Below are 72,089 nucleotides of genomic sequence, written 5' to 3' on the forward strand. Positions count from 1 at the left end.
CCCACTTCTCTCTCTCGTAAGAACAATGGATAATCATCAAACCAAGTTAATCATTGCTTTGAAGAGTATCCTCTTAGGCAGATGAGATAGATAGATGGATAGATCGACAGATAGATGATAGATAGATGATTGATAGATTACTGATAGATGATAGATGATAGATGATTGATAGGTGATTGATGATAGATAGACAATTGATAGATGATAGATGATAGATAGATGATTGATAAGTGATTGATAGATGATAGATAGATGATTGATTGATAGACATAGACTGACTCGTGATAATAGCAGTAAATCCTCCTGCGCACTAAAGTGACTTATAATCTATAAAATGCCAAAGTTCTATAAAGCACTCAGGCAAAGAGAAATTCAAATGACAAACCAGTTTATTTTGAGCTGCACCTACCTTTTCCAGGCATATTCCAGTAAAAAGTTAATTTGACAGTGGTATGAAAAACAGAAGAGAAATTGGCAAACAGCATGAGTAATGGATAACAAGTTGCAAATTAACTACCAAACAGATAAGCACCATGAAAGAGAGGCAGAATATATCAAAATTTGTTGTGGCTCTAGGGATCGGCTAAATTTGCTGTGCTGTATAAAACACTGCTATTAACACGTCATTGCGAGAGTTCCTCTTTGAGGAGACAACTTTGGTAAATGTGGATGTTTTTCAGCACAACTGTTCAAGCACAGAAGAAGCCTAGGAGCACAGAATGCAATTTAGTCGCTAGCCCCAACAAGCAATCCCCCACCGTAATGACTCCGAAGTTTTGGAAGTCGGCTGAAGTGTTTTAACTTACAGTGCTGTGCCGAGTTTGCAGACAGGACAACCTGTTGGTTCCTGGGTTTCCCTGGATAAGAAAACAGGAGCTATTTCTCTTAATTAAATCTAGAGCGAACTAGAAGGAGCAGGTCACCTGATGGGAAATATACTCCTCTTCATGTATAAGAAGTTAGTTATGGTGACTAGTGGTGGTTTCACCTTGTTTTTCTCAGTTCTTTTTTTAAGGCTTCAACTTTGGTTTTCATGCCAAAAAAACAAAAAATTGACCAAAATTTTGCTGCATCCCAAAACAAATGAGAAGCTATTTTCTTGGAGGATGTGCTCAGATATTTACAGGGCGGAATTCTTTCAAGATATTTATCTTGCTGAACAGACTTAAAAATGCAAAAAATTATAAATAAATGAAGAAAGAAGACTACATTCTCTGACAATGGACAGGAACTCTGGAGCTCAGATTTTCAACAATAAATGAGGTGAATAATCAGAAATATTACATAAATAGGATTAGATATTTATTTCACATTTATTTCTAGAAGTAGCAGAGTAAACAGAAAAAAAAAGTTTCATCTTTCTTGACCTAATTATCAAAATATCAAAACCTAGCTCATACCCACGTTTCGGGATTGTTCTCAGGGTTGATGAAATAGCACGTGCTAATCCTCGAGATCAGTAGCTGATGTGAGGCGGGCGACAATACATGAAATTTCTCAGACTCTCAAATATAGACTACTTAATAAACAACTGGACGGGGTCCAGGAGAGCCGAGGGTTTCCTAGAGATGGTAAGTGGTAAACTGTGTGGCTTACTGGAAACTAAGTTTCTTCCTCAGTGTAATGATGTATGAACTTTTTCAGCATCGAGGAAATATTACTGAGACTCATTTAGGACCATGTGGGAGCTGCCCCGGGTAGTTGGACCACTTGAGACTTAACAACTAATCCATTCACCTTTGCTCTGGACAAAGGTTTTGAGTTAATCCTAAGAAAATAAATCATTTATGAATATATAGAATACTGACTAATGAAATCTATCTCACCTGCATCTCCCCAGGTAGGAGCCAGGCAAAGAGGGCCACATCCACGCGTCTGCGTTCTGGTCTGTATCCAGAGCTGCAGCTGGATAGGCTCCTAGAAGCCACTGATTTTATTTTCCTGGGTTTCTGTTCCTCAAACCTCTCACACAGAAATCAGCTACGAAGAGAGCCTCTCCTTGGAGCTGTGAGAATTCCTGAAATATTTCGTAATCTTTGCCATCAAAACCTTGTGTGTACTTTCCAGCTAAAAGGGAGAAGCTCTTTCCCAGCAAACAGCTCCACGCTCCAGAGCCCTCTTGTGACCATCGTCACCAATCTGACCGTACAGACAAGCTCTGGGACACGTCACCAATCTGACCGTACAGACAAGCTCCGGGACACTTCAGCCCGGAAAAATCCAAGCTCTAAATTAAGGCAGCGACGTTTATTCTCTTTCTAAAACTCATTCATGTTCTCAGTAACTATGTCTCCAGCACAGACCTCCATTTTAAACTGAACACACTAACACAGTCAGCCTTCGTTCCTCCTGGGCTGCCACCCCAAATCTCCTGGCAAATGTAAATCTTTCCCTGTTTTTCCACTGCTGTTCCCTGTTCTTCCTTTTCCTGACATGTATCAGGAGATGATGTCTGCAGAGTGGAAACAAGTCTGGATTTCAATGTGTGCAGTAAAGGCCGACCAGGCAGCGTGCACTGCTCCCTGTGGCTCTGAGCAGAGGCTCTGCACTAAGGTCCCAGAATTCAGCTCTGGGACTGCGGCCCTGCCTTAGTCATAGCGAAGTCCCAGGAGACAGCCTGAACCCGGTACTGGACCCTGGAGACCCTGGCCCGCAGTGGGGCAGTGCAGGCAGGACTGCAGCAGCGCACGAAAGGACAGTGGTCCAGGTTCAGCTAGAAGTCACGACTCCAAGGCCGGCCACACAGTGTCCAGCCCAGGCCCCTCCATGCCCACCACTGTCGCCTGCCTGTGTGGCCCCGCCTGGCTTCAGCGCTCCTGCCTGCTCCCCACAGCTCCCACTCCTCAGGCATCCTCTATGCGGGCTGGGCTTAATCTTTTTAATTGTTAAAGGTCTTTAACTATGTAACAGGATTCATTATCCACTGTGTCTGTCAAAATGCTATTTAATAAGTTGCTTTATTAACCCCGACTGAAAACAAAACAAAACAGGGTTTTTTGTTTGTTTGTTTTGTTTGTTTGTTTTTTGTTTTTGTTTTTATCACCAGCTGCTGGAGGCAGAGCCAGAGTGTCTCTGGATGGTTTCTGCTAACACGCTGTGAGAAAGAAAAGGTGTGTCTCCCAGGTCTGGCACCCCGGCGTCCACATCTCCTGTGACCCCTCTGGCCGGGGGGTACTGCCTCCCCATAACCCAAAGCCGTGCCTGAAAGAGAAGAGCCACTCTGATCCCTAGTGTGGCTCTTCCACATGGGCCTGCCCAGGGTGGCCATTCCGTACATGACTCTGGAGGGCAGGTGATGACAGCCTGATACGAGCTGACACCAGAGAAAGGCAAACCGTTCTCCGGGCTGAGGCTCCCTCCTTGTAGAACGCCGCCCACCAGCTGCCCTGCCCGTGGGAAGAAGCGCCATGGCAGGTGGGCTTCAGGGTTAGGTGGAGATGATGCTGTTGATACAGAACATGTTTCTTATATTCTACAGATTTTTAACCATTTTATTCCTGAGTACAAAAAACAAAAGCCACTCAAAAGAAACGACAGTTGACATAATATTCAGGTAAAGCATGTTTACAGAAAAGGCCCAAAGAAGTGAACAGTAGTAGGCCAAATATATACTTTCTAGATTTGCTTTAAGTGGAAAAAGAGATACAGATTCAACCTCATTTAGTTGATCTGAGCCACACCCCTCTGTTAACGTTCGTGTACAGAAGCTGCAAGCAGGACACGACGTCACCACTTTCCAATAACATATTCCTGCAGCCACAGTCAGAAGAGGTCCCGGCTCCAACCTTCTCAGAATAAGGGGTTGTTCAGCCGCAACCTTGTTTGTCAAAAATGACAGCCTCTTTTATTAACATGGAAAATTACCTGCTTCTTCTCCCCATTCCCTTCCACTTGACTTTTTTTTTCTTTGAAAAGCAGAGATAAATCCCAGTAGCACAATTAAAGCACTAGCTAAATATTACTTTGTTGGGCTTAACGATAGATTACAATGTGTGCATAATGACCCAGTTCCAGTAATATCATCTGATTTAGTAAGGAAATCAGAGACTGCCATATGTTCACCAATAAGGTCTCCGAAGCTTTCCTTCTTGTTCTGCCGGCGAGGGTGCTGTGGGGTCCTGCAGCCTCACTGCTCCTGAACACCAAGCTCACCAGAGCCTGCACCAGGACACACATTTCCTCAGGCCAGGGCAGGAGACGAGCTGACAGCCTGTGGCCTCCTGATTGAAGTCCCTTCACGGTTAGGAGTGGATGCCTGCCGCTTCTGAGCATTGTTCACTAAACTGGAGGCTCCCAGAAAAGAGGGATCTGGGGAAAAAGGAAACGAAGGGGGCATATTAAAGTTGAACACAGAACTAAAGAAACTCCAGCTCCAAAAACAAATGAGGTTGCTCTTTCAAACGCACACAATGAGACATAGCTGACAAGGCAGACTTTTTCATTTTTAAACAAAAATTTCAATCTTGATGGCAGAAAGTTCAATCCAGAGTAGATAAATGGAAATCCCGTTACCAAGACATAACCCCAGTCTTAGCTACGTAAGGGAATTTAATAAGACAAACTGCTGATCCGTTGAAGTCAGTACTAATGAGGGAATAAGAACATTATTTGCTTCGTCAAATATTTTCAATAATATTATGCCATAGTTGTGCAAATTATTCACTTATTTAGCAAAAATTAAAATGACCCTTGGTTCCCACAAAAATGGAAACGTGTATACGATGTACTATTCTTTGTCTAACAAAAAGGCCACGTGTTGATAAATGTTTATGTTAATAAAACAACAAATGGAAGAATGAGCCACAAAATAAGAATAGGAATCATTATTTAAAAGGTGTGTAAGAGAACAGTGGCTATATACCTGGTATTTTTGTCTTCACTTTGAAACTTTGTGAATATTTCCTATGATTATAGAATGAACTTTGATTTAAAACTCAAATCTCAAACTATTTTTAAAAAATCAAATAACACCAAGACTAGAAGTGCTGACCTGACAGCCGACCCACCACACTCGGCAGGTGTCTACCTTGACCAAACTGTGCTGCCTACGAGGAAGAGGAATGCACTCAGCAAAAGGGAAAATACAGAAATTCTCAGCAGAGAACTAGAAACTGCAAAAAGGGAACCAATAGAGATTGGTTCAGGAAAAAGAAATACCTGAAATAAAACTCACTCCAGTGCGGCTCCAGCGCGGCCTGTCGATGATGGGGAGGCTGTGCCTGTGTGGAGGGGGATGCATGGGAGCCCTCTGTGTCTTCTGCTCAGATTGGCTATGAAACTAAAACTATTCTAAAAATAAAGTCCATTCCAGGACATTGGACTGGCAAAGATTTCGTGAGTGACACCCCAAAAGCACAGGTGACCAAAGCGAAAATGGACAAATGGGATCACATCTTGTTAAACAGCTTCTGCACAGCAAAGGAAACAATCAAGAAAGTGAAGAGACAACCCACAGAATGGGGGAAAATATGTGCAAACTATTCATCTGACCAGGAATTCATAACCAGAATATATTAGGAGCTCAAACAACTCTGGTACAAAATCTAATAATCCAATTAAAGGTCTGCATAGACATTTCTCAAAAGGAGACACACAGATGGCAAACAGGCATATGAAAAGGTGCTCAACATTACTGATCATCAGAGAAATGCAAATCAAAACTACAAAGAGACATCATCTCACCCCAGTTGAAATGACTTTTATCCGAAAGACAGGTAATAACAAATGCTGGCAATGATATAGAGAAAAGGGAACCCTCATACACTGTTGGTGAGAATGTAAATTAGTACAACCATTATGGAGAGCATATGGAAGTTGCTCAAAAAACTAAAACTAGAGCTACCGTGCGATCCAGCAATCCCATTGCTGAGTAGGTCCCCAAAAGAAAGGAAAAGAGATCTGCTCTCCATGTTCCCTGCAGCACAATTTACAGTAGCCAAGACTGAGAATCAACCTAAGCATCCATCAGCAGATGAATGGATAAAGACAATGTGGTACATGTACACAATGGAGTACTATTCAGCCATCAGAAAAGAATGGGATTCTGTCATTGGCAATAACATGGATGGAACGGGAGGTCATTCTGTTAATGAAATCAGCCAGGCACAGAAAGACAAATTTCACATGTTCTCACTCATTTCTGGGAGCTAAAGAGTAAAACAACTGAACTCATGGAGATGGAGGTAGAAGGATGGTTACCAGAGGCTGGGAAGCGTAGTTGAGGGGGAGTGTGCATGGTCAATGGATGCAAAAAAAATAGAATGAATAAGATCTAGTATTTGACTACAATCAACAATAATTTATTGAACAGTTTAAAATAAGTATAATTGGAATGTATGTAACACAAAGAAATGATAGATGCTTTAGGGGATGGAGACCCCATTTATCCTGATGTGATTATGACGCATTGTATGCCTGTATACAAATATCTCATGTACCCTCATAAATATATATGTATGTTTATATATATATTTTCATATATATATTTTACATAGAGAGAGCTACTCTCTATATATGATATATTTATGTATTTATTATATATATGAAGGGGTTACTTGAGAGATTTTGATACAGGCATACATACAATGTATATATGATATAATAATCATATCAGAGTAAATGGGGTATTTATCCCCTCAAGCATTTATATATATTTTAATATAAATTATATATATTTATATATAATAAATTTACGTATCATGTATTTTATATATACTTTTATATGTGATATATATTACACGTATTTTATATATTATTTATATTTTTTCCTTAGGAAAAAATCCCATATTTACCCATAAAAATAAAAACTTGAAATAATGCACCTAACAGACTCAACAGCAGAATGAAGAGGACACAGAGAAGAACCAGAGCCTCAAGCACGGATGAATAAGCACCACCCATGGAAAAGGAGCAAGGAAACAACAGTGAACGGGGCTCAGAGGCCTGTAGGGTGATCAGGAAAGACCAGACTGGCCACTGGAGTCCAGGAGACAAGAGTGATTGGGACACGGAATCGTGCTGGAGGAAATGACACGAGAATGCGCGTCAAATCCGGCAGAAAACATGAGTTTGCAGATTCAAGAGTCTCCAAAAACTAAACAGGATCAGAGCAGAGAACATGGCCCGAGGCATTGGAATCAAAATTCTGAAAGCCTAAGTTTCTGAACCTCGCCTGAAAGCCCGATTTTCTAAGATAAAACTATGAATAGTTTTAAAACAGAGAAAAATGTAAAATTATGTAGAGGGGAACAGTGATGTGAATCACCAAGCATTTCTCATCAGAAACCACACAGTCCAGAAGGAAGTGGATCCAAACCTTAAAATGAAAAAACAAAAAAGTAACAATCCTGTACAGATAAAATACAATCCAAATAAAATAGCAATGTAAATTGACAGTTGATTCTGAAATGTATATGGAAATGTCAACAATCTAGAATAATCAAGGCACTTTTAAAAGAAAATAAATGAGCTGGAAGATGTATTGTACCTTACTTCAGGTCTTGACAATTCTGCTATATTAAGCAAGGTAGTTTGTTTTGGTATCGGCGGAAAGATAGAGAAATAGATGAACGGAACAGAAAGGAATCCAGAAACAGGGCCCCACACACATGGTCAACTGAATTGCGATTAAAGTGCCCAAGAAACCCGCTGGAAAACGCATAACCTTTTCATTAAATGGTGTTGATCAGCTGCATATCCTATGAAAAGATGAGCTTTAACTGTTACCTCACATCACATGCAAAATTTAATGCAAAATGAGTCACAGACCTAAATGTAAAACCTAAAACTCAACAAGGATTCTGTGCAGAAAAAGTATTCATGAAAATCAGGTAGTTTTAGGTTTCTTAAACAGAATGCAAAGAGCTCAAATTATAAAAGAAAAAAATGGATAAACTAAGCTTTATGAAATTTAAAAACTTTTGCTCTTTGAAAGACACCACTGAGAAAATGAAAAACAAGACACAGACTAGAAGACCGTGTTTACAACACATACACTAGATGAAGAAATTGTATCTAGGATATATAAAGTACTTTTATAACTCAATAATGAGAACACTAACAACCCACTAAACGTTGCACAACGATTTGAGCAGACACATTGTATGGAAGGATGGTCAGCTCCACCAGCCGTCAGGGGAGTGTAAGCTAAACCACAGCAAGGTGACGCTGGGCCCATTCACTCTGCTAGAGTGAGGAAGACTGACCACAGGTGTGTAGGTGAGGATGTGGAGCCCCTGGAACTCTAATGCATGGATGGCTTGAACCATGGACAGGTCATTTCGGAAATCAGTTCAGCACCTTTTTTTTAAAGTTAAACATTTGCCCAATGATAAGAGCCAGACCTTTACTCCTAAGAGAAACAAAAACCTCTGTCCATGCAAAGAGTAGTATATGGATGCTCACGACATTTAATTCATAACAGCCAAATACCAGAAATAATCCAAATGCCCCTCCACAGAGGTCGGGGCTGTAGTGAGCCGTGATGGCACCACCGTACTCCAGCCTGGGTGACAGAGTGAGATCCCATCTCAAAAAATAATCAGAATAAAGGAAATTCTTTAGTCAGAATCACTGAAATAATAACTTCCTCAAATCTACCCCCTCCCCTGTGGAGGGACTTATTTCTGGGCATACCAATCCACCTGCCCTCCTGGAGTTGCACTTATAGTTGTATATGGATGCTTCAGACTATATGACTTTTACAAATTAACCAAGGCAATTATGCATTGTGATGCACACTCAGAAAGTTCTACAAATACTCAATCTTGAACATTATGATAAATTCTGACAACATCATTGCTCCCTGTGGGTTATTTTCCTGTGGCTGCCCAACGTGGCTGTCTTTCCCAAGTGCAGATGGATGCCACCCCCTTATCCCTGTCCCCTCTCCTGTCTGATCTTCAGTTTGGCCAGTTGAGAAGATGTGTTCTGTCTCTTTAAAGGGACTGGCTGGGCACGGTGGCTCACACCTGTAATCCCAGCATTTTGGGAGGCCAACGCGGGTGAATCACCTGAGATCAAGAATTCGAGAGCAGCCTGTCCAACATGGTGAAACCCTGTCTCTACTAAAAATACAAAACTTAGCCAGGCATAGTAGTGCGCCTGTAATTTCAGCTAGTCAGGAGGCTGAGGCAGGTGAGTTGCTTGAACCTGGGAGGTGGAGGTTGCAGTGAGCCGAGGTCGCACCACTGCACTCCAGCCCAGGTGACAGAGTGAGATTCTGTCCAAAAAAAAAAAAAAAAAAACGGGGACTGCCTGTGTCTTGCAGTGACTAACACAGAATAAAATTGTCAGGCCACTCCCAGTCAGGGCAGCCCCCCACACAGCTGTGTCTCCTTCATCTGGAAATCCTAGTCATGGAAAGCCAGCCACATAGGGTACCCCAAGGAATGCACCTCTAACACCCTTGAGGGAGCAATCTGTCTTTGCACCTTTGAGAAATGACAGCCACATTGGGCAGCCACAGAAAAAATAATCAACAGGTAGCGATGTTGTCAGAATTTATTATAATGCTCAAGATCTAGTATTGCAGAACATTTTTTAGAGTACACCACAATGCATAATTTCTTTGGTTAATTTGTAAAAGCCATATAGTCTTACACACCCGTATGCGAAAGCTAACTGATAAACATGTTGGCTTCGTGTGTGGATACTGTTTCCTCTCTGTGAAATCCAGAGAATAAGTGATTTCAACACTGCTGAATTCCAGAGACCCCTGTTGCCTCTAGAGCTGGGCACCTGTGCAAGTTACGCTCAATCACCGGCTCTCATATGCTGGAAAATACCCGTGGCCGATTGGCTCACACTGAGAATTCTCACAATGTAGGATGCTCCCAAGCAGCATCGTTAGACTCTGGATATTCCAGAATAAGATTTCTGGAACTGTCCCCTCCTCCTGGGAAGGGCAGGGTGGGTGGGGGATTTGCTTGCTGGCCCCATGCCTCATGGAGCCGCCTGTGCCGTAGGCAGGGCCAGAGGGGAAGGGGGCCTCTGCATTTTCCTTGAGCCACCTGCATTTCCGGTTCAGTGTCGACTGCTGCAGACTCAGAAGGAAGAGCAAAAGAGCAAAGCCTTGAAGATTATTGCTGATACATGAAGTGCTTTTTTTTTTTTTTTTAAGACAGAGTCTCTCTCTGTCGCCCAGGCTAGAGTGCAGTGGCACAATCCTGGCTCACTGCAACCTCCTCCCCCTGGGTTCAAGAGATCCTCCTGCTTCAGCCTCCCAAGACGCTGGGATTACAGGTGCCCACCACCACACCTGGCTAATTTTATATTTTTAGTAGAGACAGGGTTTCACCATGTTGGCCAGGCTGCTCTCGAACTCCTGACCTCAGGTGATCCACCCTCCTCGGCCTCCCAAAGTGCTGGGATGACAGGCGTGAGCCACCGCGCCCAGCCCTGGGGGCTTTTAAATGCATGAAGAGGCCCCATCACTGAAGCCATTTCCTGATTCTTCTCACCCGCAGCCTCTCGGCTTTGGAAGTCTCTCCTGGGAGTGGCTGTGATGTGCCCTGACTCTGTTCCCATCAGTAGTTTTGCTCTTCCAATCATCATTTGAGCTCATGAATATTCAAATAGAAGCTGGGTTTGGCTTTCTTTATAAAAATTTTGTGGTAGTGAAATGAGTACATTTGTAGTATATTCCTATTTCTTACAGTAACTATTGTATAGGGTCATGTTTGATCTAAGAATGAAAAGAAAAAGTCCTTTTCTGATTCTTGCAATAATTCTTTTGTAGCATAAGATCAAATATCCCCCTACAAAAATACTTACCACAAGAAACAGAGCACTTTAAAATTTGTAAGTCATTTTTCTCGTGAGATCGATAAGCTCAGTCATCTAAAAATAGAGTAGGAAGTCAAGAAGAGGAAGAAACCTTGAGAATTTGAAGCCTGTATTGCTGCATTTAAAACAATAGAATCAGCTATCGGCTACATCAGTAAAATATAAAGAACAAGAATCTCTCCCATCCATGAAAGCAAAAGATAGATTAAAATTACAGCTGAGACGTAGATGGACTTTGAAATTAATGTCCACATAATAGAACTTAAAGAGGCAAAAGTACATAGAGAAAATAACCAAGAAAATAATTTTAAAACCTTAACTTCCCGTGGGATCTAAACTGTGTCCCCCAGCTTTGTTATAAATGTACACTAAATTCAAATTTTAGTTGATATGTTGAAGCCATAACCCCCAGTGCCTCTGAATGTGTCTGTGTTTGGAGATAGGGCCTTTCTAAAGAGGTAATTAAGGTAAAATGAAGTCACAGGGTGGGCTCTGACCCAGTCTGGCTGGTGTCTTCATGAGAAGACCGGACATACACAGAGGAAACGCCATGTGCAGCCATGGTGGGGAGACGGCTTTCACCCACAGAGAGGCCTCCGAAGAAACTGGCCTGCTGGCACCTTGATCTTGGACTCCCAGCCTCTAGAACTATGAGAAATGAGTTCCTGCTGTTTAAGCTAGGAAGGCTGTTGTATTTCCTTACGGCAGCCCAGCAAACTGATGCCCTTTACCAGATTGAAAATTGCTCCTCCATCTGCAAATCAAAAGACAACACCACGTTCAAGAACAGTGTAAGAATTCAGGGGCTTCCACCCAGAAAGAGCCCACCAAGGGCAGAGTGGAGGGAAAACAATGCCAGCCTTTAGGCAGGGAGGAAGGTGACCCGCAAACGGATCTCATGCTTTTACCACACTCATGCTTTTGCCAGGCACTAGGGTTCAAGAAGGAACAATCTGTAGGCTTTTGAGAGGAAAATATATTCATCCAAGTTGGCCATCCTTCATGTGGTAGAAAAAAGCCACAACAGAGAGAAAGGGAAGGAGGGAGGGAGGGAGGGAGGGAAGCAGGGAAAGAAGGAAAGGAAGGGAGGGAAGGAAGGAGGGAAGGAGCAGGCATCACAGAGAAGCAGATGCTCATAAACCACCCTTTCTACGCTGCGAAAGTAGATAAAGGTAAATAAATAAAAACCTCGAGAACGGCGGATTCACAGCGTAATAGAAGTAACTGTAAGGAAAGAAACCACTAAAAGTGAGATAAATCCAAACAATTGTACAGCATGAAATTTAATTAAAAGAAGATGATTAAAGAAAAAGGTACAATAAAGTAAATAACTGAATAGTAATCTGGTTCTAAAATCCAAGGTCGTGTCAATACACAGTAATAAGAAGAAGAACAAGAATTAGAGATATTTCTAACTGTAAATGTACAAAGTCAGTATATTAATTTCTTTTTAAAAAATTTCATAACAGGAGCAATTTAAGTTCAAATCTTTTTAAGACATACAGATTAACACTTCTAGTATAAAAACAGATTGTAATTTTTCATTTGCAAGGAAGAAAAATATCAAAAACCCTATAGGTTATACAGAAAAGTAGCTGAAGTAAAAGAATAAATAAGTATAAAACAAGAAAACAGAAGTTAAAACAAGCTATATTAACAAAAAATATTAAAAAGTGAATAGGTTAAATGCCACACTTAAAGGTAAAGACTCTCAGATAAAATAAATAAGTAAAAATCAATAATTCAAACATGGTGATTCTAAGAGACAGAATGGCAAGACTCCATATCATAGCATCCCTTCTGACACTGAAAACACAAGGACACCAAATTAATGAATGTGTGAATCAATCATTTATATCCACTTAAGGAATACTATGTCTAATTATAGAAATCATATTCTCAGAACATTCAGGAATATTAAAAATTCTCATATCTTATTAATTTTTAAAGCCAGTTATGAGACACAGAATTATACTGACTACATAGAAAATACCTTTGTTCTCAGTTGGGACATCTCAACTTCATCAGTTTGTGAGTCCTTCCTAGATTAATTTATACATTTAAGTGATTCCAATAAAAATATCAGTGACATTTTTATGGAGCTTGACAAGTTGATACTAAAGTTACATATAAACATACACATGTAAGAATAACCACATTGCTGGTGAGAACGTAAAACGGTACAGCCGCTCTGGAAATATTTGGTAGTTTCCTTTTGAAACTAAAAATGGACCTACCGCGTGACCCTGTGGTTGCACTCTTGGGCATATAACGCGGAGAAAAGAAGGGACAGGTGTGACAAAGTTGCATGGACCCCCACGCAGACTCGCACAGAGACACACATGTATAGCTGGTGACAACTGTCCACACTTTACAGATGCATGGATGTCAAGCTCCCGCCTGTGACCCTGCGCTACAGGTTTGCAAGATGTCACCTGTCGGCCGGGGGCGGTGGCTCATGCCTGTAATCCCAGCACTTTGGGAGGCCGAGGTGGGCGGATCACCAGGTCAGGAGATCAAGACCATCCTGGCTAACACGGTGAAACCCCGTCTGTACTAAAAATACAAAAAAATTAGCCGGGCGTGGTAGTGGGCGCCTGTAGTCTCATCTACTCGGGAGGCTGAGGCAGGAGAATGGTGTGAACCCGGGAGGTGGAGCTTGCAGTGAGCCGAGATCATGACATTGCACTCCAGCCTCGGCGACAGAGCGAGACGCCGTCTCAAAAAAAAAGTCACCCTTCGTCGGAGGCTGTGAAGGAGGCGTGAGACCTTCCTGTGTATGCGCTTTGCAACTTGCTGAAAATCTGTAATTATTTCAAATAAAAATGTTTTGTGAGAAACACATTCACCCATCCAAACCCAAAGAATGGACTCAGAGACCCAAAGAACAATGGAAGGAAGACCTTTAATGGCGGTCTTGAAGATGGGGTGTCTGGTAGGCAGGCACACCTGCGGCAGCTACAGCAGATAATTTATCTCCTAGCACACAAGTCCCTCCCCCAGTTCCCCATTGGTCAAGTACTGTGGGGTTACAATCTTCCCGGATGTCGCCAAAGTTCCATATCCCCTTACAGGGTCATACCCCGGTCCCCTTTCCTGCTTAAGTTTTGATTTCCCAATAATGAAACTTTATTCCGTTTTATGGGCTGTCCCCTCCTCTACATCCTGTTTGCTTATCCTGACTTTTGTGGCGCGTGAGCCATGCCGTTTGTCACATGTGCAGACTGGCTACCAGTATTTAGATCTACCATGCCTTGAAAATGGACCATGAAAATGTTTTCCCACATGTTTACAGTCATTTCTCACCCTGACCTAGTAGCAAGACTCTTAACAGATCAGAGGGGCAGCTCCCCTAATCAGGAGTTCCTTGTCGCATAAAAACTATGAAGAAAATTCACCAGTGCCAAGAAGAAGCAGTAAGTGACTGCACGTCTCCACTCAAGCCAGCTCTAGGAATCCAGGAGAGCAAGGAGCAGAGGCTGAAGAGGGCGTGGGTGCGAAGCTTCGCAGAACAGGTGTGAGGTGCTACGGGACCCATGGCCAAGGGACGTCTGGACACTGCCCACTGCGCCCTGACCCTGGGGTGCCGGTGCCCGGCATGACCGCCTGCCCTCTCCCCCATGCCCTAGCCACAGCCAGCCCTCCCTCCCTCATGATGCCCAGGCACAAACCAGGCAAACTTGGAAGTGTTGGGGGAGGGTATCAGTTCAGCAAATCATTAATGCCTGGTTTGTTTCTTTTTTTGTTTTTGTTTTTTTTGTTTGTTTTTTTTGTTTTGAGATGGAGTCTTGCTCTGTCATCCAGTCTGGAGTGCAATGGTGCAATCTCGGCTCACTGCAACCTCCACCTTCCAGGTTCAAGTGATTCTCCTGCCTCACCTCCCAAACAGCTGCAACTGCAGGTGCGTGCCACCACACCCGGCTAATTTTTGTATTTTTACTGGAGACGAGGTTTCACCATATTGGCCAGGCTGGTCTCTAACTCCTGACCTCGTGACCCACCCTCCTCAGCCTCCCAAAGTGCTGGGATTACAGGCGTGAGCCATCGCACCTGGCTGCCTGGTTTGTTTTATTCATGACTCATAAGGGCCCCTCAGGAGCCACCAGCTTCAGTTGAAGACAACATTTTGCTTTGTCGAGTTTGGTTTTGTTTCCCACTGAGCCTGATGCACACAAATGGAGCCAGGCTAATGGAGAGGAAGGAGAGCTTTTTCCAAACCAATAGAGAAAGGCCCACAGGAAATGTTTAGCAGATTTGGCAAACCCAGAAATTTATGAAATCATTGTTCATTCATAACTTTACATAAGTCTGAGCATGCAGACAGTTGCTTTGCTTTATTTTGGTTTTACTTTCTGTTTTCTTGCTTGAGAAGAACCCTAGAGCTTCAGGTAAACTCGACCCCCTCTTCGCAGAAATGCCACTCATGCTCATCACAGACGACGCAGATGCCGAGGAAGCCACAAAGAGCAATCGGGCACAGGCGGTAAGTACCAGATTGTCTTGGGGTACTTACCAAAGTCGTGTCCCCGAAAAAGACTACTCCAACTCCTAAGCCCTGGAAACTGAATGTGGACTTATTTGGAAAAGGGGTCTTTGTGGCTGTAATTACAGTAAGATGAGTCGTACTCGACGAGGGTGGACCCTAAATCCAATGGCCAGTGTCCTTAACAGAGAGGACAAAGAATGGTCACTGAAGATGGAGGTGGAGGCTGGAGTGACATGGCCACTGCCCAGGAGCACCGGGGGCACGGGACGCTGGAACAGGCAGGAAGGCTCCTCCCTGAGAGACGTCCAAGAGGGGATGATGGCCCTGCACACGCCTTAGTATTGGCTTCCCACCCCCAGAGCTGCAAGGGAATCAGTGCCTGCTGTTTCAAGTCAACTAGTCTGTGGCACTTGCTTGGGGCAGCTCCAAGGAACCCACGGCTGCCAGTTAAGGAATGTGTGTGCTCAGAGCAGAGAGAGGGGCCAGGGCTAGGGGAGGCAGGGGTCCCTCCCCAAGATGCTTGGACTGAGTCTTGCCTGTGCCTCTGGAAATATTTTCCACTTAAAAGGAAATATTTTCTACTGACCAGGTTCAAAACTGGCCTGCGGGAGCACGGGAGTCTTTTCCTGCATGGGGCCTGCAGAAGGAAACGCAGCCCGCAGCTCAGCACGGCCTCCAGACGGCCCCAGTCTCTGCATTTCCTCAGAAACTCCTTGCGGGAAGAACGCACATGTTCCAGGACAGATGCTCTTCCCCACGTCTATGGACAGAGCACTGATCCCAGTGAGGAACGTCCACACACCACACAGCAAAACCCTTCTCGCCATGAGAAATTGACAGTTGCCTGAGAAAGACACTGTCGTGTAGGAAACAAAGCCTTCATCTCAGATTTTAGAGAAATCCCCGGAAAGAAATGACAAAAGCAGAGTGGCTTCAGCGTTCTCCGCAGACACAGATGTTCACCTCCACTGTGGGCGTCTTCAGGAAGGAGCTTTGCCTCACCCCTTCTCTCATGTGCCTTCCAGGACTCGGCCCCCTAGTGCCTCCCGGAATGCAGAGGTGCCGTTGGAAAGATGTGAAGTCTAAGGAGGGTAGAAGTCACAGCCGCTGGGGTCCTCAGAGCTTCCCTGCACTGGGCGTGTTGAATGCACACTCTCTACCCCATAACATACCATCAGATGCGGGAATACGAATGAGATCATCCAGACTCCATGGGGATCACAGAGCTGGGGAAAGGAATGTCAACACTGGAAGGCAGGTCTGAGTCCAAGTCTGTGTCCTCAGCCTAAGATCTTCAGATTTAGTAAATAAAAACATGGGTTGCCTGGTTAAATTTTTACATAAGCAAAGAATAGTTTTTAGCATAAAAATGCTGCATGCAATATTCAGTGTCCTGTATTTCATCTGGCAGCCTCACCTCTCCGGCACAGCTATGGGAAGATGCCTTTGTCCGCCCAGCCAGGGCCAGGATGACACCAGGGACGCTCGAACGTCTACAGCCAATTTGGTGACCCCCTTTAATTTTTGGAAATGCCACTGCTGGCCCCTCACAGTGGAAATTCTTCACATGGAACCAGCTCATAAATATAGTGGGTTGGAGGCACCTGGATGGTTAGGACTCAGGACAATATTCTCCCCAAATATTTTCTCAACATCCATCTTCCTGGTGGCAATTAGTGTCTGAGATTCTCTTTAACTTTTCCTTGCCAGGGGTGACTGCAGTTAGCTGTCAAGGCAAGAAAAGAGAAGTCTGAAAAAGTGTAAAACTGATCATCAAAACACAAAACTTTACGTGTTTTTCTCTGAAAGCGCATGAAACTGGCTGCTTAGCTTCCAAATGGAAACCCCACACTGCATGTTCTCCGAGGATTTTCTGCTTTCTTTTGACATTTTGACACTGAGCTCTGAAATAATAGTGTTAACTGTTGATCTTTTTTTCCTTTGGAAATTGGCTTTTGACACTAGACAGCTGGAAAATCTGAAAGGTTAGCGCACATCTGGTGCGTCTACCTCAATATAAATGCCAATGTTCCATCAAAGCTTTTCATAGATCAATGAAATAATTATCACAGGTGCCAAGACACAGGGATTCACTAAGATGGACAGCCACACAACATTATGACAAGATTGGTGGTTGTTTTTGTTTTGCTTTTCGTGTTTTGTCTCTATTATTCATGGAGATTTGTCCCTAGAAACACCAGAGAGAGCCTACAGTGCCAAAAGCACAGCTCTCTGGCAGGGCCCCAAGAGCCGCGGGAGGGCAGGGCAGGTTCCTGGCATGCCTGAGATGACTTAGCACACTGTGAACAGGGCTTGTGAACAGGGAAGTGTTACTCAAGATTGAGCTTGACTTTACAAAAGCAAGTTTGTTCCCCTGGAAGGCTTTCCAATTTTGATAAACTGTACTGTGCATTCATGCCTGTTCATTTGAGTGACTGCAGATCTTAAAAGAATCGTTTTCAGAAGACAAAAATGCATGTGAAATAAGGCTGGGCGATGTGAGAGGTGACACTGTAACATTGGGAGCTGGTCCTGCTCTGGCAACAGGCAATAGCTTCCTCAGTCTCCTGCAGAGCCAAGCAAGGAATGGTTTTGCTGGGGAGTTCTGCAAAATTTAATGAGAGAGGCAGGTGTGAGGCCACGTCACAGCAAGGGAACCTGCAGTTCACTTCAAATTTGGGGAAGAGTTTTGAAGCCTTGACAACAAACCACCTCTTTTTCAACATCCTTCTTCCTCTTCCTCTCTTCAGCAGCAAATCTTCTTATTCCTGCAATACGGGGTAGAGAGAGACAACTGCTTGAACTTTCAAATTGTACATTGGAAGACGAGCACCATGTTTGCAATTGATTCTGCCTCCTTCCAGCTTGGAGCCTTGAGTAGCAGACACGAGCAATTTCCTACCCTGCTGAGCTCCATGGGCTCCCAATGGATCCTTCAAAGCTGAGCTCTGGTAACCTCACAGAGAACCGCTGTGTGGGAAACCAGAGCAGGAGGCTGGAGGCAGGTAAGAGCCGGGCCATCCACATGGTAACATGGAAACTGGGTTGTTTTTCCAGGGCTTGGACCAGGCTTGGGCGTGTGGCTGCTGCACGTGAGAAATGTCCCTTCTCCCACACACGCCAGTAGCCGCACCACTCTCTGAATAGGAACACCTGCTCTATGTACCCAGCCCAATGTATTACAATATTTATGAGGCCCTCATGCTGTGGCTAGGTAAAGTGAAGTGACATACATTTTATGAAATTTGTGTCCCCATGTCTGTACCTTCATTCTGACGTCACTGCTCTTGCCAAGAACAGACCAAAACCAAAACCGTTGCATGTTTGGGTTTGTTACTCCCTTGTTCTTCCCACTGTGCTGGCAAGAGGGCGCGGGCGATAAATGAGGTCAGGAACACCTGCTCCATTGCAACTGCTTCTGGACAGACCAGACCTCAGGCCACATGCTCACCAGTGCTGGGGTTGAGCCCTATTATGTGACCTCACCGCAATGAATATTGAGGCAGAAATTGTGAATACGACAAGGTCCTACCCTCATACTCCTGAAGAAAAAAGAAAATATTTTAAATGAAATCATCTTCATTGTTACATTTACAAATGAGGGATAAAAACCAAACACATAGAAAAGTATTTTAAAAATTCCTGTGTACCTCCAGCGACATGTACTGTGACACCGTGAGCATTTTGGCGTCTATCCATCCAGATATGTTCCTACCTGCATGCAATGGCAGGAAAGATCCAGATATGGATTTCCATGCCCAAACACCCTACACCTAGTGGATGTCCCAGACCTGCTATCCCATAACCGACTCTTCCCTTAACAGCATACCTTACATGTCCTCTTAGTCAACAGACACACATCAGCTTCGTGTTCAGTGTCTGTCCAGTATTCGTGCCATGCCACTCCATAATTTCTTCACGAAAATCCCCCATTTCAGGCAATTTATGTTTCTTGTTAAGCCAGTCGCATTTAGCAGTGTGGAGTCGTGTACCAACTTTAGTGACACCAATGTTAATCAGTTCTGATAACCACTACCATTGGACAAGCCAGGATTTTTTTTTTTTAATTCCTACTTGTTTCAAACAACAGTACATGTTTACAAGAAGGCTTTTGTAATTCTATACTTGCAAAAAGTGTGTATGTGTCTGGTTCTTTTCTGTGGATACATTTCTGGAAGTGCAATCTCTGGGTTGGCATTTTGTACACTTTAAACCTTTCTTGTATGTGCCCCCAAATCGTCCTCCAGAAAGTTGGCACTGGATCACACCACCCACAGTGGGGTATGAGGCCTGAGACAAAAGTGAATCCTGTGTCTTCTTCAGAGACACAGAAGCTGCTGATTTCTTCCTGTTCTGGAGACTGACACTTAAATGTGTCTCAGAAGTGGTTTGGGGCAAAGTAGGGGCAAAAATTTTCACGTGGAGGCAACAAATTTGAATAACCAAACACAATGAACCAAAATTATCGATTCTCTGAGTCATTTTATAACTGAATATGTCAATTCTCTGAGTCGTTTTATAACACCTGGGAGAGCGTCGTGGAGACTGAACACGTGAGTTCTCTGAGTTGTTTTATACCGCCTGGGAGAGTGTGGTGGAGATTGAACACATCAATTCTCTGAGTCGTTTTATAATGCCTGAAAGAGCATCATCGAGACTGAACACGCGGTGAATTGCAGCGACTACTCAACATCATGCTTTTCACGTCTAGTCTGGATGGAACATTCTAGAAGGGCTCTAGGAGACACGTGGATCCTGGAGTAAGTTGGGTAAAGAAACATGTTAAAGGAAGGTAGCTCTTATTTTACCAGAGCCTGTCCTTTGGTTTTTGTTAAATCCAGAGTATCTTAAAATTTAAGAATTACATTTTCAGGTAGAAGCTTCAATACTGTTTATTTGAATAAAATATACATACTTTATATTAACAAGGCTGCTTAAAGTTTATTGAATTCTCAATTTTTTATGACCTTATCATCTCCTTATGAAATAACTGTTACTGAACAAGAATTAAGTCTTACTGTTAGTGATCAAGTTTCCCCCCAATCCCCTCTTGCAAATAGAGAGCTTTATACCTTAAAGCATTGACCATGGTCAGCCTTTGAGGATCAAGGGCCATATTTCCTAGCCCTAATAGTTCCATTTGTTACTTTCACAAATAATAGACAGTTATTCTTGTTTTCCTTCTAGAAACACTGAATTTTTTTCCTCTGCTTTGCATCATTCGAGATAGGTCCTTAAGAAGCAGCTAAGACCTGGAACTCTAGCACTGTGGAAAGCTGAGGCAGGAGGATCTCTTGAGTTCAGGAGTTTGAGACCAGCCTGGGCAACATAGTGAGACCCCATCTCTGCAAAAAAAACAAAAAATTATCCAGGCGTGGTGGCATGAACCTGTAGTCCCAGCTACTCAGGAGGCTGGCTGGAAGGATCATGTGAGGCTGGGAGATTGAGGCTGCAGTGAGCTGCAATCACACCACTGCACTCCAGCCCTCCAGCCTGGGTGACAGAGCAGGATCCTGTTAAAAAAAAAAAAAAAAAAAAAAAAAAGGAAAAGAAAAGAAAAGAAACAGCCCCCGAAAGTTGTTGATTGCTTTTTATTTTATAGTAGCAACTCCAATTTTATTTTCCTCTGGCAGTAAAGTATTATTAAAAGTTGTTCGATTTGATTTTTCACACATCTAAATGTTTCTACAAATGGTCATTTAAGATCTCTGTTTAGTGTATTGTCTTCCAAAAAATTTCAAACTGAAAAACTAAAACAGGCTACTCAGAAAGCTGTATGTGTTTTCACGTATTTCCTTTTTACAATAGGACCATAGCTTCAGAGTTGAAGAGGTAATGCATATTTTTTGTTAATCTATTCATTGGCCTCAAGAACCGAAGCTTAGAAATATTTGTAAGTATGGTGTCACTCCAATGCTCCCACGAAGAGCTAGGATCTTGAACTGCGAAGAGGAGAAACAATGTAGCCAGCAGAGAACCAGTGCATGTGTCTCTATGTGTTTTCACACCAGACGGAGGGTTGGGAGACCCCGCAACAGAAGTGCGGATTAACCACACTGATTTGTTTTGCTCTCATGGAGACTCATAGAAAACACATTGTTGATTAATGTTATGATGCGTTTAAGAGAGGAAACTTTACACCCGGGAGATGCGAGTAGCTTTCTTAAGAAGTAATTAACAACTTCATGGAGCTCCTACTGCACCCATCATAAGCTTATCTGTTTGTTTTAGTAACTGTTTTTCACTCATGTTTCTAACTTTTGAAGAACTCCCTCTTCTCTGAGTCTCCTGTGAGTCGCCTTTTTCTCTAAGTCAGAAAATGACGTCGTGTGTTCCTCTGAACAACATTGCTACCTTGTATCACTGGAGCTCTCAATCTCTTGGCTGTGGACCGCTGAGCCCCTTGGCAGCAATTGTTTTAACGCCATGAAATGAAGTAATGCAGAAAACTAATAAGTGAATATCTGTCTGCTTCTGCATTCAAATGAGTATGCAGCACCGGGGCACATATGCACCATCATCCACATCCTCCACCCCCGAAAATGGCAAAGTGAGTGAACCTGTGGACCGGGAGAGCGCCACAGCCGCCTTCCCATTACTTAGGTATTTCATGTATTTGAAGGCCTGAACTGTCTTTCCAAACCCTAGTTGGAAGTGAGGAGAAATGTTTGCAAGTTATTGAAGGGATAAAGAATGAGAAAGGTGGGTGGGAGGAGAAGAAGAAAGAAGAAAAAAGAAAGAAGGAAGAGGAGGAAGAGAAGCAGGAGGATAGGGTGGATGGGGGAGAATAGGGGGGAGGGGGGAAGAGAGGGAGGAGGGGGGAGGAGAGGGAGGAGGGGGGAGGAGAGGGAGGAGGGGGGAGGAGAGGGAGGAGGGGGAGGAGAGGGAGGAGGGGGAGGATAGGGTGGATGGGGAGGATGGGGGAGGGGGGAGGAGAGGGAGGAGGGGGGAGGATGGGGGAGGGAGAGAGAGAGAGGCCTTGGGCAGCGGAAGAGAGGTGAGTGGGAGGAAGGACACAAAACAGAATGTTTTAATGAAATAGCAACAAATTTTACACAGACCACTTGCATAGGAAATATTTCTTTTCTTCCAAAAATTACCCGATGGAACCCTAATTTCCTAATTCTTCAACAGCTAAAAGCAACCTTGAGTCTACACATAAGGGCTCCTTATTAAACTGCGGGTATTGCGGGGAAGGAAGAGCAACGCAATCTAAACCGGCAGAGGGTTTTGAGCGACAGTCTCCGTTGTAACATTTCCTGACTTTTGGAGGAGGAAATGTGCCTGTCAACAGGATGAAATCCGTGTTCTCCCCAGCAGGGTCTCCGGGCAGCCCGCAGCCTCCCCTACAAGACGCTGATTTTTCAAGTGTTAGGGAAATTGATATCAGTTGGTTTTATGTTCAGTGTTAATCCTCCCTCTTTCAGGGATTATGTGTAATCCTATTAATTTCATACAGCAATCCTTTTGGGAGGAAGTGGAACTAGACTGAAAAGTTTAGCTTGATAATATTTTCAACCTTGTCGCTGATCTCAGGCAGCAATTAAAAGCAACCTCTACCAGGCAGGGATTCGAGCTTCTCCTGGCTTTCCACGCATCATCAGATTCTTGGTTCAGGTCCCGTTGCAGTCAAGCAGGGGCAAATAAATGTCAGGAAATTAAGAATTAAGGCAACCTGCATGTCGATGCGAGCCAGGTGGGAACCCATCTTTAATTATGGTTTACATGAATTAGACCTAAATAGACCAAGTCACTGTGATATTTACGCTGTCCCAAGAGACTTCATGCAAATGAAGACAAGGGGAAGGAGGAGAGGAAAGCGGTAGTGGACGCAGGATCTTTGGGTGTGGGGCAGAGCACCGCCCCGGGCCCCTGGTGTGGGGGTCCTGAGTGCAGGTCCCGTTGCACCATCGCGCAGGGGGGCCCCTGAGTGGGCTCCTGACCCCTTGTGGTATCCGCATCATTAGGAGAATGTCCCCCAGCGTCACCTTCCAGCCCGGCCGGGGGCCCCAGCTCTGCCCAGGCCTCTCCCCTGGGCCCTCTGGCCTCTCCACTGGTCTCCAGAACTGCCTTCCGGGCCTTGACCACGCCCTGACCCCAAACACACGTTGGGTTTCTCCAGGTCCGTCAGCCTCGGGTGGGAGCCACCTCCAGTCCACTCCAGTCCCCCAGCATGGAGGAACCCTGGTCCCGACCGGCGACCTCACAGCGGGGCCCCAAGGCCCTGGGTGCTGTGCGGTCAGTCCCGCCCACGCCAGAGTTCCTGCCCTCGCCCTGCCGTGTGCTTCCCAACCAAAATTCCCCAAAATCCGTGACCCACAGACGTGGCCTTTGCAGCCGTTTCCTCCCAGACCCCTTGGGATGTTATTTCCAAAGCAAGCACTGTGGAAGGAGCTCGATGGGGTCTCCCCAGGTCCCGCCAGGCTGCTCCATCTGCGCTCACCGAGCGTAACTCGCGTGTCCTGAGCCCGAACCCCATTGCGCACAGGCCCAGGTGCACTGGGATGACCGGCCCACGGAGGACGAGGGCCTCAAAGACGGTGTTCTCGCTGGACAGGGGTCCTGAGAGGGCCACACATGCTGTACACACGTACACACTACACACATACACACTGTACACAACTGCACACACACTCTGTACACACTGCACACACGCACACACACTGTACACAACTGCACGCATGCACACACACTGTACACACACACTACACACACGGCACCTGCTGCACACATGTACATACTACACACACTGCACACACGCACACACACTGTACACACATGCACACAAACACACACCATACACACACAGCACACATGCAGACACACTATACACACACCACACAGACAGACACACAGCACATGCTGCACGCATGTACACACTACACGCTGTACATACACTGCATACAGACACAGACATACACTGTACACACTGCACACACACAGACACACACCATACACATGCTGGCTGCTATACACACTACAAACAAACACACTCACACTATGCACATATGCACCCACACATGCGTGTGTTATGCAGGTGGAGTGGCCTGGGCCGGGCCTTACAGGCTCCATGGGACCTCTTTCAACAGTGCTTGCATCGGAAATAACATGTTACACCATACACAGACACACTCGCACACACTACACACTCACTGTAACCCTCACACACTCCCAAACAGTACACATGGAGACACACTCACAGATACCACACACATTGTATGCATTCACACACTGTACAGAGACACATACCGTGCACACACACCCCTCACACCTACACATGCACACCATACAAATACACACATAGTATACACAGTCACACACGACACACACACTATACACAGACATACCAGACACACTCACACTATACACATGCACACACTACTTGCACAAATATACACACAGATACACACACTATACATAGACACTCACACAAGATAAACATACACACCTCACATACTATACACATGCACACATGCACACACACTGTACACAGACATACTGACACTACACATACTCAGTTTACACCCTCACACACATAGACGGCATACATGGACACACACACTGCACGTGCTACACACAGACACACACTACACATACAGAGGCACACACACTACACATGCTATACACAGTCACACGCTCATACACAGTATGCACACCATACAGAGACACACTATACACACACAAAGACACACACACCTACAACACACACACACCTCACATCTATAGACATGTGCACACACATACACTCACAAATACTATACACAAACACACACTACACATACACATACTACACACACTCACACTATATACACTCACAAACACACTATACAGAGACACACACTACACACACTATACATACACAGATACACATATATACACATTATATACACACTTTTGAACACACAGAGACACACACACTAAACACACAGAAAGACATAGACACATGTACATATATGAACAGAGACACACAAAGACACACACACTATACAAACACAGAAACACGGACTCCCATTCACACACCGTGCATGCTACATACACACCCATACACACAGACATAGATGCACACGCTATCACACTATCCACACAGAGACACACTACACACACAGAGACACATGCACCACACACATTAACAATCTACACACACCCCACAAACACACACGCAGACACACATGCCACAAAGTCCCCTGCACAGCAGGCCCTCAGCACACAAAGGTCTTTTTCCCCTCGCACTCATGGAGACCTGCAAGCAAGTGGGCTGTGCTAGTTCTGAGAGGCAGCAGACAGTCTGTGACCGGGTTTTCACTGGTCTGCAGCAAAATAAGAAACGTAAGAACAAAAATCTTTAAATGTTGCGTCTTTCTTCAAAAGATGGTGATAATAGATCACATTCTGTGTTTTGAGTGTGTATCAACTGTTTCCAATTAAACAGATTTTAAAAGTTGATGAATTTATATCAATCTTTTAATTTTACTTCTTCATGAAATTCCAACAACTGAAGAATACGGATGAGGACTCCTAAATTCTCTGTTCTTCAATAATATTTTCTCTCCTCAGGCTCCTTTGGAAGCTGTTTTTACTACTTTAGGAAACTTAAATTACACCAGAAACTTTGCAGTTCACTCAATTTAAAATAAGAAAGAATGTACTTGTTTACATTACCAGTACTTCTCTCTCACCGGAATATGAAAACTTTGAAAATACACTTTGAAATTACATGAATATTTATGGCGATATGTTCTTAAAACTTCACTTGCAAATGAAGATACAGAATGAGTCACCAATCAATAAACAATATTTATTGACTGCTATTAGTCCTATACTCTGTATTAAATAATAACATGAAAGAAAAGATTGGAGAAGAATAGATAGAAATGGAATATTGTTTGATGTGTCTTGATATCATGTGAACTTAATTATTTACAGAACTTCTCATATGATTACAATTCTAGTAATATTTTTTAAATATCTCTCTGCTGGGAACTATTTAAATATATATTGTTTCTAATGTTCTCAGGGATTGAGTAGAAAAACAAATAAACATGTGGCTGTCACCAACAAGTGCATATTTCAAGAAACAATCAGATCACTGTTCAAATTCCCTGAGAACTGAAGTCAGCTCTACAGAACTAACCAGGCTCTTACCCTCCCATGTGTCACAATTAGCCCCGGGAGCTAGTCTGCTAGGAAACCCATAAGTCATTTCTGGACCCTCGGAGTTGCTGGTCTGTCTCCACCATCTACCTTGCAAAAAGAATTATTTACTGGATGTAAATAGTGCCTAAAGGTGTCATTTGACTACTGTACTGTCAAGCTGAATTATTCATTTCTATTTGTGAGAAACACCAAAAATATAGTGAACAGATGTTGTTTGCAGGGGACAAAAGAAAGCAGGAAAATATAGGAGGAAAGGTAAGCTACTTAACATACTGACAAAGCTGTTATATTTTCTCCTTCTTTTCCATTTGTGAAGAATAAAGCTCCTTTGACTAATCAAAAATTATGGAGCATTATCACACATGCAGATGGATGGCAGTTTCTCCAAGTAATGTAATATCATAGACGTAACTGTGTGGCAACGTAGACATAAAGCTATATTTGCTCAGAGCTGCAATACCAGTGGTGTAAACTACTGACTGTAACCTCAGCCTCTGGGATTCACGAGTGTATGTAGCATGTAGCGAACGCAACAGAGGCAACATTTTCATTGAGATGTAGTTTAGAAAGTGGCAGATACTAGCGTTTCATTGGTAAAACTCCCACTGGTAGCAGATATAACATTAGTACGGAGCTAGCCTCGATAGACCACAAGCATCTAAATTAAATTCTGTTGGGTACTGAGACTTTCAGAAAAGTCTAGTTGCCTATAGGCTGCCAAACTCTACAGTTCAGAGCTGCAACTAGTGAATGTCAGATGGCAGGTGATACTGCCCGGTAGGAAGTAAAGTTACTGCATATGGTCACATCAATTGATGCAGAAAAAACGTGCAGCAAATGCCAATGCACATTCAAGATAAAAACTCTTAGAAAACTAGGAATAGAGGGAGCTCCACTAACTTAATAGAAAATATCTACCAAAATCTCCTACAGTTGACATGACTCCTAATGGTGAGGACTGGGTGCTTTTTTCTAAGGCTGAGAACAAATCAAGCATGTCCCCCAGCACTCCAATTCAGGGTTGTAGTAGAAGGCCTAACTAGTGCAAAAAAAGACAAGAAAAAAAAATAAAAGGCATAGATTTGAAATGAAAAATCAAACTCTCTTTATTCACAGATGGCATCAGTGTTTATGTATTAATAGATAATCCCAAATAATTAAAAAATAATAAGCAATAATAGCGCAGTCACAAAATGCAAGGTTAAAATACAAAAGTTCATTTTCTCATATATATCAGCAAAGGACAATTGGAAATTGAAACTATAAAAACAATACCATTCATAATAGCACAAAAAATAACATACAAAATATATGCAGCATCTGTGTCTTAGGAAAACACAATAATGAAAGAAATAAAATATTTAAATAAGTATAGAGACATTCTCTGTCCTTACATTGGAAAACTCAATATTGTCAAGATGTGAATTCTCAAGTTGATCTATGGATCTAACACAATCCCAATCAGAATCTCGGAAAGCTATTTTGCCAATATTGGCAACTGATAGCTGAAGTTTAAATGGAAAGGCAAAAGACCAAGGCTAGACTACAGAATATTAAAGATGAAAGAGTTGGATGACTCTCACTACCTTACTCTAAAGCTACAGAAATCAAGCCAGTGAGGTATTGGCCACAGAAAAGACATAGATCCATGGAACAAAACAGACACAGCAGAAGAAAGCATACACAAAGACAGTCAACTGACTTTTGACAAAGGCACAAAGGCAATTCCATTTTGGACATCCATATGCAAAAAAAAGGAAATGAACCTAGACACAGACCTTACACCTTACATTAAAATTAACTCAAAATGAGGCAGGCCTGGTGGCTCACACCTGTAATCCCGGCACTTTGGGAGACCAAGACAAGTGGATCACTTGAGGTCAGGAGTTTGAGACGAGCCTGAACAACATGGTGAAACCCCATCTCTACTAAAAATACAAAATTAGCTGGGCATGGTGGCACATGCCTGTAATCCCAGCTACTCAGGAGGCTGAGGCAGGAGAATTGCTTGAACCCGGGAGGCAGAGGTTGCAGTGAGTCAGATCGTGCCATTGCACTCCAGCCTGGCCAACAAGAGGGAAACTCCATCTCAATAAATAAATTAATTAATCTAATTTAATTAACTCAAAATGTAAAATGAACAATTATAAAACTTCTGGAAGAAAACATAGCAAAAGTGTACACGACCTTAGGGTTGGTGATGAGTTTTCAGGAAGGTACACTATCCATGAAAAAAAAATTGTTAAACTACATTTTATTAACATTTAAAATTTCTACTATATGAAAGAGATTACTATGCAGATATATTGTTAAGAGAAAAAAACAACAAAAACAAGAAGAAAATATTTGCAAAACACCTATGTGGTAGAGGACTTGTATCCAAAATATGCAAACAACTCATAAAACTAAACACTTTTAAAAAATCTAATTTAAAAACCAACAAAAGATCCAGCCAGATACCTCACCAAAGAAAATACACAGAAAGCAAGTAGATATGAAAAGATGCTCAACCTCATTTTTCATTTGTGGGAATTAAAACAAGAGACATTACTACATGCCTATTAAAATGTCTAAAACTGAAAAAATTGACAAGAATGTGGAACGCTGGTGACCACATGGGTGGGGAAGCAAGATGGCACGGCCACTTTGGAGGACAGCTTGGCGATTTCCTACAAAGCCAAACACAGTCTTAGCCTGTGATCCAGCAACTGTACTCCTTGGCATTCAGTCACCTGATTTGAAAACCTATGTGTACACAAAGCCTGCAGAAGGATGTTTGGAGCTGCTTTTAAAATAATTGTCAGGAATGGAAAACAACCAAACTGTCCTTCCCCACGTGAAGGGACAGACAAATCATGGTGTATCTGTACAAAGCAATATTATTCAGTCATAAATGCTCTGTAATTAGTTAGCAATGATAGTTGCACATGTACTAAAAACTACTGAATTGTACTTTAAATTGAACACTTTTACAGTAGGTTTTTTAATCTCTTTTTTTAAAAAAATAGAATGTGATATTAAGCCACCAAAGACATAGATGAATCTTAAATGCATATTGCTAAGTGAAACAAGCCAGTGTGAACAGCCAACACACAATGTGATTCCATTTGTGTGGCATTCTGCAAAAGAGAAAATGATAGACACAGTGAACAAACCAGTGGTTGTAGGGGGAGAGGGCTCGGTGAAGCACAGCTGATATTTCAGGGTGATGAAACTATTCAGTACACTTCTATAATGGTGAATACATGACACGTTGTGTTTGTCAAAACCCATTAAACTTTATAGCACAAAGAATAAACCCAAGTGTATGCAAAGTTTTTAAAAAATCATTTGGAAGCCAGACATAGAAAAATAAATATCTCATGTTCTCACCCATATGGGGGAGCTAGAAACGTGGATCTCATGGACATAGAGAGTAGAATGATGGTGCAGGGGCTGAGAAGTGGAGAAGAGAGATAGAGAATGGTTAGTTAATGGAGACATACACTTAGGTAAAAATAATAAGTTTCAGTATTCAGTAGTACAGTAGAGAAATTACAGTTAACAATAATTTATTGTATATCTCAAAATAACTAGAAAAGAAAAACTGTAATTTTCCCAACACAAACGAAAGATAAACAAGGTGATGAATATCCCAATTGCCATGATTTAAACAGTACACATTGTACACAAGGATAAAAACATCAGCCGTATGCCAAAATACGCAAAATCTGCATAACTACAACACATCAGTGAAAATCTGCATAACTACAACACATCAATGAAAATATGCATAACTACAACACATCAATGAAAATATTTTAAACATCATTTGGGAGGTGGGGAGATTCCAGCATGGAATGCAGCCTGTGACAAAAGCATTGTGATTGTATCCCAGGGTGTGAAGCAGCCTCCCTGCAGGGGTGAGTGGGTGCAGCATGCTGAATAAGTGACTTTGGAAACAGGTGGGATCCATGAGGCACAAAGACCGGGCCTAAGAACTGTTCTCTGGCTGATAATGTTGTTTCCAGGGGAGGTGTGGACTAAGAACTCTGAAACCACGCTACACACGCAGAGGAACCAAGCAGCTAAGTGCATGGACAGTGATGGTGGGTGTTAGCATCTCCCAGACAGAGTGGGAGGTTATAGAGAATTGAGGAGAAAGGGCTGGAATGAGCCATGCAGAGCTGAATGAAAGCCAGTGGCATCACTACAATCATGGGGCGTAACACGCACACACACAGACACGCTGCCACACACCTGTGCATGTGCCTGGAGGCAACCACCCAGCAGGAACATCACACCCCACCCCCGTGCCTCGGGGTTCCATAGGCTACATTTATCAGGCTGAGGCATGCCTCCTGCTGTTTGATGAAAGACTTTATCAGGAATGGATTTGGGATTTGTCAGGTGAGACTGAAGCAAGAGCCATCTTAGAAGCCTAACAGATGGCCCCTGAGTAAGAAGGGCATTCTTGGGCTTTTCATGACGGGCATGTTTCCAGCCCTTGTGACACGGGGTGCTGCTCCCACTCATCCTATTGGGGGGCTCCTCCTCTGGCCCCGGGCATGGTCCCTGCAGGACCGACCTGCTGAACTGCACTCGACTTAACTCAAGATCTGCAGGTCTCTGGCGAATTGTCTCTGAAGATCTCTTCTCTCCAGCTCTCTGCCCGGGGGACTCTAACTCTCTTGTCTAACTGGATGCCCAGCTCTGATTCCCCCATTCAGGGGGACCACCAGGCTCTCCCTGGGTCCCGCACTGTGTCGTGCCTGGGAGACTCTCCCAGTGATGTTAGGAGAGTCTGGATGCTGTTTAATCCCCAGCATGCCTCTCCTGCCTCCTGTCTTTAATGGATTGCTCTTTTGTTGCCTGAGGTCCGATGTCTGGAGTGCCACTTTTTCATGCATTTCATCTATTTTTTTAGTTGTTTCAAACAGAAGGGTACCTAAGGTTCCTATGACTCTATCTTGACCAAAAGCAGAAAAGTCTGTTCAAGGTATTTATTTTTCAGGTAAGAAAGACTTGTTGATATTTAAATGCTGGCGGGGGAAAAAAGCCACAGAGAGGAAAAAGTAAAGACAAAGCAAGCAAGAGGCGGAGAAGGCTCACGATGGCTTTAAGAACCTGCTGAACTCGGCGGCTGTGACTTTAGCATCAGTCTCCATTTACCTGATGTTCTCGGAAGCTCTCGGCAGCCCAGGCTGATCTGGGATTGGGTCTTATCAGGAGTTGCCTCCATTCGCAAGAACGTGGTGAAATTGACAGAAGACACAGTTACGTCATGGTTTGGGGGGAGCTGCTAGCAACCAGCCATCAATATTTAAGGAGAAAGTAACAGAATCCAGGGAATGGGAGCCCCAGGAAAACTGAACAAGTCTGGGGAGAGACCTGATAGTAATGCTTGCTCTCGTTGAAGGAAGCCGTGCTTTTCCCCGATCTGTTCACTGTGCTGTGTGCCTTCCAGGCATTCGCAGTCCCTGGGACCCTGTCTGTGTCCATCTCTAGACTCCGCCTGCAGCTGGGTTTCCTCGTGCCTTCTCAGCTTCCACACATGGAGTCCATGATTCTGACTTCCACACAGGATTCAGCTGAAATCCCGCCTGTTCTTAGACTGTGTTCTCAGACTGTGTTCTCTGTGGGCCCTTTGCTCACTGATCTCGTCCACGTCACACTCTCGCGATTCTGCACTTAATATCCATCTGCCTTGTGTGGAATGCTTCTCTTCTTGGAGGACAGGAAGCGCGTCTCAGCAGTTTTTGATCTGTAGCAACTGGAATAGTGAATTCAATCAGTATTTTTTTAAAGGGTGGATTTTAATTAGCCGGGCATGGTGGCACAAGCCTGTAGTCCCAGCTACATGGGAGGTGGAGGCTGCAGTGAGCTATGATGGCGCCACTGCACTCCAGCCTGGGTGACAAAGTAAGACCCTATCGCCGAGGAAAAAAAGAGTAGATTTAGGTGTATTATTGTATACTACCAGACACTGTCAAGGTTTTACACTTTATTGTGTGGTTCAGTAAGCAACACCATAGAATTTCTCTAATAGGCAACCATTTGACTTTCTAAGTCAAATTTGGTAATAAAAAGAAAAAAACCGTTAGAAGCACGTTCCCTGAAAGGTAAGTTGTGCTGTTCTCAGAGACGTGGACCTAGGCATTGCTAGGATGAGTTCTCACGCCTGGGACAGGAGTGCTCTGCCCCGGTGCCATCTAGTTCCTACCTTGGTCAAGACAAAGGGGCCCTCCTCTCCCGGTCTCACAGGGTGACCATGTAATTGATCGCCTCAGCCATGATGTTGTTGAGAGTGAAAGGGGCTCTATTCATAATTTCGGTAGAACAGTTGGCAGGAAGCAGGATTGATCTGTGCATTCAGGGTATCAAGTCCTGGGCTCACAGGTTCTGGGCTGCAGCCCTGGTCTTAGGAGGGCTGACAGCGAGCCAGGCTGTGGAACGGATGTCAGATGGGGGTGATGGCCCCAGCATGCCATGGTATCAACTATCCCCAGGGCTGAACGGGGCTTTCGGCTGTGGTCACCAGGAACTTCAGTCCCCTCTGCTATTTGTGGACCCCAAGCCCACATCTTTCCTTTCCTAAATAACAGCACCCTTTATCTAGTGTGCAGAAAGGAAAACACATTCTTACACCGAGGCCGCGGCCATTGGACCGAAGCGCCAGGCACCCCAGCCTTTACTTTCCGGTCCCACGGCAAGGGGTCCATGTTCTCCTCTCTGGGCAGAGAGGGAGTCAGCATTCAAGGAGGGAGAATCATCCTGAGGACAGAGTTTAAAAAGTCGTAAAGCCCTCAGTGTCATAATTCAGAATGTTACTTTGCCACATATCCAAAAACGTTCACTTATATTATTAGATAATGGCGAGGAGCGTCACATAGCCAGATAGTCCTGTTTAGGACTGGACACACAGGATCCTAGGGAGGAGAATAGACGCGTGACGAACAGGACACACAACCCAGGAGCCAAGAACTGCCTGGCTTGGGGATAATTCCTATGTAAATGGGAACATACAAGTTTTCTCCACACTCGGGTCCTCGGCGTCACTTTAATATCTGAGTAAACCTGGATTGTGACCCATCGGATTTAGCGCAAGATCTGCAGGGGCACGTCCACTTCCCGGGCAGCTCAGCCCATACACGTGGAAACCACACTTTACGCTCCACGGCCCCTGCCCTCCCCACCCTACATCTCCAGTCTTCCCCTATCTATCTGCAGGCACTGCTGCCCCCGGCCCAGGTCCTTGCCTCCCTCTGAGTGAGCTGGCGTGGCCTTCCAGTGAATCTCCTGGCTTCTGCACTGGCTTTCTTCAACCCCATTGCCCAAGAGATTCCAGAGTAATGTTTACTTAAATGCAAATCCAGACTTATCGCTCCTCGGCTTTAGACCTTTGAGGGTTCCCTGTGGCTCTTCAAACCCCTCCTGTAGCTGCTTCGTCTTCTAGATCCCAGGTCCAGCTCCCCATGGCCACCCTCCCTCCTCGCCAAGTGCAGCTTTGCCAGCCTGCGCCTTCCCTCCTCCACTTCCTGGACAATGTTCGCCCACGGTAGGGAGTCCTGTTATCCCCTCCGACCGAGATTTGATGTTGACGGCTCTTAGCACAACCTGTGATTGTTTCACACGCGGGCTGTTTCGTATCTGCCCCCTCGGCCAACAGCAAACCGTGTGACAGCAAGGATGGCACTGCCGTGGCCCACGTGGGTTCCATGTCCTTCATGGTGCCTGGAGTTTGTATGCTGAGATCACCGTAGACATGCATGCAATTGTCAGGAAGAGAGAGATGCCTGGCGTCCTTTACCCAGTTCCGCCACTTGAAAAATGATAGTAAAATCTCAGCCCGAGGACAGACACAGACGCATCCCTCACACGAGGGTCCCTCCTGAGGGCCTTTTGTAGCGGCAGCCACTTCCCTCCCACCCCCTCCTCCCCAGCCCCTGGAACCGTCGAATCTGTCCTCTACCCCTGTAGTTCCATCACCCTCAGGAGGGCTGTGTACACCGAGGCCTTGTGGACATGGCTCCCCCGCGGGGACGTGGCTCCCTGGGGTGTGCGTGGCTCCTTGATAGTGGGCGTGGCTCCCTGATAGTGGGCGTGGCTCCCTCGGGTGGGGGTGGCTCCCTCGAGGCAGTTTTGCAGATGTGGCTTCCTCCATGCAGCCCATTTCCTTTGAGTCTGTCCGGGTGGCCAGCATGTTGGGTTTGTGCCTTTCATTGCTGAGTGGTGCTGTCTGCTTGGGTGCACTGCAGTTCATCAGACCGTGGAGACAGTCCCACGGGTCCCCCTGGGTGGATTCTGTGGGTTGTCTCTGTTCATTCAGCTTCAGATCTTGGGGCTCTTGGTCTAATGAGCAGCGTGGGTCTGAAGCTCGGACAACACGCTGCTTCTGAGACTCTGGGCCTTACTCAAAACGTTAGTTGTGGCCAGCTTCTCCTAACATTGCTTAGTGGAGACCTGAAGACGCTAACTCCAAACTCATGCCAGGTGGAAGGGAAGTCCAGCCACCACCCAGCCCCATCCCTGCCTGGGCAGCTGTGGTAGTCCCGGCTTCCGCTGGGGCACCCACTGACACTACTGGGGGACTCCTTACCCCTGGGAGGGTGAAAGTCCTGACTCCCCTGGCCTCCTTGGAGACTACCCCGCAGGGAGGGGCAGGGACCTTGTTCCTTCCCAGGGGAGTGGACATCAGCTCCCCAGTGACCACGCCAGGCCAGGATTCATCACAGGCCAGCGGGGGGCCAAATGGCAGCTCCCCACGTGACCTTCTCTGAGACCACCTGGTGGGGGCCGGGTTGCCCCATGACAGCCTGATGAGGGGAAGTCGGGGCCCTGGTCTTTGCTGGTGTGAATGACCCCAGCTGCTCAGGGCGTTTGGCTGGGGTGAGGCAGTCACTGTCTGAACGTTTTCTGTCTTACTGGGCTGTCCCAGTAAGACAGCCCAAGCCTAGAATGGGCTGACCCTCTGCCTAGAAGGACGAGATGTCTATTGGGTTGGTTTTTGTTGTTGCTGTTTTGTTTGTGCCTGTGGGTGTTCCCCGGTCACCAGTTTCTTCACCTCCCGGTCTGGGATGTATGAGGCCACGGGAAAATGCAGGCAGCCACCGCCCTGGCTTCCCTGGTCCTGAGATCTCCAGACGGCCTCCTCACCACCGTCAGGGTGAGGCAAGGATCACATCCAGCGTTTCGGTTGTGCTTGGTGGGAGGGATCAGGAATGTCCTGCTACTCCGTCTTGCCAGGAGCAGAAGTCCCCTGCTCACCAGACTTTACGCTCTTCCAGGGCAGGAATTTTTGTCCCTTTGTTCATTGGTGTATTCCTAGTGCTCAGAACACACAATGAGTCATCAATAAGTGTTTGTATCTTTTTTCTCCTATCTGTTACTGTGCTTGCAACTCAAAAGCAGTGAATGTGTGTCATGCTCATTTATCTTCCCTTTTCAATCATTTTCCTTTTTTACAATAAGAAAGTGAAATAGAATATCTTTCACAAAATGTAGAGGGGTTTTTTACTTGTTTTCTAATATGGAAAACTTTTAAATTTCCTAAGAATGTAAGTTGCAATGTTCTATTCCTACATTCTTTTTTAAGCTAATAATTAATTTATTTTCACTTTCTCTGCAGGTAAATGCATCAATATGAATTCATCAAAATGTCTTTGTTCAGTACCTCTCTGCATGCCACTCCATTCACTGCGATATTAATAAAGGTAGAGAGAAGTGGCCCCAAACCTAAAGAAACTTCCAAGGCAAAGCAGCTAACCATGGTATGTGCCCCTCTCAGTGACCGGATTTTCTAAGAAGCAGCTAACCGTGGTCTGTGCCCCTGCTCAGGCACTAGCTTCTCAAACAAAGCTGCACTCAGCCTTTGGTCTCAGATCCCAATTTCATATCCTGAATTGTGAGATTCAGTATGAAGACCACTGTCACTTTAGTGCATTTCACCCTGTCCCATGCGTTTCACATGACACCTGACACCCAGCAGGACCATGGACCAGCCTTCCCAGTGTGAGGGAGCCTCACCTAACAGGGACCACCTGTTCACGGCCACTGAACTCCTGATGAACGCTGAGGAGGAGCCATCCATGATCAAGCTGAGGAATTTTGGAGCTAGAAGGAATTTTAGAACCTTCTCAGACAGTGATCATGAACCACTCTCAGATCAATGATCATGAAGATCAGAAAGATTCTTTGGATGCTGCAGAACCAGGCAGCTTCTAAATCACAGAGGTCTGCAGCCACCTGTAGGTCACCTTGCTGCACTCATGTGGTCCTGTTTCTCACAATAATAGTTTAACTGTGTGTGGGCACCTAGCGCTTGTCTTCACTGGCAGGCTCGGCTGGACTCCTCTCCTGTAAACATGCTTCAGTGACACCACACAGACACAAGGCTCATATGTTTCATCACAACATGTGAATCACGTGGTCCTCTCAAATCCATTATGGGAGCGATCCCACCAGCCTGGACTTTAGCATGTCCTTATCACGGTTGTGAACATGCAGACTGTATGGAGCCAAATGCTTCTGCCTGTTTTCAGATTGGCTGCAGCCTTTGGATGGGGCTGCTCTGTAAAGCCCAGCTCCCAGGGGTGTGAACCTGACCACACCCTGGCCATGCAGCTCCCCCTGACCATGCAGCTCCCCCTGGCCATGCAGCTCCCCCTGGCCATGCAGCTCCCCCTGGCCATGCAGCTCCCCCTGGCCATGCAGCTGTGCTTTGACTTTTCCCAGCAAACATGATGCATCATTTTTTTTTCCTAATGAAACAACACCTGGACCCTTCCACAAGCAGCCACCCGCTTTCCCGCGGGAGCCGTGCTGGATGTATGTTGTGTCCTGCTGCTGAAGATGCATTTAAACTCTCACCACTTGGCTTCTTTCAGTCTCTGCTGTGGTTCGGTTTGTCAGAAACAAAAGTAGAAATAGACGTGCAAAAGGAAGACTGTTCTGAACGACATCTTGAGAATGGTTTGTGGTATCCGTGACTCGGGCATTCTTTGTGGTTAGAGTGAGAGCTGAGAAGCTCTGAGATTCCTCCATCCCTCTCCCCTTCCCACTGAAGGCACAGAAATGGAGAGTGTGCTGCCTGCGTCCCTGTGCCGTGTGTGCGTGTGTGATGAAGCTGTGAAGGTTTTGGCTGCCCTTTCGTGGCTTCTGTTGTTTTCTTGGGGGCTCAGTGGGATGGAGAGTCTGTTCTGCAGCAGGACATGCCAACAAATTGCATCACTTCTGCCTCGGTGACCGCAGACAATGACATGCCATATGCCAGCGGCAGGAAATGAATGGGCTCATTTACACTGGCACCGGCGCTGCGGCCTGTCAGTCTTCAGAGGCCGGCCACTGCAAATTGGAAGGTGGCGGAGACGCAGAAACCTCCCAAGCTTCCAGGCCACATTAGTCTGGAAGCTCGGAGCAGGGGCGGAGGGAACCCAGGCGAAGGAGGTCCCCTTGCTTGCTATGAATGTTAGCCTTGCAGCTCCAGAAAACTGAGCGGGTGAAACCACCACTCTCTGCCCACCCCCTGCACCAAAGGAAAAGAGAAGTGGAAAACTGTTGAGTGCATTCAGCTGCAAGGAGAAAACAAAAACACAGTAGGTGCCGCGCCCCGGCATGCAGAGCGGCTTTCCTACACACCAGAGGCTGCCACAGCAGCCTGCCCCCACGGTGACCCCACCGCCTCGCCTGGGCACCCAGCAACGCCGCAGTTCACATTCGACCTCCGGCCTCTCCGGCCGCGCGGCGTCTGTCTCCGTGCATGGCGGCCGGGGGTGGCCGGCGATGATTGAAGAGGCCGCGTCCTGGCGACCAGCGCTGCTAATGAACGGGAGCGAGCGGGTCAGGGACCGCCCGCATGGCAGCCCGGCAAGGGCGGAGCCGCCGTCCATTGTCCCTCGCATTTGTTCTCAGGGCAGCGAGGGGGGTCGGTAGCAATCACGCGCTCTATTCTTCATAATCACTATAATTAGCGTCATAATCAGAGCTGGGTGAGCTTGGGGCAGCTTCCTGGCAGAGTAACTCACTTTTTAAATAATAATAAAAATAATAATTGGCATTGCAGGGCCTTTTCATCCAAGTTTAGACCGCCTTATGGAGATCAACCGAGTCTGGATTGCACCCTGCCAGAGAGGAACCTGAGACACTTTGCAAGGAGCTGGGTGCGAAGCAACCTGGCCCGGGTCACAGGGAGGTGCCGGGGCGGAGGCCTGCGTCCCGTGAGATTGGATTCACAGGTTCTGGGCCCATGGCAGCCTATACAGAATGCCTGAGACCTTCGATACAATGGACTGATGTTAACTGAAGGCGTAAACAAGAGGTCTCTCGTGCTCCTGGACATGAGCAGGTGGAGGATCCTTAGGACACAGCCCATGCTGCTTCCCCCGGGCCCCGTCGTCCCTGCCATCCACTCACCTTTCCCTCCTGGTTCAAGGACTCCTGTTAGGAAAGAAATAGAGAATGGAACAATACCCACTGACCTGGGCCCAGGCACTTCTCGTTTCCAGTTGGTCTTATAAGACATAAATATAGATTTCCCGGGTTTCGCCCTCATAAGGAGTGCGTTTAAAATAAAATTATATAAAGTCATTTTGATTCTAAGCAAGCATCTAGACATTCATAGGTGGGAGAGAATGTGTTCCAGGCCTCCAAAGAAAGATCGCACTCAAAACCCCCAAACCCCCACACCCCACACCCCACACTCCCACACCTCACACCCCTCAAACCCCCACACCCCACACCCCCACACCCCCACACTCCTCAAACCCCCACACCCCACACCCCACACTCCGCACCCCTCAAACTCCCACACCTCTCAAACCCCCACACCCCACACCCCTCAAACCCCTACACCCCCACACCCCACACCCCCACACTCCTCAAACCTCCACACCCCACACCCCTACACCTCACACCCCTCAAACCCCCACACCCCACACCCCCACACCCCCACACTCCTCAAACCCCCACACCCCACACCCCACACTCCGCACCCCTCAAACTCCCACACCTCTCAAACCCCCACACCCCACACCCCTCAAACCCCTACACCCCCACACCCCCACATCCCACACCCCCACACTCCTCAAACCTCCACACCCCACACCCCCACACCTCACACCCCTCAAACCCCCACACCCCACACCCCCACACCTCACACCCCTCAAACCCCCACATCCCACACCCCCACACCCCTCAAACCTCCACATCCCACACCCCACACTCCGCACCCCTCAAACTCCCACACCTCTCAAACCCCCACACCCCCACACCCCTCAAACCCCCACACCCCACACCCCTCAAACCCCCACACCCCATACCCCCTCAAACCCCCACACCCCCACACCCCTCAAACCCCCACACCCCACACCCCTCAAACCCCCACACCCCATACCCCCTCAAACCCCAACACCCCCACACCCCTCAAACCCCCACATCCCATGCCCCATACCCATATACCCCCTCACCTCCCACACTCCCCACACCCCACATCTGCACACCCCACAACCTCATATCCTCACACCTCCTGGACAGTGTAACCCTGCAAGCTCACCCCTGGCACCCCTTGCCCCACCTGCCCAGGTGGATGAGGCCATCAGCCTCACACTGAGCCCCAGAACAGCCCTGGCATGCAGGTGTCCATCATGGTTTCCCTGGTGTCCCCAGCCCCAAACCGCTCTGTGGAAAACACCGAGCTGAATCAACAGGGATAGAACCCAGCCCTTCTCCTCCTCCTCTCCCTAAGCCAGGGGGAGAACCCAGCCCTTCTCCCCTTCCTCTCCCTAAGCCGTGCGTCCTGAATGTGACTGCTGCATCCTAAACTCCTCCTTCCTCCTCCGGAGTTTATCCCCACCGTTGGAGCCTTCTGTTTTGAGAGATCTTGAGAAAACTTGCTTTTAATCCCTTAAAAGCCCCACTTTTAAACCGATGGCCTTTAAAACTTTGGGCCCTGTGCACTGCGTCATGTCTGAGCGCTGGTGTCCACCGCCTTGCAGGGGCCGGAGTCAGGCCCCTTCCAGATGGCCCTGAAGTGCACAATGGGGCCTCCATTAGACACTTCACAGATACGATGAATGCGCTTCTCCCTCACAAAGACACACGTGAGGGGAGTGAAGTTGTTTGCAGTCTGGGTTTCACAGTCCTCCGGCCCAAGAATGTCATCCTTTTCCTTTTGGCCATTCCCGAGCCCCACCCCCCACCCCCGCCACTGGGCTGGCAGGGAGGTCTTCCAGAGTGGAGCCACGCTGCCCTCACCCCGGGGCTCCTGGCCTTGCAGGGAGATGGTGGTGCTGACAGGCGGCCCGATGAAGTATGTCCAAGGCCAGGTGATGCAGTGGGGTTTGAAGGAGTAGTGAGTTCAAGCCAGGGCCTGTGACTTGGGGGAGGCGGCAGCTGCTCCTGAAGCCCTGGGATGAAGAGCACGTGGAGACAACATGGGCAAAGGAGTGGGAACCAGGAAGAGAAGCAGCTTGGAGAACCATCAAACGTTCTATGAGGTGGTGCAAAGCCACAGTGAGCAGAGGTGCCCTCATCTGGATAGAAACACAAAAGGAGAAACAGGTTTGGTGAGTGTGTGCATTGGTGTGTATGTTCGTGTATGCAAATGCTATGCATCTCTGTATGTATATGTGCTGTGTCCATGGCTGTGTGTGTATGCACACGAGCATGTGTGTGCTGTGTGTCCATGTGCATGTGTGTGCATGTGAGCATGTGTGTTGTGTCCATGTGCATGTGTGTGCGCATGAGCATGTGTGTGATGTATGTGTACATGTGTGTCCACATGAGCATATGTGTCCTGTGTGTCTGTGTGTGTGTGTGCTGTATGTGTGCATGTGAGCCTATGTGTGTGTTTTGTGTCCATGTGCATGTGTGTGGATGAGGGAGGGAGAATTTGAGGTCTGTTATAGGGATATCCAGTTAAGCAATGTGAAAAAAACAACAACCAGGTCTAAAGTCTGAGACTGGAGATGGAAATTTCACTGAAGTTCTAGGCCAAGTGGGATGACTGCATAAAATGAGAAGAGGCTGGGCAGGAACCTCACATTTGGAGACATTAAAGTGGAAAATTCAACAGAAGCACCAGGACAGGGGTCAGGGTACCAAGCAGGAATCTCAGGGGGCACTCTTGAGACTCAGTTATAGGATCCTGGTGCCCACTTAGATGGAGATTATAAAAGGGCCTAGAAAGGTAATATTTGAAGAGGATTTTGTCAGGAGACATTTTAGCAAACTGTGCTTTTCTAAGAGGAAGGCGTAGGGACTGCTTGTCCTTCATCGGATAATCAACAGAGTCTTCATCACAACCTCTAAACCAGATACATACAATCTCATTTTGTCCTTTAAGAAGATAATGTGTGACCCTGGCCTGAGAATGAATGGTAAAAGCTTTTCTGTGGCTGAAAATCTGCAAGAAGCATAGGAAACTCCAAACGCTTGAGAGAAGCTCAGGATCCCCTTGAAAAAAGCAAGCTTGCATTTCGCATGCAAGTGGTAAGGGTGTAAGTTAGTGAAGGAGACAGGGGAGGCAGTCTTTGGAAAACTTAGAACAGTTTCCAATCAAAGGTTAATCACAGATTAAGGAAATCAGACATCATCCCTGAAAAAATTATCCAAAGAGGCAAAATCTTTAATTTAAGCATAATTAAAATGTCTAAATAGCTTTTTTTGAGCATCTGGTTCCACTAAGATGGAGCAGCCCTTCCTCTCAGGCCCAGTGTTAGGACTAAAGCCCTGGGCACAACACAGGAAATACAGAGAGAAGACTCTGGAAGAAGGAGAGGAGCTGGACAGATGAGGTCCCCAGGGCTTGAGGGTGGCCTGGGGCAGATCCCCAGCGTGTCCTAGTCCAGGAACTGCAGAAACCTCCAAGCTGGAGCCGCCAATAGGCACAGAAAGAAAATCCAGGAGAAGGCTGTTTCCCATGACAGGGAGAAGGCCAGGGTGAAGGGCGGCCCCAGAGAACAGAAAGGTGTGTCAGCAACGCCCATTCTGCTCTACCAAACACCCATGGAACACACAGGCCCCCCACAGCGTCACAGGCTGACCAGACACTGAACCTCCACAGCACTCTCAGAGGTGATGGTGCAACCCGGCTGAAGTCCCAACCATGGCACTGAGCAGGGGGTGGAACTGCCGTGCCCAGCTTGCCCTCCCATCCACCTTCCTGGTGTCACCTGCCGCCAGGAGCTGAGCCAGCACCTCTGCTCAGAGGCCATGAGCTATACGGGTTGCTGCCCACCTTCCCTGGAAGGCATCAGTAGGACCAACAGGAAACTAAATGCCCCCCTCAGCTCATCTGCACTGAGGCAGTGTGAGCTGGTCCCCCACAGTGGCCAGAGAGGTGTCAGGACTCAGGAGGGGGCTTGCAGAAAGCTGAACGCACCCACCCACACCTCACCAGGGAGACTGCCTGCTAAGACACATTCCTAAGTAGGATCCAGAGTCTCAAATGTCATCAAAATGGCCAGGATCCAATCAACTCACCCATCACAGGAAGATGCAGAAAAAAGTCGCAATGCAGATGAGAGGACAATCGACAGACACCAACACTGAAATGAACCAGTGCTGACATTTGTCTGACAAAGACTTTAAAGCAATCATCATAAAATGCTTCCATAGCAATTATACATTCTCTTGAAACAAGTGAAAAATTGAAAATCTCAGCAAAGAAATAGATCCTATAAAAAAGGACCAAGTGAAGATGATAGAATCAAAAAAGGCAATAACTAAAACGTAAAACTTGCTGGGTTGGCTCAGTGGAGTGAAAACGGCAGAGGAGAGAATATATGTATTTGAGGACAGAACACTAGCATGTACCCAACCTGCACAATGGACAGGAAAAAAAGATTGAAATAAATAAAAGCGCCGTCGGGGACCTGCAGGACGAGAACTGAAGAGCCGACATTCTTGCCCTCAGAGTCCCAGAAGGAAAGGAGAGAGCGTGAACTAAAACACCTTTCATGGATGGACTTCCCAAATCCTGCAAATAAATAAACAAATAAATAATTCAAGATAGTCAGTGAATCCAAAATTGGAGGAATCCAAAATTGGACAAATCCAAAGAAATCCATGACAAGATATATAATAATTAAACTTCTAAAAATTAAAAACAGAGAAAACATTCTTAAAAGCAGCCAGAAATTACACTTTACTTACAGGGAAATGACAATTCCCATGACAGGTTATTTCTCATCTGAAACCACTTCAGAGCCACAGAAGGAAGGAGAAAGCCAGAGCCACAGAAGGAAGCAGAAAGCCAGAGGAAGTAGCAGAACATTTCCTAAGCACCAAAGAAAAAATCTGTCAACCATACATTTTTATATCCTTCAAAAATCTCCTTCAGGAGTCAGGGAAAATAAAGACATTTTAAGAGGAAGAAAAGGTTGTCACTAGCAAAAATACCTTTAAATAATGAAGGAATTCCTATAAATAAAAAGAGGTCGGGCACAGTGGCTCACGCCTGTAATCCCAGCACTTTGGGAGGCCAAGGCGGGTGGATCACGAGGTCAGGAGTTTGAGACCAGCCTGGCCAACATGGTGAAACCCATCGCTACTAAAAATACAAAAAAAAAATTAGCCGAGCATGATGGCACGCACCTCTAATCCCAGCTACTCCGGAGGCTGAGGCAGGAGAATTGCTTAAACCTGGGAGGCAGAGGTTGCAGTGAGCTGAGATCGCACCACTGCATTCTAGCCTGGGCAACGGAGAAAGGCTCCATCTCGAAAAAAAAGGAAGAGATTACAGAAGAATGGTTGGAACTTCAGATAGGAAGGGTAAGCATTGAAATGGGTAAAAAATTGGTAAATATAGTATAATGCCTTCCCGTGAATTTCTTAAATCATATTTGATGGTTGAAGCAAAAATTATAAAACACTAAGTCATGTGCTGATCACTGCATGTACAGGAGATATTTAAGACAATTATATTTTTAAAAGTAGGGAGGATAATGGAATCTAAGTGAAAGTAAGTTTGCTATAGCTTACTCAAAGTAGTAAAGCATCAATACCAGGAGGCTGTGATAACCTATGCATGTGTATTACAATAGCTGGAGCAACTGCTAGGAAAATTATACAAGGCAATATGTTCAAAAACACGACAAACCCCTCAAGATGTATGCTTTAAAAGTTTTCACAGGAAAACAAGAAAAGAGAACAGAAGAATGAGAAACAGAGGTTACAAACAGAAAACAGGCAATAAAATGGAAAACTTGCATCTGAATACATCACTACTTACCATAAATGCAAATGATCTAAATACACCAATTAAAAGGCAGCAATTAGCAGAATAGGTTAGAAGAAAAGAAAACATTATCCAACAATAGCCTGTGTATAAGAAACTCACTTCAAATATAGCATCAGGGAGTTTTTTAAAGTAAAAGAATTATATATATATATATATATATATATATATATATATATGTAGCAAACAATTTTTAAAAAAACAGGAATGGTTATATTAATATTAGACAAAATAGACTTCCGAGCAAAAAAAAATTATTAGAACCAAGAAGGGATATTACATTTGAGAAAAGGATGAATCTGTCAGGAAAAAAATAACAATCCTAAATGTGTATACTCCAAAAAACAAATGAAAAATTAGAAGGCAATATATCAAATATATGGGGTACAGTTAAAGCCGTGCTGACAGGAAAATTCATAGCACTAATTGCTTACATTTTTTAAAGAATAAAAATCTCAATAATCTAAGTTCCAACCTCAAGAACTAGAAAAAGAAGAGAAAAATTAACTAAAGCAAGTAGAAGAAGGGAAATAATAAAGAAAATCAAAAATCATTGAGATTGAAAACGAGAAAGCAATAGAGAAAATCAATAAAACAAAATGGCTGATTCTTCCAATATCAATAATTATAACCTCTCGAAATATTTACAAACTTAAAAAGTCAGAAGACAAATCACCAGTGTCAAGAATGAAACAGGGATTTCACTGCAGTTCCTGCAGCTATTGAAATGGTAAGAGAATATTACAGGCAACTTTACGGTCACAAATTCAGCAACTTGGAAAACACAAACCAGCCCATTAAAGCCCAAAATATACCAAAACGCTACCAAAATAAATGAGATCATCTGAAGATTTTATAAGCATTACAGAAATTGAATTTGTAACTTAAAAGTTTTCAAAAAATAAATCCCAAGGCCTAGATTGTTTCACTGAAGACTTCTACCAAATATTTAATATTGATTCTTTATCATCTTTCTCAGAACACAGAAGAGGAGGAAACACTTTTCAACATGTTTTATGAGGCAAGTTTTACCCTGAACCAAACCCAGACAAAAGGGAAAACTGTAGGCCAATGTATCGAATGAATCTAGATGCAAAAGTCCTCTTATTAATATTAGCAAATTGATTCCAATAACATATTAAGAGAATTATACACTGCTGCCAAATTAAATTGATTCCATATATTCTAGGATTGTTCAAAATTTCTAAATCTACCAAAGAAATCTGCTATAACAATCTAAAAATGATAATACGCTCAGATCAATTGATGCAGAAAAAGAATTAGACAAAATCCAACACCCATTTATGTTAAAAAAAAAAAAAAAAAAAAAAACTCTCACTAAAAATAGAGGAAAATTTCCTCAACTTGAAATAGAGCACCTACCAAAACATCCTACTGCTAACATCATAGGTGAATGACAAAGCCTTCCCTCTCCAATTGCAGGGAACAAAATACACCCACATGTGCACACACACACAGGCACAGGTGCACACACACACGAATGCATGTAAAACTGGTGGGATCTGAATAAGGTCAGTGGATTGAGCCAGTGGCCACTTCCTGGTCATGACATTGAGCTGTGATCATGCTGGATGTTACCACTGGGGGAAACTGAGTGAAGGGTGCATGGGATCTCTCTTTATTATTTTTTTACAACTGCACAATTGTCTCAAAATAAAACATTAGTAAAATAGCTCTTCTTTTGTAGTTTGCAAATTAAAACCAGAAACGTTAAGCTATATTGATTAAATAGCAGCTATGTATTATAGTCATTAATTATAAAATTACATTTGAATGGATGTCATAAATATTTTAATAAAATAAAACCTAACAACTTTGAGTATTTTTGTAAAACAAAGCAGTTTTTGACTGGATTAAAAATGTTCAGTGACCAAAAGAAAGCAGTGTCACAGTTAAAGCTGATAAAGTTTGAACAACATGACTAAGTGTGAGCTCTTGTAAGGCAGAGCCACATTGTACGTAAGCATTTACTTTTTACGGTCTGGTTGTTGTAAATTTTCTACTTTCTACTTAATATTTGATGCAGTGTATACCTGCCTCAATTTCTACTTTTGTGGAAAATAAGGTAGGAAAATTCATAGTTTTACCAATTTCAGATACAGCAAACACTTTTCTTGCCACTCCCTGATCGGCAGCTCAGCAGGGGTACTCACCTGATTCCTGGGCTGCTGCCACAAAAAGCCCCAGACAACTCCTCAGGCACAGTCGCACCCACTGGAGCCTGGTTCAGGGATGTGCCTTCTGCCGGATCACTGGCTGAAGTGGGCGAGTCATCACCACCTTTAGCGCAGTTTGCTTATCTACAGAAAGGGCGTCATGGGGTCCTCCCCGTTCCAGGCTCATAGTGAACATTTAGTGCTCTCACCTAGACAGACCACCTAGCACAGAACCTGGAACCCCACGGTGTTAGCCGGCATTCATCCATGAAATGATTTCCAGCTAGACTTTCAGCCATGGCCTCTAGGGAACCGGAAATGTATTGATGATGAGAGTTGACGGGTGGATTCCCAGTGTGTCTGTTTCAACTCCAAAGATGTAGCGGCAGATCCACAAGCAGATCAAGGGACCTCAGTCACAGGCCACTCCCTGGAGGCCACTGCCAGTGTCCCATCAGCAAGGACTCATTCTTTGCGGGCTTCAGAGCTCAAATTCCTGCAAACATACAAATGTTTCTTAAATGTGTGTTGTGCAAATTGTCAGATTTGAAGTCAGAAACAACCATGTTTAAATCCAAATTCCTGCCATTTCTAATTGGGTGGACCTGCACACACTGCCTAGTCTTGACACCCCCCATTCTTCCCACTGTGAATCATATGGAGTGACTGAGCTCATGGAGCAACAGCATCAGGAAGTGGCACCTGTGAGTGTGGACCCATAAGAGGTGGCGGGGCCCGTGGGTGATGGCGGAACCCATGAGTAGTGAAGGGGCCCATGAGTGGTGGCAGGGCCCATGAGTGGCGGCAGGACCCGTGGGTGGTGGCAGGGCCTGTGAGTGGTGGCAGGGCCCGTGAGTGGTGGCAGGACCCGTGGGTGGTTGCAGGGCCCATGTGAGTGGTGGCAGGACCCGTGGGTGGTGGCAGGGCCCGTGAGCAGTGACAGGGCCTGTGAGAGGTGGCAGGGCCCGTGAGTGGTGGCAGGACCCATGGGTGGTGGTGGGGCCCCTGAGTGGTGGCGGGGCCCGGGAGTGGTGGCAGGGCCTCTGTACAGGGTCCCCCTCCCCCCACACCCCTGCCTACCTGTGCTGGGTAGGAGATGAGAAGGGACATTGGCGAGCAGTGTGTCTGTACGATGGGAAGCCTGGCTGACTTATCGAGTTGTAAAGCAAGTATCGGGGAACAGCAGTCTCCGGAGATGTCCCTGTCCCAGTCCTGGGAAGCTGTGAATGGTTACAGCTGAGAGGGACGGCAGTCTCCGGAGATGTCCCTGTCCCAGTCCTGGGAAGCTGTGAATGGTTACAGGTGAGGGGGATGGCAGTCTCCAGAGATGTCCCTGTTCCAGTCCTGGGAAGCTGTGAATGGTTACAGGTGAGGGGGACGGCAGTCTCTGGAGATGTCCCTGTTCCAGTCCTGGGAAGCTGTGAGTGGTTACAGGTGAGGGGGACGGCAGTCTCCGGAGATGTCCCTGTTCCAGTCCTGGGAAGCTGTGAATGGTTACAGGTGAGGGGAACGGCAGTCTCCGGAGATGTCCCTGTTCCAGTCCTGGGAAGCTGTGAATGGTTACAGGTGAGGGGAACGGCAGTCTCCGGAGATGTCTCTGTCCCAGTCCTGGGAAGCTGTGAATGGTTACAGGTGAGGGGAACGGCAGTCTCTGGAGATGTCCCTGTTCCAGTCCTGGGAAGCAGTGAATGGTTACAGGTGAGCAGGAGTGAGCTTGCCCATCAACTGAGTTTAACTAAAGAGGTTTCCCAGGATGGTCCGGGTGCTCTGACATAATGGAAGAGGTTCTGCAATGTCGGGGAGAAAGGCCAGAGAGCGGTGGCAGGAAGTTGCTGTGTGAGAGGCCGGCCAGTGCTGCTGACTTTGGAGGTGGAAGAGGGACCAGGAGCCAAGGGGTGTGGGCAGCCACCAAAGCTGGGAAACTCAGGGATGGTTTCTGCCCTAGGGCACCCAGAAGGAACTCACCCTTCATACACCCCACTTTTAGCCAATGAGACCCCTATTGAACGTTAACCCCAGAACTGTGAAAGAATAAATGTGTGTGGTTTTAAGCCACTAAGCTGCAGTGACTTGTTGTAGCATTGCTAGGAAGCCACACCAGCAAGGAGTTGGCATGGGGCATGGTGCAAGCAGCCCTGTTACTCTGGCTGAGCCCACATATGCACATCCTGTGAGAATCACAAGAAAGCAAAGGGTGTGGGGCATGGATGCTTCAGACCTGTGTCCCTGCACAAATCTCATGTCAAATTGTAATCTTCAGTGTTGGAGGTGGGATATGTTGGGAGATGACTGGACCATGGGAGCGGATTTCCCCCTTGCTGTTCTCATGACAGTGAGTGAGTTCTCACAAGATCCATGGCTAAAGTGTGTGGCACTCCCCACCCCTCTTCATCCTGCTCAGGCCGTGTAAGATGTCTGCCTCCCCTTCACCTTCCACCATAATTGAAAGTTTCCTGAGACCTCCCCAAGCAGATGTGGCACCATGCTTTCCATACAGCCTGGAGAACTGTGAGCCAATTAAACTTATTTTCTTTAAAAATTACCCAGTTTCAGGTATTTTTTATGGCAGTGAGAGAATGGATTAATACAGAACATAGTTGCCAAAGAGTGGAGCATTGCTATAAAGATACCTGAAAACGTGGAACCAGCTTTGGAACTGGGTAACTGGTAGAGTCTGGAAGAGTGTGAAAGGCTCAGAAGAAAACAGGGAGATGAAAGTTTGGATCTCTCTAGAGACTTGTTGAATGGTTGGACCAAAATGCTGAGAGTGATATGGACAATGAAATTCAGGCTGAGGAGGTCTCAGATGGACATGAGGAACTTATTGGGAAGTGGAACAAAGGTCACTTTTGTTTCTTAGCAAAGCAGTTAGCTGCTTTGTGACCTTGCCCTAAGAATCTGTGAACTTTGAACTTGAGAGTGTTGATTTAGGGTATCTGGCAGAAGAAATTCCTAATCAGCAAAGCTTTCAACATGTGGCCTGGATGCTTCTAATAGCCTATGTCCATATGCATGAGCAAAAAAATAACCTAAAACAGGAACTTATATTTCACAGGGGAGCAGAGCCTACAAGTTTGGAAAATTTGCAACCCAGAAATGTGTTGGAAGAGAAAAATCAATTTTCTAGGGAGGAATTCAAGCAGGCTGAAGAAATTTTCATATGTAAAGAGAAGCCAAATGTTAATAGCCAAGACAATGGGAAAAAATGCCTTGAAGGCATTCCAGAGACCTCCAGAGTAGCCCTACCCATCACAGTCCCAGAGGCATAGGAGGGAAAAGTGGTTTCCTGAGCCAGGACCAGGGCCCTACTGCCCTGCACAGCCTCGGGACACTACTTCCTGTATCTCAGTCACTCTAGCTCTACCTGTGGCTAAAAGCAGACCAGGTTTAGCTCAGACCACTGCTTAAGAGGGTGCAAGTTGTAAGCCTTGGCAGCGTCCACATGATGTTAAGCTTGCCATTATGCAAAGTGCAAGAGTTGAGGTTTGGGAGCCTCCACCTAGATTTCACAGGATATATGGAAAGGCCTGGATGTCCAGGCAGAAGCCTGCTACAGGGGCAAAGCCCTCGTGGAGAACATCTGCTAGGGGAATGCAGAGGGGAAATGTGGGATTGGAGCCCCCACACAGAGTTTCCACTGGGGCAGTGCCTAGTGGAGCTGTGAGAAGAGGGCCACCATCTTTCAGACCCCAGCATGCTAGATCCAATGACAGCTTGCACTGTGTGCCTGGAAAAGGCACAGGCACTCATAGCCAGCTCATGAAAGTAGCAAGGGGGTTGTGTCCTGCAAAGTCACAGGGGTGGAGCTGTCCAAGGCCTTGGGAGCCCATCTCTTGCCCCAGTGTGCCCTGGATGTGACATATGGAGTCAAAGTAGATTATTTTGGAGGTTTAAGATTTAACGACTGCTCTTCTGGGTTTCAGACTTGCACGGAGCCGGTAGCCCTTTTGTTTTGGCTGATTTCTGCCTTTTGGAATGAGAATATTTACCCAACACATGTGCCTCCATTGTTTCTTGGAAGTAACTAGCTTGTTTTTTATTTTACAGGCTCATAAGCAAAAGGGACTTGCCTTGTCTCAGATGAGACTTTGGACTTGGACTTTGAGTTAATGTTGAAATGAGTTAAGGCTTCAGGGAACTGTTGAGAAGAGATCATTATATTTTGCAATGTGAGAAAGACATGAGCTTTAGGAAGAGTCAGGGGCAGCATGATATGGTTTGAATCTCTGTCTCTGCCCAAATCTCATGTCAAATTATAATCCCCAGTGTTGGAGAAGCCTGGTGGGAGGTGATTGAATCATGGGGACAGATTTCCCCCTTTGGTGCTGTTCTTGTGATAGAGTTCTCATGAGATCTGGTTGTTTAAAAGTGTGTGGGCCAGACACAGTGGCTCGTGCCTGTAATTCCAGTACTTTGGGAGGTCAAGACAGGCGGATCATGAGGTCAGGAGATCAAGACAATCCTGGATAACATGGTGAAACCCCATCTCCACTAAAAATACAAAAAAAAAAAAAGTAGCTGGGCATGGTGGCACATGCCTGTGGTCCCAGCTACTTGGGAGGCTGAGGCAACAGAATCACTTGAACCCAGGAGCCGGAGGTTGCAGTGAGCCGAGATCACGCCACTGCACTCCAGCCTGGGTGACAGAGTAGACTCCCCTCAAGCTTATGGCAGCAGAGAGAAGAAGAGCCAGCATGCTGGAGAGAAGGAAGGGCCCCCTCCCCTCTAGTCCAGCTGCTAAGGGCTTGGGCCTGGGGTCAGCCCTGGGGCTACTGGCCCTCAGAGAAGCAACTCCTGCCTCTGCAGGCTGTCACCACAAGGTGCAGATAACGCAGAGTCCTGAGCTTCATGAGCACAACCCTCTGAAGGGTTCCTGCTCCTTCAGACCCAAACCCAGCAAAGCTGAGGGCTACAAAGAGAACCCCAAAGGCATCAGAGATGGAGGCCATGGCAGAGATAGATGTCTCCGTGGGACCCAGGCCATTCTTCCTAGGTACCAGCAAAGGGCGCCCTCAGATTATTCTGGTAGCGATCCAGTCACGTCTGTGAGAGACAAATAGCCCAGTCTATTCAGTCAAACAGCCAATGTGATTGACTTTCTGTTTTTCACTGACTTGACCAATTATTTGACTGCAATGACCTGATTTTTTCAGAATGGCGTATGCAAAGCCGCAACCCACACAATCAGAAAGAAAGGGAGGACTGGGGAAATGAGACAGCTTGGAAATCGTCACATTCCCCACGACTGAAGAGAAAGTGGAGGGTCTGGTTCGTTCTTCTCGTTACCTCAATAACCATTATCTTTCTGCGGGCTGGTGTAGACACTATCTCAGTAAAAGTAAGATTAGGTACTTAAAAAAAATGAAGCATATTTGTGACCCTTCAGATGAAGTATAGTATAAATTAAAACAAAAGTGGCTAATTTTCAGGCATCGTGGTCAGCAGTGGGGATGGAGAGGGGCTGCCAGCCCTGCCCACATGGCACTCTTCAGGTGGGAGGGGGCAGTCATCACAGGAAGCCTTGGGGATGCTGGGCATTACATTGCAAACTTTGACCAGGAACCAGGTACTCTTCCTTCATTAAAGGGTTATCTCACTGGAGTGCCAGTCAGCAAGTTAAATTACATCAGGCCTCGGCAGTAGAGCAGCCTTATTAGGCTCAGAGCCCTGTGCTCCAGCCTCCACCCAGGGCCTTTCCTTCCAGAGGCTCGATGCAGTCTCTGCCTCCTGCACCCAGGGCTGTGCTTTTCCAATTAAGAGCAGGCGGCCCCAGCAGCACCTGTAAAACAGCAACGTTGCAGAGACACACTATAACAATTCTTTGATGTACAGAGCTAATTTTAGAGCCTTTGAAATCAATTCCTATCACTGATGGGTAAAGTCAAAATGGAAGGCCGGTGAATCAGGGTGAGGTCAGACTCATGTACAGGTCTAGGTTGATTGGTTTGCAGTAAAATCCCTAAGAGCGGCTAGCTTTTAATGAACTTCTGAAAGAAGTGAGCTTGTCTTTCCCGAGAACATGGAGCAGAAAGGTGAGCCCCTCGTGTCTGCCACCTAAGTGACTCGCCAGCCCGGCTGTGTGTGGACTTGAGAAACACTCACCAGGGCCCCCCATCCCCCACCTCCCCACTAGGGAAAGAAGGGCAAAGGGCAGCCTGCACTTCCTGCTCAGCAGGGCCCTCCACCCCCACCTCCCCGCTAGGGAAAGAAGGGCGAAGGGTGGCCTGCACTTCCTGGTGCTTGTGAAGTTGCACGAGGAGTGAAACCTCCTGGCCACCCAGCTTCCCGAACACAGAGGACATCAGCTGGAACACGGTCATCTTTTGCCTTTAACCAGGGGACTGACCAGCTCCCAGCCAGCAGAGAACGCCATCCCAACAGGCCATGTTCCACGGTGAAGAAATATTTCCAAAGAATCTCTCACCAATCAGAGCTGCGCAGCCCAGAGTCTGGTCCAAGTAGGATTTCCACATAGGGCAGAATCGGGGATATGGTTTATGTTAAATACATAGGGGTTGAATAAAAAAATACACACCCTAGTCCCCTGATCCAATCAGATTTTTTAAATTACCACACTTGCTGAGACATTCCCAGTGTCATGAATTTCACCTACATGTTTCCACAAGACACATAATGGTCTTTTCTGTTTAACTACCACATCATCACTCTTTGCTGCAAGGGAGTCTCTGGTTTGGAATTTAAATAGCATTTTGATTGAGATTCAAAATTGGGTGAGCTTAATAATGAAAGAATTGAAAAGCCCATCAGCCTCAACCTATGAAATAACCACGGTTCTCAGTCCTGCTCAGTTTCATTCCATGACGTTCTCTGTCTTCACGTAAAACTTTCCAAACATCATCAGAGTCCACAGAACACTCTTTGGAGTCACTGATTCACGGATCATGACAATGAGCGGCTGCCCCACGTGCCTTCCAGACACTGTCTTCCCTAATACTCTCGGCAGTGGGAACCCACTTCAGCAGAAGAGATCTGGAGCTGGCTTTTGGACACAAGGGATTTTAGATGACAGAGAAACATCCAAACTGAAAGTGCCTTCTTAGCTGGAAACCCAGGATGAATGATCAGGGAGGACCTGGGGAAGGGACTCCCTCCCTGTGAAAACCCAGTAACCCTCACAGGTACCACCATTGTCAGGATGGAGCCCCATCAAGTATTAGCTTTGCTTTCCCCAAAATTCTCTGCTTCAGGTGGCCCAGCCGCTAGACGTGATGACATACATGGGGAATGTGGCCGGTCTCACATCTGATGGTCTAATGAACAGTCTCGTGTCTGATGGTCTCACGTCTAACATCTAACGTCTACCCATCTAACGTCTAAGGGTTTAACATCTGAGAGTCTAACATGTGATGGTCTAATGAACAGTCTCATGTCTGATGGTCTCACGTCTAACATCTAACATCTAACGTCTACCCGTCTAACGTCTAAGGGTTTAACATCTCAGAGTCTAACATGTGATGGTCTAATGAACAGTCTCATGTCTGATGGTCTCACGTCTAACATCTAACATCTACCCGTCTAACGTCTAAGGGTTTAACATCTAAGAGTCTAATGTCTAATGGTCTAAGGTCTAACAGTCAAACATCTAATGGTCTAAGGGTCAAACAGTCTAACGTTTAACAGTCTAACATCTAACGGTCTAACGTCAAAGGATTTAAAGTCTAAAGGTCTAACTTCTAATGATCTAATGTCTAAGGTGTAGTATCAGTCTAATGGTCTAACATCTAACCGTCTAACACCTAACGGTCTAATGTCTAAGGGTTTAATGTCTGACAGTCTAAAGTCTAATGATCTGTTAATAACACTAACATCTAAGCGTCTAAAGTCTAATGATCTATTAATAACACTAACATCTAAGCGTCTAAAGTCTAATGTCTAATGGTCTAGCGCCTAAGGCCTAAGGGTCTAACGATGCAGTCCTGACTCCCCTACATGCCTGGTGTGAATTTGGTCATTCTTTCCACCTCCCAGAGCCTTTTCACCCCTGTGTAAATGGGGATAACAATTCCCAACTTGAAATAACCCATGAGAAAGTGCTTGGTAAATTCTAAGGAACATGCAGAAAGCCATAGCATATACAACTGGCGCTCAGTGGACGTATTGAGCTGCTGTCCCAGAGCCTGGCTCTGCTCCCCTTCGGTAGGTAACTCATACTTCATATCTAAATTAGATTTATTTTCTCTGTGCAGTTCTAAGTTCTAGTATTTAATTTAGAAGGGGCCAAGTAGCCTGAGTGGGCGCAGGGAGGGGGTGACACTTCTCATTTAAAAATAGTTGCTAATTAATTTTTTGCACGTGAAAGGGTTTTATGAAAATTGCCCAATAATTAAAACCTATGCATAATGATGAGCATAAATATTTTCAGACACAAAACTCTGGTATCCTCTCAAATCACAGAAGCACTCAGCTGTGTCAGGAAGCTCCCCCTGTGAGAAAAGTTACCAAATGATCACCCAGTGGCCACCCCCGTCCTTCCACTTGCAAAGCCTCCCCTGGGAGAACCACCACCCCTGCTTCCTCCCTGCTCGGCTTCCTCCGAACCCATTCTCCTTCCCTCCCTGCTCAGCCCTGTCTCTGTCTCTGAGCCCGTTCTCCTCCTTTCCTTCCTCCCTAGTTTGCCAAGGGGTTCTCTTTCAGGAAGTTGCTTGACTCTTCCTTCAACATGAAATCCTCTGAGGTTGGTCCTGGCCAGCAAAGCCCTTCCTTGATGCACACCCCAGGAGGCATTCAACACCCAGGGGTCCCCAGGCCTCCAAGGCCAGCATTGGCTCAGGCAAGAGCCCCGTTGTGGACTCTCCTCACCTCTGCCGGCGCCTGCCTGGCCCCTCCTCCTGGCTGCCTGCATTGCTGGGTTCTGTACAAGAGGCCAGTCCCACCTGGAGGAAGCCAGGGTAGACGGAGCCAAGTGCTGAGGGAGGAGAAAGCAGCTGTTACTTCCAACTGGACGGATTCCCCAGAAAAGGAGGCCCCAGGGCCATGGAGCTGAGTGGGAGCAGGAACAGAGGCAGAATCGAGGGGACTCCAGCCTGCAGATGAAGGGCCCCCGGGGTCTCCATCTGGAGGGCGAATATCTGACTTAGTCCTAAAACAACAGTGAGGGCTGCAAGGTGTGTCGAGAACCGGCTGTAAATCAGGCGCAGCACACTCCCTGGCAGCCAGGTTACCTGAGCTAAGCCGACGGGCTTGGACGCACTGAGAACCACCTGCCCCACAGTCAGGCGCAGAAGAACACACGGGGGTACTGATGTCAGCACCAGCACCTCTCAGATCACACTAAAATCCTGGGGCCATGTTGACTCAAAGAAAGTAAGGGTTAGAATTGTGGATTCTGGGGAACAGCCAAGTGCTGGTTTCATAAAGGTCCTCAAACTCCCGACAACCCAACAAGAGGGTGTCACAGGCTGGACTGTGTCCCCCCGAAGATGCTGAAGTCCTGACCCCCGTAAGTACGTGCGCACATGCGGTATCCAGAAATGCGATCTTTGCAAACAACCAGGTCGATACGAAATCTTTAGGACGCTAACCCTACAGGACTCCTGTCCTCACGAGAAGAGGAGAGGAGGACACGGGCACAGGGGACAGCCGAGAGATGAACCAGGGAGGGAGAGACGTCCGAAAGCCCAGGAGAGAGGCCTCGGGAGGAGCCACCCTGCCCACGCCTTGATCTTGGACTTCTCCATGGAGAGCTGAGAAAGTTAGCTTCTGTTGTTTATGCTGCCTGGTCTGTGGGATGTTATGGAAAATCCTCAGGAGACTTGCACACTAGGGGCCACTGGGCTAGAGCAAGAGAACCACCTGCCAGTCTATAGTTGTTCTGGAATCTAGCGAAGGACTGCCGAGTGTCAGAGGCAGAAGGGAGAGCTTGGGGTGGACTCACCAACCCAGCTGTCCTTAGAGGAGAAACTGAGGTGCGTTTGTTTCTAGCAGCTCCCTGCCCGGGGACAGGCCAAATCCCAGCACCAGGCCACAGCACTCTTCTTTCGGCCTTCTTTTAGGTAATAAAATCCTTTTCAGATCATGAACTAAACAATAATAATCTTAGTCTTAGAAATGAAAAAACTTTGCTAAAAGAGGTTTTCTTCTTGATAAGGAGTGAGGCTTTTAAATTTCATTTCTGATGCACCAACATTTTGAGACATCAAAACTAAGGGGAAGGGAGTGAAGAAAAACTCACTGGGCAGTGATTAGATACATCTAATAGTCAAGGCTGGGCATGGTGGTTCACACTTGTAATCCCAGCACTTTGGGAGGCCAAGGCAGGAGAATCACTTGAGGTCAGGAGTTCGAGACCAGCCTGGCCAACATGGCGAAACCCAGTCTCTACTAAAAATACAAAAATTAGCCAGGTGTGGTGGTGGGTGGCTGTAATCCCAGCTACTCGGAGGCAGAAGCAGGAGAATCACTTGAACCTGGGAGGCAGAGGTTGCAGTGAGCCAAGATCTCACCATTGCACTCCAGCCTAGGCAACACAGCGAGCTTCTGTCTCAAAAAAAAATAAATACGTAAACATAAAAATAAACATCTAATAGTCAAATAAATGCTCTAGTTTGGACATAGTTGTTGGTTATCCTGTAATAAAATCATAACCTGAGGTAGGCTTAATAGTTGAGAACGAATAGGAGAAACTGACATATGCAAATGAGGATAAGGGCAGGAATTTAACACATGAAGAAGTCCTGAAAGTGAAGGAATTAAAGCGATAAGCTAAAACCAAACACGGTGGAAATGAAAGCAACACATTACCGTTTGATCGACTTTGGGGAACACAATGAAAATGAAAGCAACATGTTACCGTTTGATTATTTTTGGGGAATAACCTGCAACGCCAAAAATCCAAGGAGGAAGGGCGCGGGCTGCACCTGTGGGGCTCAGCGGGCTCAGCAGGCTCACGGTTCACCAATGTACGCCTGCGTGGCAGAGCCCTTCACGGGGAGAGAGATTCCACCTTCCAAAGACAAATGGAAATGAAGAGCTGTGTAATTATTAGTTTTGTTGCAAGCAGATCAATCATTTGCGATGAGCAACTCTGCGGTCACATCTGATCTTTCAGCAGACCTGGGCCCGCAGTGCGACTTGGGCAGCGCGGCCCATGCTGGCTGGATTACAGCAGCTTTGGCAGCGGGAGAGGTGGGCCTGCATCCGTGTCACTGGGACTCTTGTAATTATGACAGATGATTAAATGTGTTATTTTCAGCAAAGCAATGGCAGCTGGAACGGGAACTCAGGGCTGGAAAGAGGCGAGGCTGTGGCTTGGAAGGCTCTTCCGTTGGTGACGCGCACAGACTGAGTACCGCGGCGCCCCAGGTGGCTGGGTGCCCGACGCCTCTCACTCTGTGCCCATCAGCTCCTGGCTGCGTTTCGAAAACCGCCCCACCCTCAGCAAAGCGGCCGGGGTGTGCCAGAGAGACTGCAGGCACAAAGATGCTTCTAGCCGAGGTGCAGAGGTCAGCCCAAACCCCAAACTGTCTTCAAGGATGCTGTCAGAAAGGATGCAGGAGCCCAGGGACAGCTCTCAGTCCAGACAACCTAGCGGGAGATGGTGTGGGCTTCCCGAAAGGGGTGAAAGCTTCTGGAGCTGCCCCCTTAGCTTCCACTCACTCCACTGACTTCAGGGCAAAGGACAAGGCCCTTAAGGCTCCCCTCAATCACAGACGCTGTCTTCCATTGGTGTCACATTATTCAGAGGCACTTTCGAAAGCAATGGGGGCAGCCTGGACTGTGCAAGCTTCGCCTGAGAGCTGGCCACGGACCCTTGAAGCATCTGGCGTCCTCTGACAGTGTCCTTGACTCCGCCAAGATCAGGTTTTCTCCAAATGCAGGACTTCTTGTCTTGGCAGCTGGAAGGAGAAGCCAGTCTGACACTAGAAAGATCATACTCACGAAGGACTTTCCGCACAGGAGGCTCCGTCGGGCGGTGCCTCTCAGCCCAGGCTCAAACCAGTGGAGTCTGCTCCCACTGCTTTCAAAAGCTCCTCTGAATGATGGCATGGCACAAACAGAAGACAGAACCTACATTTTCATCAAAAGAGAGAGGATGAGGCCACCCAGGATCCTCCCAGACCTCCTGGGCCAGGCAGGGGTGGAGCACGTTCAGCTCCCAGACCATGGGGGAAGTCCCTGCAGGCCTGTGGGGTTTTCTCTCTCCAGCCTCATGCTCCTGAGGCCTGTGGGGTTTTCTGTCTCCAGCCTCGTGCTCCTGAGGCCTGTGGGGTTTCCTCTGTCCAGCCTCGTGTTCCTGAGCTTGGGGGAAGTCCCTGCAGGCCCGTGGGGTTTTCTCTCTCCAGCATCGGGTTTCTGAAGCCTGTGGGGTTTTCTGTCTCCAGCCTCATGTTCCTGAGGCCTGTGGGGTTTTATCTCTCCAGCCTCGTGCTCCTGAGCTGCTGTGGACTTACGCTTCTGCTCGCACATGCACAATTTAGAGCTCAGCAGCCCGACGCCGACCCCAGAACTTCTCGGTTCCCGACGTTTCTGGCCAACCTACAAGTCCACTTCAACCCAGCTCCCTCACGCCCCATCCCCACACCCTCCCACCTTTTCTATCTATTTTTCTTCCTTAGGAAAAACATTTATGAAAATAAACAAACACCAAAGGGAAGAAAAAACCAGTGGCAATGGAAGTTTCCACCGTCAAATCCCCAGCGAGCATTTCTCATCCAGCCTTGTCACCTGCCACGGGTGGGACCACCCAGAGGGCCCTGGAAGACTCACGCAGCAGGGGAGGCAGGGCCAGTCGCCCATCTCAGCTGCCAGACACAGCCGACAGCCTGGCCTTGGCTCTGGGTGGAGCGAGAGGCTTTGTTGGCACAGCTGCTCCCTCTGTCCAGGGCTGGGGCTCCCCCCTCTGCCTCTGCACTGTGGGGCATGGTGGGGCGCACAAGCCAGCCCCTTGGATTGCTATGTCTCCTGAGGTCCCCTCAGGTTCTCACAATTCCCTGGGGCCCTCCTAAAGTCACTCTGGCATCGGGGAGGCCCCCAGAGACCCCCAAAGCAGCAGTTGCCCCTGTAGCCACACCAGGGCGCCCCGGGCTCCTCAGCCTGGACTTGCAAACTCCCGCAGTGGGCAGCACACCTGTGGGCAGAGGCTGCGGTGAGCAGACTGAGTCCTCTCTGAGCCTCCCTGTCTCCTCATGTTCTGAGCAGACAGCATCCTCTCTGAGCCTCCCTATCCTCTCTGAGCCTCCCTGTCGCCTCGTGTTCTGAGCAGGTGTGGCCAGAGGCCATGGCGAGCAGACGGCGTCTTCTCTGAGCCTCCCTGTCTCCTCCCGTTCTGAGCAGGTGTGGGCAGAGGCCGCAGTGAGCAGGTAGCCTCCTCTCTGAGCCTCCCTGTTGCCTCGTGTCCTGAGCAGGCGTGGGCAGAGGCCGCAGTGAGCAGGTAGCCTCCTCTCTGAGCCTCCCTGTTGCCTCGTGTTCTGAGCAGGCGTGGGCAGAGGCCACAGTGAGCAGACGGCCTCCTCTGTGAGCCTCCCTGTCTCCTCGTGTTCTGGGCAGGTGTGGGCAGAGGCCGCAATGAGCAGATGGCATCCTCTCTGAGCCTCCCTGTCCTCTCTGAGCCTCCCTGTCACCTCATGTTCTGAGCAGGGGCTCCTCGGCCGTCTGTCCTCTTTGACAATCAGTGACTTGGGAGTGGGCCGCAGTCATAATACCAAGGATGGGGAGGGTGAGACAGTGACTCTGAGTCCTCTCCTCTTATAAGGACCTCTGTCATCGGGGTCAGGGTCCACCGTAGACCAGCCTGACCTAGCTACAACCCCGTTCCCAAATCCTGTCACCTTCACATCTGTGGGGTAAGGACTCAACACACCTTTATGGAGGGGCACAGTTCTACCCACAGCACAGGGTTATCTCTAATGAAGAAATCATTTCTGCTTCTATAGAGATTTAAAAATAATAAAGTCTCAACGTTTGAACCCTCTTAGGTCAGGAGGAAGCCCATGCTTTCAGCCCTACCCCAAGCTTAGGAGGAATGAAGTGACCTGCTGTCCCCTTCAGAAAGAGTGACCACTGACCCCTCCTGAGATGGGAGCCACCGACTGCCCACACCAGGGGTGGCTGAGGGACTCCACTGCTGTGGGGAGGGAAGGACACCCACAAAAGCCTGGGCGTGAGTCGAGTTTTTCTGCCACCAGCTGCGTTGCTTTCAGCCAGTCACTTGACCCCTGCAAACCCCGGTTTGTCCATCTGCACAGTGGGATAATAATATCAGCTCCCCAGAGCGTGAGTGTTTGGAGCTGAGCACAGGCCATAATGAGGATTCCTGTGCTGGTCTTCATGATAAAGAAAGGGAATTCCGGAGTGCTCAATATTTTACATGAGTTGCAGGTGGGCCGGTAGCGGACGTGGGCGGCTCTCCTTCCACCCTGCCATAAACTCTGTTTATTGGTGACTATTGTTCTTATTCTTCTCTGCTGAATCCAAATCACCTTTGCTCTATGGTCCATAAGATGAAAGTTTGTCTCTTTCCTCCTGCTAAGTAGCACATTTTCCTGGGATACCTTTATTAAGTTTAGGACAGGAGCATCTTTGTACTGACATCCCAGAGGTTTTCCACATTCCTCTGCAAACTTTGGAGAGTGGCAACGATTGTGCCCAAATATGTGGCAATTATTGTGCCCATCTATGGATGCCGTGGAGAATCAGAAAGTTCTCAGCATTCCTGGAGAGGTTGCTCCTTGCTACAAAAAAAAAGAAGGAGGAAGGAAGGGAGGGAAGGAGGAAGAGAGAGACAGAAAGAGAGAGAGAGAAGGAAGGAAGGAAGGAAAAAGGAAGGAAGGAAGCAAGGAAGGAAGGAAAGAGAAAAAAGGAAAGAAGAAAGAAAGAAGGAAAGAAGAAAGAAAGAAGAAAGAAAAAGAGAAAGAAAGAAAGAGAGAGGAGGGAGGGAGGGAAGGAAGGAAGGAAGGAAGGAAAAGAAAAGAGAAGAGGAAGAGAGGAGGAAAGAAAGATAAAAGAAAAGATAAAGCTTTGCAGGGTAGAATGTTGATGAGGAGTCTGACAGAAAAAGCGCTCACGGGTTGTGCTCAGAGAAAGGACAGAGCCAGAACGCATGGGCTGGTCAGAGGAGCCTGCAGGCACCAGGTCCCTGGGTCCCAGGTAGACAGCACAGGACCCCTGAGTGCTCCACAGAAAGGCAGGTGCTCACAGGACCTCAGGCCAGGAGTAACCTGGGAACGTGTTCTTTCCACTATCCTTTTCAAGCTGCTTCTAAATACATGCCAGTTGTGCAGATGTATTCACGACTTAGTAATTATCTAAATCAGGCCCCAAAATAGCTATTTTTATATAATTCAGAGAGTTTTCAAATAAACGTTTAAAATGTATCATGTTTTATAAAGCTGTGCATACAGTCTCATAATTCTTAGAGAAAAATAACCTAAAACTTTTACTAAACCTGTAATTTTACAACCCACAAGGAACTAAACTTCCACCCAAATGCCGTTTATAAAACAACAGACGCTTATGGGAAGATCCGAATATTCATGATCCAGATATCCACACAGGCCCCGGCATTGTTTTGACACATTTCATACACATGCAGAATGTACTTGGCAATGCTGCAATCAGCCCCGCCACCAGATTGATGTTGGCAAACCCAGTGTGTTCCAGGTACACGCTTGTGTGCAGGACGCATAATTACAAACACTAGAGACACCTGTGGCCCAGTTCAAAATTTCATCTACACCCTTCCGTGCCATTGACTGATTCAGTAAAAGCCTTTTGCTTTCATGATAGAAACCTATGTGTGACTAAAGCTGAAAAGCAAAGATTTCAAGAAAAAGTAAATGAGATATTTTTCCCACAAAAATGAAGGCAGTTCTTAAATACTTTGAGAACTATCTCAGAATCCACAAATTCTTTTTGGATTTCTTGTACAGTGGGCAAAAGTAAGCCTATCCACCCCGCCCCCCCCAAAAAAAATATCTATAGTGAGTTCAGTAACTGACAGAGCTTTGAAGTGTTCGCGGCATCTTCCACCGGAGTTCACAGCTGTGGGAAACAGTCTGGTGTGGCTCTAATTTCTAATTATAACTCACAACGACTGGGGGCGGTTGTCAATGTTACTTGTCCCGTGGTGAGAAACAAAATGACTCCATGTTCTGCTGCCAACCAAATCATCCGATTCTTTAGCAAAGCTAAGAATAATCGTCTAAATAACAAAAACCAACAGGAGTGATGAACATCTTAGGAATGGCTACTGACGTCCCCAGGAGGATGTGCTCACACGGAACCCAAAGCTCCAGGAATTTCTCCAGTTTTCAGAGAAGATGCTGAACTTTCCACTTCAGAGAAGTTGCTGAACTTTCCGCCTTACATTTCTTCCTCAGGCTCTGACATGCACTGGGCCCAGCAAGGAGGAGTTGCCCTTCTAGAGCACACTCTGCTCCCCCCACACTCAGATACCGCATGAAGCCGTGTCCCTGCACACCCACTGGACACTGAATCAAAGAGCCTGAAGTCACACTCTGCTCCCCTGGCACTCAGATAACCTCACGGAGCCCTGTCCCTGCACACACACTGGACGCGGAATCACAGACCCTGAAATCATGCTCAGTCATCCTCACATGAAGGACAAGTAGCTGCATCTTGAGATCCGTCCCTGTGATGGACACATGGGGTGGGCACATGGGGTATACACAGAACACTATAGCCTGAGGTCTGACCCTGTGATGAACATATGACAAGGGTACAGAAAGCTGGAGCTCGAGAGCCTTCCCTGTGATAGGCACACGAGGTGTGTGCAGAAGGAAGGGGGTGCTGCACCCCATCTGTAAGCAGGAGCCAAGCCACATGTTGCTGGGACTAGCAAGGGACTTGTATTCCCATCGAAGCACAAGAAAAACAGGCTGCAACTTAGAAAGGTGACCGCTGCAGAGACCAGCCGTCCAGTTGGGGCCCACTGCTGTGGCGTCTTCCCTCATTCTTCCCTCCGCTTGGACTTGATCGATGGCCTGGACCAGCGTGAAGACCACCTGTGAGGGCTGGGGCCCCAGCCGCCCAGTCAGGGGTACTTGACCCTGGAGGCCAGGGATCAAATATCAGAGTGACGTGGATTTTAGTGACTCTGTTCTGGTTCTTAAACGAAGAGAAACGTTCACAGGAGCGTGAGTGAAGCCGACTACACATCCATGTCCAAGAGCCTCCCTGAGGGCTTTCAGAGAGCTGCGTCACCTGCCTCTTGGGCCCCTTGTCTTGGCCTGAGACCCGCATCTTTTCCTCTCAGAGGGTGAAGCATGCATACTCTCCTCAAGAAGAATTTCGGGAAGACTTTGCACTGTGCTTGGGGGATTTTTCAGGGAGCTTCTCTGAGGGAGTAAAGAGTGGTCCCAGGCACTGGGTGTCGTGTTGTCACCTGTCACCACTGCCTGCCAAGCCCCACGCTTGTCAGATGCGAGGCAGAGCAAGCTGGAGAATGAGGGACGCCTCACAAGGCTGGCAGTCACATCCCTGTGCACCCACCAGAGCCACACACACCACCATTTCTCTTTAATATGAGCAAAATCTAATACTGAGGGATTTTCTCCAGGTAGCAATGTTCTGTCAGAAAGATTCCAAAAGAATCTGTGAGGCTGTCATGAAGAGTCATCTGAAGGTTGATTGTGGGGAGCAAAGCTCACTCTTCAATGTGAAGACAGCTTTCGGCAAACACCCTCCTGCAGCGTTCACTGAACATGAATGTGCAGAGAGTCGTCGATACCTATAAAATACCTGCAGTAGGTTTTGTCTTCACTGCTCAGCATTTCTGAAGACATTGGTGGTAAATTTGCAGTGAGGTTTGGAACACACACGCCTATCCTTTGCTGACTTATGTACCGCCTCTTCGTGCCCAAAAAACCATTTTAAAATGTATTCCTTGCTTTGCTTTCAGGAATTTGTTAATTTGGGCCTTTTAACATAGGGTATCGCATTACACTAAAACCTGACCTTCCCTGGCAGGAGGTATCATAAAAGTTATACAAAAGAGCTCCATTCACAAGGATGTTGGTGGTGCAGTCCGTCTGAATAATCAGACCTTACTTAAAAGTAAGGGAACACAGAACCCATTCTCCTAGCCATTCATTTTAAAATTAGAGTCTTTCAACTGCTTTATACAACAGGCCACACAGCGTGGTCAGGTAATAAAAGTAACAAGCCAACATGGAAATAAATAAATAAGAAAGCATTAGGGAGGAAAGACTAGGAGGATAATCCAAAGGGTTACATGTCTGTGGTTGTTATAAGGAATTATTTAAGTTATCATTTTCACCAAGGCTGTTCTAGCTCAGTAAAAATTCCCCTTATGGTGGGAGTGCAGCAATGCATGTCTGTTGCTCTTGCTGTAAAGTTTAGTTAGAACAGAATAGCTTGTGTTTGGGCCTCACCTCGTGTTTGTGGACATCTGAAGTTAAGAAAAGCATTCGTCTTTTGGGCAATCAGGGCCCAAAGTCCCAAACCGTGTGAATATTAGTTAATGAAGATGCTAATGTTGCTGTCATTTGCCAACGAAGTGATAAATAGGCACTGCAGACTTGGATGCAGACACACAAGGGTTCCCGCCCAATCTGTGTTAACATAAACTGGGTGCGCAGGAGGTGAAAATGAGCAAACAGAGATGTCAGCTTGAGCTCGCTGGTGGGAACCTGAGCCAGGCCAGCTCCAGGACCTGTAAGGATGGTCAACATCACTTCTGATTTGTGGGCCGGGTATTGGGAAAGCAACACCGATTTGAGCTTCAATAAGACCATACCATGAAGCCACAGATAAACATATATCTGCACACTGTCACTCTACATGAGCAGTCGCAAACTATAGCTGGACACTACAAGAATTTCCATCCATTCTACTGAAAGGACAGGCACCATCGGATCAGAGGATGGAGCTGTGGCAATGACGTCACTCTGCAGAGCTGATCTCTGCCTTCTTTGCACTGTCTACCTCCTCAGGCAGGGTCCCCCATTCCATGGAAGCTGACATTTTATCAGTTTAACAGCCTGTGTCCCAACAGTTTTAACAAAGGCCAGCTGACTCCTGCTAGCTTAGACGGGGCCACTGCCCATCCCTGAGCTGATGGCCATGACATCTCAGTGCAGGCCGGGTTCTGTGCTCCCTACTGGAGGTAGGCAAGAAGTCAGCCACACCAACGCCTCACAAACTCATGATGCCAGGTAAAAAGGCAAAATAAGGACGTCTGAAAATCCTGTCATGCATTAAAGCAATGAAAAAATGGCAAAATGATCAGCATTTTCAGAACTCAGGGAATTAACCAAAACTATGCAGCAATCCAGGGATCTTTTTTTTTTTTTCCAGGAAAAATGACTGAAAAGAACATGACTGTAAGAACAGTGAGCACACTGGAATTTTAACATGGCTTCCTCCCACCCTTCCTTTCCAGCTGTGCAGCACACTGAAAGTCAGAATCCAGCAGTCATGGTGAAACCCAGCAATCAGGCAGGCATGGGAGGGGCAGATTCCCAGAGAATCCCGAGTACTCAGCCTGCCTGGTGGGTCCCGGAAGGACCCCATTTGCAAGGCTGCCTTTGTCTGACCTGACTCACAGCCCATCCAGTGTGAAAAGCCTTCTCCACTGCAGGTGTCCATTTGGTTTCTCTTTGCAACACTTCTCCTCCCCTGTCTGATTTAAAGGATAACTGCATAAAGCAATACTTAGAAATATGTGTTAATGGGCATACAATATATAAATGTGTAATTTATATGATGATAACCACACAAAAGAACAGAGAGGGTGTGGAGCTATATAAAAGCACAGTTTCTGTACACTATTGAAAGTAAATTAGTATTATATATTAAATGTCATTTTTGTTTCTGTGTTTCTACTTTACTGCCTTCTTTGAGGTTGAATAGATATGTCTGTGTATCGTTTTAATTCCTTCACCTTTCCTTTTCCTTTTTAAAGTTATTTTCTTATTGGTCGCCCTAGGGACTTTAATTAGTATCTTAGCTAATGAACATGTAGTTTAGGTTAGTAGAAGCTCAATTTCAATAGTAAACAAATTAAGTTGATATTAACCCAAACTAGATTAAACATATAGAAACAAATATTAAAATGACATACATAGAGCTAAACTTGTCAGTAACTGAATTAAATGTAAATAGACAAAGCAATCCAATTAAAGGCAGTTTGGCAGAATGGATTTTAAAAAGAGGCCAGGCACGGTGGTTCACGACTGTAATCCCAGCACTTTGGGAGGCCGAGGTGGGCGGATCACGAGGTCAGGAGATCGAGACCATCCTGGCTAACACAGTGAAACCCCGTCTCTACAAAAATACAAAAAAATTAGCCAGGTGTGGTGGCAGGCACCTGTAGTCCCAGCTACTCGGGAGGCTGAGGCAGGAGAATGGCATGAACCTGGGAGGCAGAGCTTGCAGTGAGCCAAGATGGTGCCACTGCACTCCAGTCTGGGCGACAGAGCGAGACTCCTTCTCAAAAAAAAAAAAAAAAGAAAGAAAGATCCAACCACATACTGTCTACAGAAGACACATTTTAGATTCAAAGACACAAATAAGTTGAAAGTAAAAGGATAAAAATAAATGTTGCTTGCAAAGAATAACCATAAATAAAAGAGCTGGGGTGACTCCATAAATATCACACAAAATAGACTCTCAAACAAATGTTGTCACTAGAATAAAAAAGGATATTCTGTAATTATAAAAGTGTCAGTTCATAAAAAAGTATAACATTTGGCCAGGCATAGTGGCTCAAGCCTGTAATCCCAGCACTTTGGGAGGCCGAGGTCGGTGGATCACCTGAGGTCAGGAGTTTGAGACCAGCCTGGCCAACATGGTAACATCCCATCTCTACCAAAAATACAAAAAAAAAAAAAAAAAAAAAAAAAAAAAAAAAAAATATATATATATATATATATATATATATAACATTTGTAAACATATATGCACCTAACAACAGAGCCCCAGGATATATGAAGTAAAACTGACAGAATTGGAGAGAGAGACAGAAAATTTTACATTAATAATTGGAGGCTTCAGCCTAACTTTCAATAACAGCTATAACTAGACAGAAGATCAATAAGGAAATAGAGGACTTGAACAACACTATAAACCAATTAGACCTAACAGACATATACGTAACACTCCACCCACAAGAGCGGAATACTCATTCCTTTCAAGCACACTTGGGGCACTTTCCAGGATAGGTCATGTTCAACCATTAAGCAAGTCTCAGTCAATTTAAAAGGTCTGAAATCCTACAAAGTATATTATCTAAGTACAATGGAATAAAATTAGAAATCAAAAATATGTGGGAAATTTATACTAGAAGGAAATTAAACAATAGACCCCTAAATAACAATGGGTCAAAGGAGAAATCGCAATGAAAAATTAGAAAATACTGTGAAGTGAATGAAAATGAAAATACAGCATATGAATATTATTGACTGCAGTGAAAGCAGTGATTCGAAACTTAAAGCTGTAAGTGTGTACTTTTAAAGAAAACTAAAATCAACAACTTTATCTTTTGTATTAAGAACCTAGTAAAAGAAGAAGAAAATAAACTCAAAGTAAACAGAAAGAATAGTAAAAATAGAAGTGAAAATGAACCAGAGAACAGAAAAACAACAGAGAAAATTTTTAAATTATGAAAATTCTTTCAAAGATCAATCAAACTGACAAAACTTAAGCAAGACTGGCAAAGAAAAAAAAGAGAGAAGACCTAAATTACTAAAACCAGTAATAAAAGAGGGGACATTACTGTCTACCTTACAGAAATAAAAAGGATTATAAGGGAATACTATAAACAATTGCATGCCAAAAAAAGCCTGTATGAAATAGAAAAATTCCTAGAAAGATGTGAAGTGCTCTAGAAGAAATTGAAAATATGATTCCAGAAGGAATTAAAAATCTAAATAGACCTATAACAATAAGTAAAGTTATTGAACTCATAGTGATAATTTTAAAAAATAAAAAATAAAACTAACTAAAAACCTCTCCACAGAGAGAAGTCCAAAGCCAGATGGCTTACTGGTAGAATCTACTAAATATTTAAAGAAGAATTAACACTAATTCTTTATGGAGAGAAAGAGAGAGAGAGAGAGACAAGTGTAATGAATTCAAACGATTTTATGTTAACTTGGTTTTAGCCATTTTGGTTTTTGCTATCTAGCTCAAATAACAGGTTCTCATTTTCACTTCTGTGGTTGAGGCAAGATACCCTTCACCCAACACCCACACACAGCCTCAGAGCCAGCAGGCCCTCAAGATAACACCTCCTCATGGGAAAGGATTTCCACGGTTGTTTGCTTTGAACTGTCCAATTGCTACCCTGCCTCCCAAATGCCTAAGTTCTCCACCCTGAACCTCACTAAAGGCAAGGGCCCCAGATTCACACTTCCCCTGCCTGCACTCCCTGACCCCATTTGTGGGGTCTCCAGGCATGCCACGCACCCCTCAGGACAAGTGAGGAATAAAATATTTATTTCCATTCTATGTATCTGCTAATCATTAAAAGTGTGCTCTCCACTATAAAAGTCCTACAGTAGAACAAGGAGTGGAAAGTTTCAACCCATTCTGTAAGTCCAGTATCACCCTGATTCTAAAAGCAGACAAAGACATTACAAGAAAGGATAACTACAAACCAGTGCCCATGATGAATATAAATGGATTATCAAAAATATATATATGGCTAAACTGAATCCAGCAACATAGAAAAAAAAAAAGGTTATGGCCATGACCAAATGGAATTTATCCCAGTAATGCAAGGTTGGTTCAACATACAAAAATCAGCCATGTAATGCACCATATTAATAGATTAAAGGACAGAGCACATGATAGATACAGACAAAGCTTTTAATAGATCTTAATAGATGCAGAAAACACATTTGACAAATCCAACATACTTTCATAATAAAAAAAAAATTCAATAAACTAGGAATCATGGGGAACTTCCTCAACCTGATAAAGGTCACCTATGAAAAACCCACAGCTAACTTATTGCTTAATGGTAAAAACTAAGCTTTCTCTCCAAGATCAGAAACAAGACAAGGATATACATATGACCACTTCTATCTAACATTGTTCTGGAGATTACAGTCCTGGCAATTAGGCCAGGGAAAGAAACAAAAGGCATTCAGACTGGAAAGGAAGACGTACAACTACCTCTAGCTGCAAGTGACGTGAGGTCATATATTGAAAGCCCCAGGGAGTTGCATACATGCATACACACTATTAGTGCTAAGTTCAGCAAGCTTTCAAGAAGGGAAAGGTATACTTCAAGGATCAGACATTCAGCATAAAACAAGTATGAAGGGAGAAGAGGTGAAGAACTAAACTGGAAGGGTGTACAGTAGTCCCCAATCTTTTTGGCACCAGGGACCAGTTTTGTGGAAGATAATTTTTCCACAGACTAGGGTGGGGACAGGGGCTGCAGGGTGGAGGATGCTTTTGGGATGAAAATGTTCCATCCACCTCAGATCAACAGACATTAGATTCTCAGAAGGAGCATGCAACCTAGATCCCTGCCATGCCCAGTTCACAGTAGGGTTTGCACTCCTATGAGAATCTAGTCCTACCGCTGATCTGACAGGAGGCGGAGCTCAGGTGGTAAAACTTGCTCACCCACTGCTCACCTCCTGCTGTGTGGCCCAGTTCCTAACAGGCCATGGAGGGGTACCAGTCTATGACCCAGGGATTCGGGACACCTGCTCTAGAGCCAGGACATATGGGGCCCTTGAGTCATGTTAGGAAGGCACTTACCCCTCTTAGTCACCACTTTCTTATTTGTAAATGAAAACACTATTTGCGTAATATGATATTCATGTATGTTAAATCTCACAATGCTATGTACACAACATGGTGCCAGGCTTCTGGTAAATTCTCAATAAATGTTAGCCCTGCTGTGATTTCTGAAATAATAAAAATGTGTTCAATTATGAAGTTCAAACTAAAATGCAGATGGGGCTGCCTAGGGAATGGCCATTCCAAGATACCAAACTTCGCATGTTGACCTCAAGTGAAAGCGTGTATGAGGATGTGATGAGGGGAATTGTTGCTAAAAATAAAGAATTCCAAACTTCTAATGAATGCATCTCATGTATGATACTATCACTTTATCTCCTTTAATTTCACAAGAACCCTAGGAGGTAGATTCTGTTAATATACTCAGTTTTCAGGTGAGGAAATTCACGCTCAAAAGAGAAAGTTCTTTTTATAAAGTGTGAACCAGAGCACTTCGATGAAATACCGCCTTTACTAAAAGATCAGGGGATAAAAATTGAAGTTGGGTGTGGTCATTTAAACATATATTAGGAGCATAAGTACAAAATGCACTCCAGGGATAATAAGATGACTCAGCCACCATCCTTGCCTCAAGGGACTGTGGCTCCTAGGCTAACGAGTTCCAGCAGATCCTAGACATGGGCTGGGCACTTTCTTCACACTTCAGCAACAGAGCTGGAAATGTCTGGACAGCATGTGCCCACATTGTGGCCTTTAGAACCTGGAAGCACGGGAACTGAAGCTGCTGTTCCTGGTTTGGATTTTTGAAGACACCTGTGCTGAGCACTGGATGCTAATAAACACTTAGATATAAGTTGCTGTCTATGCCAAGTTATGATTGCCAAAGTGTGGTTTTCCCATTAACTGATGCCTCATGGGCTCCTTTCCAATTGACTTCTCAGTGCAACTATCCAAACCCCTTCCCTACCTAGAAGCCTACCCATTTATAAAGATGATAGTTAAGTTGTACCTCTATAAGAATTCCCATAATACTTTCAAAACTTCAATCATTCGATGCCTGCTGACAAATGATGGAACCCAGCATGGCCTGGGTCTCCTGTGGCCAATGCAACTGCAGTGTGGGTGGAGCCCTGCTGGGAGTCTCTAAACCTCACACGCCGTGCTCAGGAGGGCAGGTGACACCCTGCCATGGCACAGCTCTGGAGCTGGGCTGGAGCCCCAGTTGTCTCAGCTCTGATAAGGTTTGTAGTGGCACCTGTGTGTTCTTTCAGGATTGCAGACCACTGGAGCTGATGGTGAGACTGAATGAGGAAGACACAAGGCCTTCACTTTATTTCCAACAGGGGCTGCGTCTCCTCTAGCCAATCGATTTTGGAGGTTAGAATGGTAAGCGGCGACGAGCATCAGCCTGGAATTCGACAGACTTGGAATCACTTCCTGGTTCCATTTACTAGTTGTCAGGCATCGGTTAAGTGGTTTAACCCCTCTCAACCTCCATTTCCTCACCTATAAAATAGACACCGTAATGTCTGGCACTCATGGGTCGTTGTGAGGAGCTGAATTTCAACCCAATAAA

General features: G+C 46.0%; 1 protein-coding gene across 1 annotated transcript; it reads right to left on the reverse strand.

Moving 5' to 3' along the window:
- Positions 1–46,781: 46,781 nt before the first annotated feature.
- Positions 46,782–53,136, reverse strand: LOC129528256 (uncharacterized). Its single transcript, XM_055368082.1, has 5 exons — positions 52,919–53,136; positions 51,631–51,805; positions 49,447–49,490; positions 47,897–48,529; positions 46,782–47,312 (listed from the first exon to the last, which is right to left on the reverse strand). Exons 1-5 carry the CDS (start codon positions 53,134–53,136, stop codon positions 47,282–47,284), a joined length of 1,101 nt encoding a protein of 366 aa, XP_055224057.1. The 3' UTR covers positions 46,782–47,281.
- Positions 53,137–72,089: the final 18,953 nt, after the last annotated feature.

This window comes from Gorilla gorilla, chromosome 17, assembly GCF_029281585.2.
Source record: "Gorilla gorilla gorilla isolate KB3781 chromosome 17, NHGRI_mGorGor1-v2.1_pri, whole genome shotgun sequence".
NCBI classification, from domain to species: Eukaryota; Metazoa; Chordata; class Mammalia; order Primates; family Hominidae; genus Gorilla; species Gorilla gorilla.

Coding starts and splice junctions, on each gene's coding strand:
- LOC129528256 (XM_055368082.1), bottom strand. CDS start 53,136: ATGACCGTGTTCCAGCTGATGTCCTCTGTGTTCGGGAAGCTGGGTGGC. Junction 49,491..51,630: donor TGCGTTATCTGCACCTTGTG/GTGACAGCCTGC, acceptor ACACTCTTCCAG/ACTCTACCAGTTACCCAGTT. Junction 47,313..47,896: donor TCATCTCCTACCCAGCACAG/GTAGGCAGGGGT, acceptor GTATGTTTGCAG/GAATTTGAGCTCTGAAGCCC.